Genomic DNA, 72,089 nt, shown 5'->3' on the forward strand with positions numbered 1-72,089 from the left:
TCCTTGTAGGCAGCAAGAGCAGTGAAGGAGGAAGGTAGAAGGAAATATTGGACATTGTATTAGATCAGCAATATATGGTTGCGCACCTCTTGTGCTCACCAATTCACCCTACCTATAATGAGCAACCTGTCCTGTTCTGGACAACTGCAATATGGCACAACCAGCCTTAAAAACCCAGCCTGAGGCAATATGAAGCAGGCAAAAAAGTCCCTTAAGATGCTTCTCTTAGGAGACCCCAACAATTCTTTCTTAGTCCCAAAGTAACCAGTTAATCCCATGCTGACCATAAGAAGTATGGGTGGGCAAGGGTACACAGCTAGCGACTGTGCACAAGTGGCAGAGAGCCACTTTGATAATTCTTCCCTTCACTATCCACCAAAGACTGAGCAATTCACTGTCCCAGCCAATCCATGCCTTGTGCCTGAATTGATTTAGAATATTATCTATGAATAAAAATATGTGAGATTTGTAATGGTGTTTGGAATAGGATGATAGGTAGCTAGCTAGACAGATATACAGAAAGAAAGCTATCTGTGTGCACAGGCTACATTTCTCCCTGGATAATCATAGTTTTGTAAAGAAATACTTTCTAGTTAAATGCAGAAAAGTCTTATTTTTTGTTCATTGGTTTCCACTGTACTGAACCACTCCCATTCCATTGTAATGGGGGTGTTTCTTATATTCTGATTGGTTGCTCATATGCCACTTTTTTCTAGATGATATTCTTTAATTGGAGCATATTTATTTAATTTTTTAAATCACTCCACAAAATCAAATCTTATTGATAACACACCCATCCTTCTACTCTGAATTTTTACTATATGTCACATTCATAGCATGACTGAATTATGACATTAACATTTTAGTAATGCTTATTAATTAAATACTAGGCATACAATGGAGAATGGTCCATTGGGTGACCTATAAACAGATTCTAGAAGACTTGTGACACACCAGGAAAACTATAGCATTTCTTTCTCCAAATGTCCTGAAAATAGATGCTACTATATAAAAGGCTAAGTGTATTCAAGACAACTCACTTCCTACCCTGGTGTGCCACCAGAGAGTGCTGCTATAGAGGGAAGCCCAAAGGAGGCAGCCAGACCTCCAGAGAGTGCACCATGGCAGAAATCCCAGGCCAGGATCAGGCATGGAGCAGGTGGCAATTACTCCCACTCACCTTCACCCAGCTGGGATGAAGAGCAAAGCAGGTGGCAATGCCCGTCCTCCACTTCACTCAGCTAGGATCAGGAGCAGAGCAGGTGGCAATGCCTGCCCGCCCTTCACCCAGCTGGGATCAGGAGGGGAACAGGTGGCAATGCCTGCCCCCTGCCTTTACACAGATGAGACCAGGAGTGGAGCAGGTCGCAATGCCCACCGGCCGCCCTTACCCAGCTGTGATCAGGCACAGAGTAGGTGGCAATGCCCACCCACCTTTTACCCAGCTGGGATCAGGTGTGGAGCAGGGGGCAATACTTGCTGTCTGCCTTCACCCAACTCAGATCAGGCACAGAGCAGGTGGCAATGCCCATCCCTCACATTCACTCAGCTGGGATCAGGAGTAAAGCAGGTGACAATGCTCATCTTTTGCCTTCACCTGGACGGGCCAGAGAACAAAAAGGGCACCCCCAGGAAAAAAGGATGATTCAAAGGACAAGAATCCGGGGAACTATAACAGTAAATTATCAAGAACAATTAGTATATATATTTTTACATGTGCAAAGTGTTAAAGTGCGAGTGTATACAAAATCAATACAAAGTGCATGAGTTACAAGCATTCAGGGGTAGTCTGTCAATAAATAATTAGTCACAACAATTCAATATATAATCACAACTGGTGGACAGAGAGTATGCAAAGGTGGGAGAAAAGCGTCCTGCTTGAGCTGGAAATCAGTCCATTAGTCCATAGGTCCGCAGATAGGATAGGATGGGCCCTAAGGCACTGCTAGCCGACGGGCTTCTGTGCAATTTTCTGTTCCCGTTTCGGTGTTTCTTCTTCTGGGGCTAGTTTTAATGGACTGTGATAACAATTATCATATAAAAATTAAAAATGTATATATTCCAATAAATTGCTTACTATGCCTGATATAATGTGTAGTCATTTTACTTACACTCCGCAGGCGTCTCTCCTCACACCACACTCAGTTGAAAGCACAATGAAGCCAACAGACACAGCAAATCAAATACACACCCCACATTTAAAGTAACTTGCCTTGGGTCACCTCATTAACACAATTAGAGCTGCTAGTTCCTATTGGGGGTCGAGGCTACCATTCTGTAAGTAACAAAGCAAGGTTATATGCTCATGAACAGAGCCACATACAAGAAATATTCACTGGAAATCTGTAGGTCCAAGGAGGATTCTCAAGAGGAGCCAAAACACTGACATCTCAAGAGTAAAAATATTTACCCTTGTCCCAGGAAACAAGAGTAATCTATGGAAAGATTCAAACCACCTGGCTAAGGAGCCGAAACATCCCACATCCACCCAGGCATAATTTTTTAGGCAGACCTCCGTCCCGTCCAAGAAAACAAACAGGATACGGACCTAATATTTAATTTGTCATCTAGGGGATTAACAGTAGCTGAGAAATCTGTTTTGAATAAAGGTCTGAGATACGTTCCGGTACCGGGTTATAATGCCTTTAAAACCCGCGTAGATTTCTTTAAGTTAGTTAGACTCATTAAACCCAGAAAACATTTTGGCAATACACCAGACCCTGAAATTTTTATCACAGTCCATTAAAACTAGCCCTAGAAGAAGAAACACCAAAACGGGAACGGAAAATTGCGCAGAAGCCCGTCGGCTAGCAGTGCCTTAGGGCCCATCCTATCCTATCTGCGGACCTATGGACTAATGGACTGATTTCCAGCTCAAGCAGGACGCTTTTCTCCCACCTTTGCATACTCTCTGTCCACCAGTTGTGATTATATATTGAATTGTTGTGACTAATTATTTATTGACAGACTACCCCTGAATGCTTGTAACTCATGCACTTTGTATTGATTTTGTATACACTTGCACTTTAGCACTTTGCACATGTAAAAATATATATACTAATTGTTCTTGATAGTTTACTGTTATAGTTCCCCGGATTCTTCACCTGGACGGGATCAAGGGCTAATTTCAAGAGCTAATTCAAGGTTTCAAGGGCTAATTTTCAAGGGCTAATTTTACTGCAAAAGCCTCTTTTCCCCACACACTCCAGTTACGTTCAGTTTCAGAGAATTTCTTGGATAGATAGGTGCAAGGGTGCAGTTTCCCCTTGCTATTGGGCTGCAGAAGCACACCCCCCACACACACAGCTGAGTCACTAGCATCCACTTGCACTACAAACTTTTTGTTTTCATCTGGGTGCTGTAACACTAGATCAGACACAAATAGCGTTTTTAACTGTTCGAACACTTCCTGGCACTCTGCTGACCAATTTAACTTAGCACTTGGCTTCTTCCCTTGCTCTCCTTTCCCTTTTGTTTTTAATAAGTGTGTTAAGGGGAGGGCAATTTGAGCAAAGCTTTTGATAAAAGGTCTGTAAAAGTTAGCAAACCCCAGAAATGACAGCAATTGTCTTCTTGTTTTGGGGGCCTCCCACCCCACTACAGCTTGGATTTTTGCCGGGTCCATTTTCAATCCCTGGGGAGAAATTTGGTACCCCAAGAAATCCAGCTCCTCCCTGTGAAACTCACACTTGGACAATTTTATTGGCAGTTTATGTTTCTGTAATGTGGTTAGTACTTTTTGGACCATCTCTACATGTGATTTTTTTATCAGCCGAATAAATTAACACGTCATCCTGGTAAACAACCACACCTTTATACAGGTACTCATGTAACTCCTCATTGATGAAGTTCATAAAAACTCCTGGCACCCCGTGGAGGCCAAAAGGCATAACCAGGTACTCGAATTGGCCGAGGGGCGTATTAAATGCCGTTTTCCATTCATCCCCCTCCCATATTCTTACTCGGAAGTAAGCATCTTTCAAGTCCAACTTTGAGAAGATTTTCCCTTGCGCCATCACACTGAGTAAGTCTCTGATCAAAGATAGGGGGTATGCATTCGACATCGAGACCGCATTTGGCCCTCGGAAATTTGTACACCATCTTAATCCCCCATCCTTCTTTTTTCTGAAGAGCACCTGCGCTGCATGAGGAGAGCTGGCGGGGCGGATGAAACCCTGTTCTAAATTTTTGTCAATGAACTCTCTAAGTTCCTTCCTTTCTGCTGGGCTCATTGAATACAATTTTCCTTTAGGTAACTTTCCCCCGGGAATAAGTTCAATAGCACAGTCAGTTTTTCTATGGGGAGGTAATTCATCAGCTTCCTTTTCATCAAACACTGGTTTTAAATCCTGATATTTGGGGGGGATGCTCTCTTCCTCCCCAGCAGTTAACAGTACAGTCTCTAAGGGAGAAGGTGCTGCTTTTCCCTATACCTTCATCCATGCATGCTTCGCACACCAATCACCTTTGAAAACTACCATTCCGGTGGACCATTTGATATATGGATCGTGATCCCATAGCCATCGACTTCCTAGCACCAAGGGGTATTTGGCTACATTACTCACTACATAAGTCCGATTTTCCCAATGGTCTCCCATTCCCATAGCTGTAGGCTCGGTTTGAAGCTGGGCCGGTTGCATGCTAGACCCATCCATTTGTTCAAAAATTATGGGATCTTTGAGTTCTGCTACTTCTAAGCCTAATCCATTTACTAGTGCTGGCAAAATTAAGTCTCGTGAACAGCCAGAGTCTATTAGTGCCTGTATTCTGAGTTCCCCTTTTCGGGTTCAATGAAGTCACTGGCATAAATAATATGGCCCCTCTTTCTCTCACCTTTGGAATGTTAGGTTCTTTAGAGACCTGCCGCCGGGACCCTTTTATGGCAGGTCTTCCTCATTTCCCTTCCGGGGGACTGAGACCCTTCTCCGTTTCGGGGGATGAGGTTCTTTCAGTTAGTTCAAGGGTGTCTTCAACCTCCAACCCGGTTTCTGGTTTTCCCCTTTTCATCCCTCCTCTCTGGTTCGCTGGCTTGGAGGGAGGCTTAAGCTTAGGTAGGTTTTGGTTTTCCCCCTTCGTGCCACCCTCTCCGGGAACTCTGCAGTGAAATGGCCCTTACCTCCACAATTTAGTCATAATTTTTGTCTCCAGCACGCTTCTCTCCCAGTGGAGGGACTAGAGATTCTGGGGCCTGGTGCTGCATGCTTTCGATCCCCCTGGATCGCCTTTTTCCCCGGGCTTGCTGCTGTTTTCTGACCAATCTCACCACTTGGGTTCAGTTCTCGACCTCACATGCCAACTGGATCCAACCTAGTAAGGTTGGTGGGTCATCTTGCATTAGCGCTCTGTCCAATAGATCAGCATTTAATCCATTACAAAATAGTTCTACTTTTACTTCCTCATGGTATCCCGGGAGCTTGGATGCTAGCTGTCTGAATTTGGCAGCATATTCTCTGACTGCTCTGGACCCTTGTGTAATGGTTCGGAGCTTGGTTCTGGCTCTATTTCCTTCCAGGGGGTTATCATATTGAGCTTGGAGTGCATTAGTGAACACGTTTAAATCTCGCAGTTTGGACGCTCCCATATTATGTAGAGTTATATACCATTCTGCAGCCGTCCCCACCAGTCGGGACCCCAAATGACTCACCTGACTTTGCTCTGAAGGAAATAAATGTCCCCAGTCATGGAAAAACTCCATGGCTTGTACTAAAAAGAAACCCAGCCCTCTGGGGTTTCCGTCAAAGGTGGCTTCTAATTTGAACCATCATTGAGGCACTCCTTGGGGCCACCCTGGTGCTGGGGATCCAGGTTGACAGATCCCCTGTGGTATGACTTGAGGAACCATTTGTGGCACAGCTTGCTGAATTGGGACTCCTCCCCCGAGGTTGGCGGCTTGAGGGATCCCTAGCTGTATAACTTGAAGAAACGTGGCATGAGGGATTCCCTGAGGCCTAGCTTGTGGGATCACTTGTGGTACTGCTTGCGGAATTCCCCCCCCCCCCAAGGTTTTGGTTGCCACGGCCCTGGTGGTCCCAGTGGTATCTGGTGGCTTCCATTGGTGCTTGTGCCCATGAGGGGGCCCTGGCAGTCCCCCTCCAACCTGGGGTTGGCCTGGCAGCACTAGGTTTGGTGGGGCAGCTTGTGGGGCTCCTCCTGGTCGTGGTTGCGGCACCCCGGTCCAAGGTCCACCTAGCAGCACCCCTCCTTATTGCAGTTGAGCCATTGACATTGGGACTCCAGGTACTCCTGACTGGATGGTAACTTCGGGTCCTCCTGCCCCCATTGGAGCAATGGCGGCTGCTCCTGGTGGTTGACTTGGTGGGGCCATCCCCTGTCCCTTAGTTGCACCCGAGGCTCTGTCGTCAATTTGGGCTGGTACCGGTAAGCTTTGTGGCTCTCACCTCCCCGCAGCAGTTGTGGCTGCTCCCGCACCTTTCATAGCCTGCGGGACCCCCCTCGATGAAGGTTTCCCCGGGAGTTAATTTAGGACCTTCAGGTACCATTTTGGGGTATTGACTCTGTAAGTTCATTTGCATTCTTCCACCGTCATTGATGCCTCAGACCCCTGCAAGCGAGGGGACACTGTCAATGGGTACGCTGTCCCAGCTAGTCCCACTCTTGTTCCCTGAGGTGGTATGCTCTGTGCTAGCAGGGGGTATGGTGGGATGTTGCTGTCTGTTTCATCCACTATGGAGTAACCCCCTGCAGCATGATTGGTTTCAGGGGTTAATTCAAAATTCCCCTGCATTTGTACATCCTCCAGCACCGATTGGTTGGTATGGGGAGCGGCAGCATCTGTCCCCATGCCTGGTTGGTTGGCCCAGCTGCGGCTCCCATTTGTACATCCCCCAACACCAATTGTGCTGGTCTGGGGAGTGGCAGCATCTGGCCCCCTTCCTGGTTGTTTGGCCCAGCCACTGCTCCCATTTGTACACCCCCCAGCACCGATTGAGCTGGTGCTGCTTGTAGCGGTGAGAGTTGCGGCCTCTGGCCCCATTCCTGGCTGGTTGGCCCAGCCACGGCTCCCACTTGTACCTTCCCCAACACTGGTTGTGTCAGCACCTCTTGTGGCTGAGGTAGCTGCAGCCTCTGGTCCCAGTCCCCCTCAAGTGACCCAGCCACAGCCCCCCGCTCACAGGTGTCTAACAGATCTGGGCCTTGGTTGGGGGTACTCTCCGGACCTTCCATGAGGTTAGCTTGAGTCTCTCCTCACACCTGAGCCTCTGCATTCTGTCCAATAACTCTTGGATACGTGAATTGGCGTACTCAGGAATTAACTTCTTTACATATCCTTTTAGTTCCTCTGGACCCATTTTCTCCATTTCACTTTTGCTATCCTCAGATTCTATAACAGTCTCTCCTCCCCACTCAGTGCTTGCTCCCTCTCCCAGTCTATTTCCCGACACTGTCTCCGAAATTTCCTCCAAGGTGAGGGTTGCTAGCAGCTCCTCCACAAGGGGGCTAAAGTGTGCCCCCCGACACCTCTCCTTCACCTCCCAAGGCTGTGGAGCCCATTTCCGGGGAGTGGGTAAGATAGTCCACATAAGCTGCATGATCTCTCACCTATGGATCGTCCCCAGTCTTCTAGGCATTAATTCCAGATGTAAAGTTTCATGTTCACAATACATTGGCACTGTGCTGGCCGTGTTAAGTCCCTTTGCAGCAGTCAAATTATGGTCCATTGTAAAATCCAAAGAAACGTGGGTCACAGGTACTAACTCCATGGAAACCCCTTCCAGGATTACACCTGGTCCTCATTGATTTGACAGGTCCTCTGGCGCTGATAGCCCCAGGTTTGGCTCTGACGATCCAAAGATGGTAGACATGACCCCAGGGTTGCAGGTACAGAGGTAAAGAAGGATTCTGGTCAAAATGTCAGACTCTGGATGATGGACTACAGCAGACAGATCCCTGGTTCATTGTAACAAGACACTGGATCTTGGTTAAATGACTTTTATTCAGAAATCAGTTCTTTCCATAATCATAGCCAAAGGTCTATTTAGGAGTAAAGTAAGCAGCTAAGCAGTCCTACAAGAAGTCCAACGAGTTGACCAGAATGACTACATAGGACAATTACATCCCTCTTCTACCCTCTGTTTCATCCCCCCTCCCAACTTCCAAACAAGTTTGATCTGTGAGAGCAGTATGCATATTTGGGTTATCAAGCTACAGAGAGAGAGTAAACATAGCACCAGCAGGAAGAAAGCTTGAAACTGGTAAACACCCAGCCATCTGGGAACGTGTGATAACTTATTGGAATGTTAGCAACAAGAATATCTCGAGGCATACAAAATGGAGTCACCCCTGACAGAATAAAGCATACACTTGACACCAGTCATGACACCATGCCCCCCCCCCCCCGTGCCTTAATCTGGCTGGGATCAGTGATGGAGGAGGATGGAATGCCCGCCTGCCTGCCCTCCCCTTTCTAAAGCCCGTTGTATTTTTCCCCACAATGGGCTTCATTGCTAGTATCTAATAAATACCAATAAAGCTCTCCCAGCTTCACAGATCATTTAGTAGTGCAAAGCAAGAAAGTAACTGCAATTGTTACAGATTCAAAGATCACTGCTTTTGATATTTTGAAAATGAAGTTCTGATTCCATTGACAGGGTGGTATCATTTGAACACAATAAAGACAGAGAAATAGAGATAAACAGCACTAGGGAGAAACAAAACTAGAGCAAGTGGACTATGCAAACAGGACTGAAAATTTTCTCACAGTTACAACGGTTTAGTGTTTTCCACTGCTTTTTCATGAAAGTCATAACTCTCTCCTTAATAACATTGCTTCGAATATAATCCTGCACAAAGCTAATTTCATCCAAGGAGAGAGAATTAACCACAGCGTAAATTCTTGCTGTTATTACCCCTCAATGTAAATCATTAGTAAATGCTCCTTTTTCACCTCCATTCTATCCAAATGTTCCCTTTCCACAGGGCACCTTGCAAAAAAACCCTCAGCTGCAGTCATCTGGAGAAAAAATACGATTGCAAAAAACAAACCCACCCATCAAAGTATTGTCGAAGGCTTTCACGGCCGGAGAACGATGGTTGTTGTGGGTTTTCCGGGCTGTATTGCCGTGGTCTTGGCATTGTAGTTCCTGACGTTTCGCCAGCAGCTGTGGCTGGCATCTTCAGAGGTGTAGCACCAAAAGACAGAGATCTCTCAGTGTCACAGTGACACTGTGACTGTGACTGTGACACTGAGAGATCTCTGTCTTTTGGTGCTACACCTCTGAAGATGCCAGCCACAGCTGCTGGCGAAACGTCAGGAACTACAATGCCAAGACCACGGCAATACAGCCCGGAAAACCCACAACAACCACCACCCATCAAAGGTTGGTCTCCATTTTGGAAACTGAGGCTCTGTTCTGTAGATAACAGACTAGCTGAGTGGAATCAGCAGAACTGGCCTTGCCTGCTGTTGTGACAAAGCTATTTCAGGCCCAAATAAAATTGGCTCATTTAGATGCAGTCTCTGTTCAAACTTCAGTTCAAACTTCATGATTACTTACATTTGTCAATCTCACAACCAGGAACTCTAGAGCCCAGTAAGATTTCTTCAACACAAGTTTTGAGCACAAGTTCTGATGCAAGCTCATGATAGAACCTTACATAATTTACCAAATGAAAAATAAATTTGAAAATAAACATGTCTGCAAAAAATCAAGTGCAAAATTAATCTTCACAAGTGTGTTTAATTTGAGTGAAACTTTTTAACTGCTGAGCCTAGAATCTGAAAAGAGAAAATCCGGTGTATTGTATGACAGTTGGACAGTTGGACTAGCACTGGGGAAACACAATTTCAAACCTCCAGTTTGCTAAGACAATCATTAGGGCAACTGTGAGAAAATCAGTGCCACTCAAGCTGTCTAACTAGGGTTGCCAACCTCTATGTGGTGGCTGAAGCTCTCCTCCAGCCACCACCTGGAGGTTGGAAACCCTAGTTGGAATTACAACTGATCTCCAGGTCACAGAGATCAGTTCCCCTGGAGAAAATGGCTACTTTGAAAGGTGGACTGTATGGCATTATACCCAGCTGAAGTCCCTCCTCCTCCCAAACCCCACCCTTCTAAGTTCTACCCCCTTCTCTGCAAATCTCCAGGAATTTCCCAACCCAGAGCTGGCAACCCTATGTCTAACCTATCTCATTGGATTCTTGTAAGGATGAAATAAAAGTGGACATTCATGAGGTCCTTAAGGTATAGGAGTGATAGGATAAAAATAAAACTTTTTCATGGACAGAAGTCAGGACATGGGCTGAACAGAAGTCTCAAGTGAAAAAAAATACTCTGTGCAGTATTAAAAGAATATAATACTTCAATATGTTACAAGATCAACAATGACCAAAACAGTTCTGTGTCTAAAAAGCAGAACTACTGAAACGATTACAGTTGCCAGTCACATGGCACTTGGATTTAATGTACATACATTGTTGAACCTCCAGAAACTTGGCCATGCTGAAAGAGTCACTCAGCTAAAGATGCATATGAAGCACAGTGGTTAAGTGGTTCAACTGCAAATCAGCACTCTACTGGTTCAAATCCCACTACGGTCATGAGCTCAGTAGGTGGCCTTGGGTAAGCACCCCAGGTGTATTGTGGAGATAATAGCACTAACTTGTTCACCACTGTGGGTGAGGCACTAATCTGTCTAGAAGAGTGGTATATAAGCACAATTTGTTGTTGTTGTTGTTGTTGTTTGTTACCAATGACTTTGGGTCTTTTCTAGACCTAATACGTGAGATTCTTTAACTAGAGATAACAGAAACTAAAACTAGAACTTCTGCAAGCAAAACAAGAATTCTTCCATAGAGACACAGTCTCCCCTAAACTACATACTGGTTGCACAAATGTACTTTTTGGCTGCTTCCAGAGAGTTTTGTAACTAACAAATTGTTCCTGATTTATCACAGGAATGTCAAGCTGTTCTGTTCTCACAGCACAATATTCCCTATTTATAACACCCAGGGTTGTGCACATGGCTGCTTATAGGTGTGCACACAAGTTTATAATACCATGAACAAAATCTCAAAAGTGCCATGCTCTTTGCCTTCTGTGTCAACTCAACACCATATGTTCCCTTAGTTCCCATTTACTGGGAACAGCCCCTTCTAGTCTCTATTCCTAGTATATCACTGTCCCTCTTTTGTCCCTCTTTTTGCCTCATTAAAACTGTTAGTGTAACTTGTTGAAGTTGTCATTCTTCTCTGGAAGTTAAATCTCTAAGAGATAGGGAATGCATCTTATCTCTAGTGAACATAGCAATGCATTCACATGAATTTGAACATAACATGTAGCGTATAGACTTTCTCATTGTTTTAACTGCTGAAATATTTCTTGATCTGTTGATAATGTATTACAGGCAATTACATTTTCCAAATATGTCTTCATTCTAAAAAGAATAATTAGTGTTTTGACTTTTAAATCATGGGAGGACAGCTTTTGAAGAGTAAATGAATGCAGCAGATGGAACAGAGCATTTGGCAATATGTAATGGACATGTAGGGGAGGCTCCAGAGCAGTAATCCCTTTTTATGAGAACGGGAGTATAACTAGTGGTACCCCTATTTTGTTGAAGTGTAACACCTGATGCCCTAGGTCCCTTTTACTGTATCTTTGTAAAACAGAGTCTTTGGGGCTATACTGTGCAAATGGCTTTAGTGAGTAATGGCTTTAGTGGCTTTAGTGAGTAAACAAACAAACCCAGGTTCAAATATTGATTCTGCCATGGAAACTCACTGTGTGACCATGGGCCAGCCAATCTCTTTCAGCCAGACAAATGAAGCTGCCTTTTTCAGAGTCATACGTTTGGTCTATCAAAGTCAGTATTGTCTACTCTTACTGGCAGTGCATCTCTAGGTTCACAGGTCAGGGTCTTTTACATCACCTGTTGCATGATCCTTTTAACCATGGATGCCAGTTGAATTTGGGGCATGCTGCATGCACAGCAACAGCAAACTTACCTCACAGATGTGTTGTTCTGCGGCTAAAATGGAGAAGCGGAGAAGCTGAATTGGGTCCCCTTGAGGAGAAAAGTAGGGCATTAATTAATTGATTGATTGATTGATTGGTATTGAACATGGTGCCTAAGAATGGGCCCATTTTGTTTACATTTAAACTGGATTTTCCCATCGTAGCCCCCTGATCACAAGAGCTGGGGTTCTAAGCAACATGTTTAATAGTAAATTGTAATACTTTTTTGCAAGTCCAACAAACATTGCCTGTGCATTCTGAAGACTGTGGTTCTGAAACTGTGGCAAGAACTAGGTAGTTGAATGATTACAGTGCTTGCTCAAGGGCTGCCTGCCCTTCCACTTCCAGCAAATAAATCTCAGTCCTGTTTGTCTTTGGGGATTAAATGAGATCCCACACTTACTTTAATAATTGCCTTCTTCTGTGTAATAAATTACAAAGATCACTGAATCTCCAAACAATGCTGACAAATTTGTCTTTTCTTAGTAAAGGGTGGGGGAGACGAAAGAGATGCCAAGCTGCTTAAATGATCTTGTAGCATTGTTGAACAGAGATAAGTTTTTAATCCACTGCAGAGAGGCAAAAAAGAAGCATGTGGGTGATACAGAAGATAGGAACATTGTGAGAGAGTGAGATAACAGTGGGAAAGCTGCCCATGGGGAATTTGGTGCTTCCAAGTCACTCAGAAGAGGAAGCATTTGAAGTTTTGTTCTTTAATTAATGCAGCAACATATGACAATTCAGTCTGGAAGACAAATTTCAGGGTTTATATCTCACAAACAAACCATAAGGCTTGCTTTGGCACTATCTTGAAAAATAAAAAGGTCTCAGGAAGCATTGCATACTTAAATTTTAGCTAGTCGAGGTTAGATTGATTAAGGTAACACCTCCACTTCACCGTATTTTCCCCTCAGCTGTTCAAAGTGGTTAATAAGCATCATACTTGCAGTATGTCTAAGATCAAAACAGCCTCTAAGATATAAAATAGAGGGTGACATCATATTAAATTTCCTAAAAAGGCAAGTTATTTTGCCCTCTTTGAGACATCTCTGCATTCTGACAGAGGTTAAGTGCTAGCGTTTGAGAACTTGCTACTTTCCACACTCAGTTTTTATCACATATATTGTATCTGTTCAAACTTCTGAAAAGTTCCTTTTCTTTTATGACCCTAATTCTTTGATTGAAGTAATTGAAACTAGGTTATCTTGGCTTTGAATTGGAAAACAATTAAAAAGAGGAAACTGTTGCAATATGTGAGTGTTGCAAGGTCTGACATTCAGTCATTATGGGGTTAATGTGTTTACCTACCATGCTATTGTTTAGATTGACCTGGAAGAGAACCTGGCACAAAGCCAATAGCCTAGAAGCCCGGGAAACTGAAGGGTTTTTTTAAACTATCAGTCAATAGGTCAGGTGATTTTCTTTCAGGGTCAAGAAGACAGAGGAAGAATCTCCATTCCTATCTTTTTGTCTGTACTCATGATCAGCAAGATGTAGCCTTAGACTTTGTTATTTTGTAGCAATCCTGTGCACCTTTTTTCCTTTAGAAGTAAATGATTTTTAAAGTAAACTGCCGCTCTGACTCTCTATTGATTCAAGATCCATTGCACCTCTAATTTTAAGCAATTTTAACCCTTTTTCCCAACAGAAACATTGTGTTTTCTTCATTTTAACAGATGGTTATAGTCATAATGAGACTAAAAGACCCCTACCCTGCTCCAGCCAGCCTTTTTATTGAAGATACTTAGTTACTTCACATCCAAGCCGGTTTTTAAAGAGTTGGTTCCCCTGGACCCAACTTGAGTTCCCTGCAGCCACATACCACCTTTGGGGAACGGCTGTTAAATAATAAAGGAGAGCCCAAATGGCCTCAAAATCCTCCGTTGAGGGAGGAGGGGCTCCTCTCCCCCCAAGCCATTTCCCCAAATCAAAATAGCATGAGAAGGAGGTTTTTCCCCTGTTTTTTCTGCTCCATGTGGAGAATTTGTGCATGTGGAGCAAAACAAAAAACAAAAAATAGGGAGGGGACTCCCCCTGTGCTATTGTGACATGGAGAAATGGCTTGAGGGGGGAGAGAGGAGCCCTTCCTCCCCTCACGGAGGTAATCTGAAGCCATTTGGGCTCTCCTTTATTTTTTAACAGCCATTTACTTTTTAACTGCTGTATGGCTGTGGAAACTTGAGTTGAGTCTGGAGAACCCACATTCAACTCTTCAAAAACGTGTGTGACTAGAGAGACCCTTAGTCTCAACTGACCTTGCCATGCTGATTCATGTCTGTCTGGATCTTCTAACATGGAATAGTGTAGTGGTTTTTGTGTGGTTTCTTTTGAAAGTATTCCAGAAACATTAGTTGGGTCAAAATATGGCAGCCTGCTTGGGGGTTTTATGTCCCCCAATATTTATGTTGCCAATATGCTAAATATTGAAACAGTTGCACTCAATTGAGTGTCTGAACTCAATTCAAAGTGCTCTATAAATGCCAATCACAGATTGGAATGCAAATACTTATGAGACTGCCTCTTTCTACATGTGCCTGTATAATCTCTTCCTGTATGGGTTCTATAGGGCTAATTCAAAAATGGAACTTGATAGACAAATTGATTTTTTAAAAAATCTTTAACTTAGCCTTTCCATTATACAGAACAAAGCAATATAGCAATGAACATGAAATTGCATCAGATAGTCCCTCTAAGTTCAATTAAATAATTGGTTCTTGCTTGTAAAACTTAGTGATGAATTAAGTCCCACTTCCCAAGTCCACCAAGGTGAAGGATTCTTCTCATTCCACATCTCTTTCAAAAGGATTCAGTTCCAACAAATTGGACAATGCAGTAACCAGATGCAATATGCAGACTGAAAGATATAGCTCTTATTACAAAGTGGAAAGAGCCCAGAAAATCTTATCAGCCTCCACAGCAACCAACCTCTCCCTATGCTGTTAAGCTTCCTAGAATGATTACCCCTACTGGGCTAAACAAACTAGTTACTGGGGGGTTATGTTTGCTCACACAGAAATCACTCTTATAATTCCATTAGTCTTCCAGGTGTCATTGGCTTGAGTTTGACCTTGTTCCTTCACTGTGATGGTTTCTACATTTATCTTCCTATTGTTTTATAGAACATGAAAACCTGCTTTCTTTGAAGGATATTTGACTGAAAACTAGTGTGGCCAGAAAGTCTCAAGCAAAGTCTCAGCAAGCATTTTCAGGAAGAAAGAGGCGGAGCTCACAGGAACCAGGAATAGCTGCTGGGTTGGATGGAATCTAAAAGATATTACAGTCAAACATTCCCAGGAATAGCACTGGGATAATCCTCCTGCAGTTTGATAGAATTAGTATATTATTCTAGTAAAGGCTGATTTAAACAGCAGGTAATTCAAAATATGTGATGTGTGAAATAAAACTGAATTAAATATGTGTGATTGATTATCATATCACATATACAAGCAAATTCACCATCTGCACTCTTCTGCTGTAACATTGTAGAAATAATATACTGTAAGAAAAAAAAGATGAGAGGAATGAAGCAATCTCCATTCCTTTTCTTGGCATAAAAAGGTAATTGAACCAAGAAAAATGGAATATACTCTTTATGAGAGAGATAAAGAGGTGCTAAAGAGAAAAGGCAGCAGTATATATAGATAGCACCTACTGTTTTACCTATATAATACTAGGTAAGGCCAGGATAGAAACTCTCTCAAATTGTCCAATCCCAATTCTGAGTAAAGCACAGGTTTTGCTGTCATTTTTGGTCCTAAGTATGCAGCTCAGCTATGAAAAAGGCTAAGAAATAGTAATACATTATTGGGAACAACAGAATTAATACTATTTTACTATAGAGTCCCATATCATCCCATAAAACTAAAAATCATGAAGAAATGATATTGTGACAGATAACCTTGATAACACTTGAAATAAACAACTGAAAACCATTAAATTAAAAATAAAATCTTCTGAAGCTCTGCAAATTTAAGTTAAACAATTTTCTCTGAAAATTATATAACCTCTCATATTATTTAACCAATGAATATATCATCTTAAATGCTTGGCTATTACAGGAATAAAATTAAAAGGTGACCCCAGTAAGCATCTTAAAATGTTTGTTTATAGCTTCGCTTTAATTCAGTCTAACTGACCTTATAATGCATAAGATCTTGAAATTGCATCCTGGGTTCTTTAAATCTAACATGAATAGTAATTGCCTGCATCATATATTTGTAAAATATTTCTGTCTACTGAATGACTTTCATGATATTTTTGTGGCCTACGTGAATGAATATTTAAGGCAGTTTGCTGTAAAATATTCAAAACAATAAATTATTCACTGGTGTATATTTAGCTAACAAAAAACTTCCAAAACATGCCTTTTAGTAAAACATACACACAATGCCACTGGACGACAATGCCCCTGCAATGTATTAATTTCCAAAAATAAGATCAAATATTATCCTAATTAATTTAATAAAATCTTTAGCATCTACATATCAATTAAACTCTTCCAGGAGCATAGTAAAATATCAGAGGACCTTTGGCTGATTTAAGTGGTAGATCTAAAAATAAATGAATATTTTAGAATATGCCACTGATCAGTAGTTCATAGCTGAATATTCTGTGAACATTCACAATGTTCCAATTCCCTTTTCAGTTATTTTGATGGTTTGTTTAGTTCAGTCAAAATACCAGCCTTGTATCCCACAGTTAGCAGGAACTATGAATCATAAAGCAGTTTGCCTAACTCCCAGGGAAAAGCAGTGACTAAACCAATGAAAAAGTATTCTCTATTATCCAACAGAAGTGACATACTGGGAGTTCTAAAAGAAACAGATTGTCTGCCTTTCCTGCTGAGGTTCAGTAGATAGCTGATGATTAAAAATAAGATGGAAATAGAAGATTGGAGGCAAAAAAAAAAAAAATCAACCCTGATAACTTAATAAAATAAGTTATAAAGCCAGATACCAAGTGTATATTTCTATAGAGTTCTATGAAGTACTAATGCACTTTTTTTGATTCTGCAAGGTTCCATCTTGACTTCTATGCCTTATAATATCAACAGCCTTGCTTTGGGTGCCCCCAATGGGTGACACAACCCATCTTGGTTGTGGTGCCAAGACTTTGGAATTCCCTCCCCAGGGAGATTCATCTATCTCTATCGTCTTCCACCACCAAGTAAAGACTTTGGCCGTCGTCACACGGCCATAAATTTAGCACCAAACTAGCGCCATCTCCCGCTGAATTCTCACCTTATTCCATCTCTCTTGCGATTTCGCCATTCTCCCTATATCACGTTATCCGACTCTTAATGTCGACCTCATCCGCCTCAGTGTGACTGTCCTGGTTCGACTACAAACTGTTTGGAACGGCAAAATGGCCATTTTTTTTTTTAGACCTCCAGCCTTATATCGCTATCGCAATGTTGCGCGATACCGCCATTATGGCATAACAGATACATCTGCCTCCTATTCCGTTAAGCAGAATTATTGCCCCTTCGCAACATTTTCAGTCTTATGCAATAAAATTTTAATTATTTTTCCACGACTGACTTTTCCTTCTTAACTGTAATCTTTAACTGTGACCGAGGTTTCTCCACTGCCCGTCTAGGACTCCCTTTTTTTTTTTACTTTGCAGAATCAAAGTAACGAAATAGCAATACTGAGCAAACCGTTTTTTAAGCGGCCACCCTTTTTTCATTTTCCGATGTACATATTAACATGCTCATATATCATTTTGTTCTTTATATGTCATAATAGTGCAATAACAAAATATGAGCCGTTAATTTTGGCGCATTTACCTAACCAAGCCCATTTTTTAGCCGGACACACACAGGAAACTTTCACTTTCAGTATCACCGAAGGAGAACCAGCAGTGCTTTGTTACAATTGAGCTGCTGCAGCTTCAGCTTCATTGGGGCAGGAAAGTGTCTTCCTCTGCAGCGATCAGCGCTCAGTTTTCACCAATACACCTTCCCGAAAAACAATGGCTCACAGTGGGGACAGCTACGTTAAACGCGGAATTTCATGGAGACATAGAGAAATCATTGATCTGCTGCACTTTTGGGGCGAGGAGAAAATCCAAGAGGCCCTAAGGAACACACATCAGAACTTGGACTACTTTGAAAGAATATCAGAGCAGATGGCAACCAGGGGCCATAGACGATCGGCTCTGGAGTGCCACTCGAAGACAAAGACTATGCGCCTTGAATATAAGAAGGTGGTTGCACATAACAGCAGGTCTGGAAATGCTCCCATCATTTGCCCCTACTACAGAGAGCTTGAGAGCATTCTCCGTGGTGACGCAAGTGTAAATCCCAAATGCCTGGCAAGAAGCATGGTTCTGCAGGTGATGGGTCAAGTGAGGCCAGTACCCTTGGTGCTCCAGGAGGGATCTGAGGAGCTATTCTCGCATGAACTGGAAACCATCAATGCAGTGGACATCAGGATGTCCTCACCTTGTCATACAGGTAATAGCTGAGTGGATAATGGGGGGGGGGAGCCGGAACTAGTCATGTTGAGAATCAAGCCATGCATTTTTACATGTGAGCTGCGTGCTGGGGCAGGGGGTTGTGTCTTTTTAAAAGGTTGCCAACATCGTGGCGGTGTTTGACCATGCTTACTAAGGTTTTGGACCCCACATTCATGCCATCTCCCTGTCCTGTGTATATCACCCTGAGACACTGCTGTTTGCATGGACCAAGGCCACCACTGTTAAATGGATAGCATATCACAGATGAGCCAGTGGTTACTTGCTTTCCAAAGACAGGAGACTACCCATCTAGATCTCTCCTTTCATTAGCTCCTTCCTCTGTACTCCAAAATGGTCTGTCTTGTTCCATCTTTGTTATTTTTATGCTTTCATTTTAACCGTCTTGTGATGTCTAAGAATTATCCAACACAATAAATTAGAATGCCAACGCTATGACTTCTCACAGGTGGGACTGTGAATTCACTTAGATGTACAGATGTGTAGCCATGTTCCCCTTCTTGTCATGGTGGGTGTCATGCTCATGCTTCTCCTTACATATGCGATTTGCAAACGGATATTCTATGGACTTGCAATGCTCACTGATTTAAACATTTTAACCAAGACAGTGGATCACTTGTTGACGTGGGGCAGGTGGTCTACAAGCCACGGATTGTCAACAATAGACTGTCATGCTTTCACTGATCAAATATGGAAATATTACGTGTAAAATGCTTTAAAGATTTTGTTTCACATTGACATAAAAGGTTAAAAATAAAAATGCAAGAAGAGTTATCTCCTCATTATGGATGGTTTCAATATAGGCAAATCAGAGATCTTTACAACTCGGACTGTTCAAAAGGAGGAATAAGATTGGAAAAGTCAGAATTAGAAGAAGTGATTTTACAAGAAGGTAAAAAAGAAATCTCGAAAATGTATAAAATACTTCTAAAATGGCACACGGAAGATGAAACAGTTAAAGTCCAGATGGTGAAATGGGCAATAAACTTTCATAAAGAAATAACAATGGAAGCTTGGGAGCATTTGTGGAAAAATACACTGAAGATTTCAACTTGTACAAATATTAAAGAGAATGTATATAAAATGATGTACAGGTGGTATCTAACATCAAAGAAAATTGCGCGAGGAAACACTAATATGTCAGACAGATGCTGGAAATGTAAAAAGCATGAAGGATCATTATACCATATGTGGTGGACTTGTGAGGTAGCTAAGCAATACTGGGGAGATATAATTAAAGTAATTAATGAGGTTTTGCAAACCCAAATAAATAAGAACCCAGAATTGCTGCTACTGAACTTGGGAATGGAGATGTTCCAATGCAGTACAGAACATTGTTATTTTACATGACTACAGCAGCAAGACTTTTATATGCGCAGAAATGGAAAGTACAAGAAATACCAACTACAGAAGATTGGATTTACAAATTGCTGTACATGGCTAAGATGGATAAAATGACAAGAAAACTCAAAGACCTTGATCCAGGAGAATATATTGCAGACTGGAGGAAATTGAAACAATATCTAGAAAAAAAATGGGATGTGAAAGGAGGACTGTGGCAGTTTGAGAACTATTAATTTGTGATTTCTTAAATAGAAGAGAGAAGTAACTTTACCACTAATGGGAAAATTTAGCTATTAATTAACCTAAGCTAGTATTACTATTAAGAGACTTTATCAAAAATATACAGTTTAAATAGTGATGTAGAGAATGAATATATTAGTGGATTTGATAGAGTATATATAAGAGAATTTGAATATGCTTAGAGTAAGAGATATAATACATATATGATTTAGAAGAATTTAATAGAAAATAAGTTAAGTAATAAGATAGGTTAAGGGTTGGAAAGCTGTTGGAAGTCTATAAGGAGGGGGGAGGGAAAGGGTGGGGGTTGAAATAAATTAGGTATGATGGGGAATGTATGTAATAACTATGTACTCACCAATAAAAATTTAAAAAAAAGATTTTGTTTCACATTGGGAAGTTCTTTACTGGCTAAAGATGGCACTTATTTTCCTCCTTTAATCTGTTTCAGGAGACTTCAACAACACAAGTGATGATAACAACTGTGAGCTGGAAACAGAACTGGATGTCACACCTGATGGGCTAATAGAACACAATGAGAAATAATACCTGTGGCTGTTATTCTGTGGGGTTAAAACAGTGCCCATCCTTCGAAATAGGCGGGTCTCAGGGCCACTGTTACTGTAAATGGGAACACAGGACCACATGGATGTCGTGGGATCATTCGATGCCGGTGCGCAAAGTACACGATGTGTGTGGTGAGTCAAAGCTTGCTTTTCCCGACTGTGGGATGCATCTTGCACATATGCACAATAATGTGGGCCACAGCGGGCTTGGTTTCCCTGGGTGTTGTAATGTCTGATTACATATGATTGCATTCATGCACTATTTTAACAGAACATGATATGCTGCCATAAACAGTGAAACCACTAATTACACATTTGTTAAAATTGAAAGGTGACGTGCAATTGTTCTTTTTTCTACAGTTTCCAGAAGCACCCAGGATAATGTCCATGAAAAGGAAAACAACCCACCCTCACCAAGGTCTACCACAGAAGGTGGGTGCTAGATGATGTGGTGCAAAATCAGACTTGCACTCCTCTGCCACTCACATGGTAGCATTGACTGGGCAATGATGTGCCTCACATATTGGTGGAGTCAATCAAAGCCAAGGAATAATTGCAGTGTGGTCCCTGTGATCCTCAACATGAATGTTTGTTCTGTGGGTTGCAGATAGTGGTGAGGTTTTGCAGAGCACACCAAGGATGTTGCACGGCACGCTTATCGGTCAATGACGTTATGTCAAAGGATGGGATTCTTGGAGAAAGATTTTCAATGCGGAGTATCAACACTGCACAGGCATGGAGTTTGCGTTGTGTTTTTGGACACCTCACAAGCAGCTCTAACTGGCATCTCAAACATTTTGCCAATGAAACTTTTTTGGTAACACCCCTCCTAAACTGCCAGTCAGAGCTGACAGTGAAACGTCAGAAACCACAATGACAAGACCACAGCCACTCATCACTGCAAATACAGAGAAGCCAAAGACAACAGTGCTTTATCCTAACTTTGGGGACAGTCTGAAAACTAGTCATGTTTTGTGATCAAAGAATAAGAATTGGCCGTTGATGTGACAAGATTTGCAGAATGGTGGGGGGGGGGGGAGGTGGATGACACCTCTATACACCAATCTCTCTATTTCTCCACTCAGGAACCCCAGCCAGGACAACAGCGGATTTGTCACCTGGAACACGCCTGGCCAACATCAAGTGTAGGAAAAGGGGGGGGGGGTTCTGCAATCAACAGTGTTGCTGACAGATTTCTGACACAGGCATCTGAAGAACACCAGGAGGAGATGGACCAGCACAGGAAGGAGCAAGAGAAGACCAGGAAGTGGCGTGAAGAGGAGGAGCACAGGCACATAGAATTCCTACAGGAGACAAGGCTGGAGCGCCAAATGTTCCAAGATGCCTGGTCAGAAAACATAGAGGTCATGTGTACAGCTGTGGGAACACTGAAAACATTGGGAGATGCCATTCTGCGGCAGCAACAACCAATTCCCCCTGATTCGGTCCCTGTCAGTGTATGGGAGAGCTCCTCCGACTTAAGCAGAAAGGGAGCACCCAGAAGATCTTGAGTGGGTAAGGCTAGGGAGCGTTTTAACCCATAGGTACACATGTTAAGCACCAATTGTCAGTTAACGCAGAGACCACACACAAGACATCCTAATGAGTCTCCATGATAACCTGTTAGGCTTTGTTTAAAAAAACAAACAAACACATGACCAGCTTGTGAAAGTTAACTAAATTTTTTCTTTTTTAAAACATTCACACAACAGTATAAAGAAACATAGCACCACACAAAATCAATGGGTTGAAAAGAAGTTCAACTATCTACACAGATTTGTCTCCTGAAATCATGGGTCCTGGCCACGAGATAGTGTTGGGACGCTTCGCCTTGCCCTGTTGTGCTCCCTCCTCTCAATCGCAAGCAGTCATCGCCCATGCCTCAACACATGGGCTTGTAGGGTCCTGACTTCAGTCTGCAAGCTGCCAACTGAAACACAGAGACAAAACACTGTCAACTGCATAATTCCATTTTGAAATGTGTGGAGTTGACACAATCCAGTATCAGGCCTTACCGGAGGCCAGTATCCTGCCTTCCATGGAGTGGACCATGGAGAGGATGCTCTCTAGAGCTGATGTTTCTGGGGTGGCTGGCGGGAGGGCAGGGCGCTTGTGGAGGGGATCACTTGTTCAGTCTCCTGATCTTCACTTCCTATGACAGCAAAGGGAAAAAAATTGTTTTATATGGCTGATTCAACTCTAAAGTTGTACATCTCTGAACATGTTATGTTATCTGGTTTTCCAGTCTTTGGTTGCTTTTGCATAGTGTTTGTAATGATGTTCGTTTTGTTTAGACCACACTGTGGTTTCCTCTTGAAATGACTGACCTCTTCACATTGCTTATTCAAAAATGATCTGGTGCTGTCAATAAAAGATTCCTTGTTTAACCAACCATTCATTGCCATCTTTGTGCCACATATGGCGATTAGTGTTTGGTTTTTCTTTCAGTTATACAGGCTCTAATAATCAATCATGAGACATCCATGGAGCTCAACACGCTGTTTACGATCAGTTGTGTTGAGCCTGTATACCACTCTTAGGATAGCGTAGAATTTAAGTTATCACGCTTACCTTGAGGATGTTCTGCAGATGCTGTAGGACCGGTTGCCGGCTGCTCCTCCTCACTGTCAGGATCTGCTCTGTCTTGGGCTGCTTCAGGCAATGCTCCCGCTTCTTGTTGAATCTCTCCCCCCCCCTACAGACAGCTGCAAAGAAGGTGGCATATACTTGATCAGTTGTCACGTCCCAAGAGATTCTCTTAATAGCACCAAAATCTATGCCATGTTCTAGTTATAGTAGTCGTTTAACAAAAATTTGGACACAAGAACTGAGTGTAGATCCAGAGGAGTTAGCCATGTTAGTCTGTAGTAGCAAAATCAGTCTGTAGTAGCAAAAAGCAAAAAGAACTGAGTGGTCATTCCTAATCTCAGAGTAGCCTTGCTGTGTAGGCACTTTGCATTGCTGGGTGAGGGATTGAGGGTAACATTACGGGATTTTTATTCATTCCAACAGGATGCTGGTGATCAGCAAAATCAAGACATTCATCAATCTGCAGGCAACATTGTCATTAGCCTAATGTCCATTTACATTGCATAGTCAGATTCCCCCAACATTTAATATACCAAATTCTATCCTGTGATATATTAATGTCCTGAGCATTAGACAGTAAGATGGAGTCAAATTTGCAGCACATTGGTATGTGAAAATCAATGTGATCTCATATGCACTCAACAGAAATTCTGCTAGCCATCATTGCAAGCATGTTAAAGGAATTCTTTGGGGGTATCACAATTAGTAGCTGCAACATGTTGTCATAGTCTTTATTTGCCTCAAGCAACTTGCAGTTATTAATCCACCCCCCCCCATCAAATCTGACCATTGCACAAACCAACTGATGATTTACTCACCAGCATGCCGCCTTTCTTGCCAGCTTGGTCTGCCGGCTGCCTCCCACAGACGCATTATCGTGCTAAAGTGGGGTGGCTTCCCACTCTGCTGTGGGATTCCTTGCCAGAACTCAAGGGCACTGTAAAAATCCCCCTTTGTCCTTTTGAATTTTGACCGGCACTGGTCAGCGGTTCTTTGGAATCCACGTGCGGTCAGCCTTCGAGACAAAACAACAAAGATGGCCTTGGTGGGTAGGTGGGTGCTGCTCATTAGTCGCTCCACCTTTCCACTGTGAAGAATCAGGTCTAGTAGGACCTCTATTTCTTCATCGCACCAAAAAGCGCCACGGCGTCTCGGTGGCATGTCTGTTTTCCAGTCAAAATTTGGTATAATGAAATAGCAAAACTGAGCATGCTCAATGGAAACCGGCTTTTTGGTGGGAAAACAGGGTCAAGGGTCGCTCTATAGGTTCAATATGGGATTCCATGAAATAGAATTAGATGGACATTAAAGGGATGAAAGCGAAATTTTAGTTTTGGGGTTCATCTGCGGGAAAAAAACCCATTCTTATTACGAAGTAAAAAAAGGTAAAAGGGCAGCATAACGAAGTCTTGTTAATTTCCTTCCCCCCTTTGTATCCTCAACATTCAACGTTATGTTAACACCTATTGAACGGAGATCATCCAAGGGTGTGTTTGAGAAATAGCTTCACCCATGGAAAAGTGACCAGAAACATGCACGCATTAAACTTTGAATGCATCAGTACACTGAGTCACATGGATGAGGGGCTAAAGGGTCCATCTTCTCACAGTATCACGCATGTCCCATTCCCCCCTTCCAAGAGAGCGGGGACTCCCTCTTCTTTCCTTGTCAAGTATGCATACCTGCACGGATCATTGCGCGGGTTCTCTGGTCCGCACCATTGGGGGATTGCCTTCTAGACGGCCCGGACAGACTCACTTGCACATCTTATTCCAGCTTGTCCAACACCTGCCATAGTTGCATGTGCTCAGCAATTTTAGGGAAAGCATCTCAAAGTTTTAATATTCTTTTTGGAGAAGGGTTTACATGTTACTGTGTCAGGAGCCAAAAACCGTCATGAGAGTGGCATACAGCAATTGACTGTTCTCTTATGTGGATAAGGGAATTGTGACACTGTGTCAATTTTCTATTAAGAGTGGTGTTTGTGAACATATGCAGCAGCGTGTAGCAACCTATGAGTTTGGCAATGCTTACAAATAAACCCACCACACGAGATCAAGAAACCACGCTTCAGCATTCTTTCACCTTTCGTATAACATAATCAGCAATAACACCATCCGCAGCTTCCCAGATGAAGGCAAAGCACCCCCCCCTTTTTGTTTGGAGAAAATTTTAATGTATGGTGCAACTTATGTTCAAACTTCATAACATGTATTCATCAATGTTAATCAACAGTGACAAAAAAGTAATATATACATGTATGTGCAAAGCTTGTTTTTCATTGTTCTAGCAACTTTGACACAAACTTAAATTTGAGCGAGTCACTGCTGCCTCATTTGTGACTCCATAAATTTTGCAATAGCATCCCTAACAACCTTTCCCGCCTCAAGTAAAGAGTTGTTGTTATCAACAATTTCATCGCCCTCTGGAGGCAAGCATACAGGAGAGGGATCTCTAAGTTCTCCAAGGACCTGCTGTCCCTTGGCCTCGCATATATTGTGGAGGATGACACACACAGAGATTATTGATATGAGATTTTCCTCCCTGGCCTTCAATCTGTGCAGTAAACACTGCCAGCACCCCTTCAGTCATCCGAAACAGCGTTCAACCTGGTTCCTACACCTGGACAGGCACCGGTCAAAGTTAATTTCTCTTCATGATGTGGCAAGCTTGCCATAAGGTTTCATGAGCCATGGCCGCATGGGATAGGTCCCGTCAGATAGTATGATGGGTAGCACAGACACCCCATCCAAGTTTAGCATGGGGTTTCCAGGGACAAACATGCCGGCATCCATTGCGGCGCAGATAAAGGAGTTTTTGAACACGAATGCGTCGTGATTTTTACCACTCCATCCAATTTCCACATCAACAAAGCCCCTGTGTGGTCCACGGTGCTCTGCAGCAACATTGAAGAAAACATCTTCCGATTTCCATACTGTTCCGGGCTTCCCCCAGGTGTGCTGATGGGAATGTGGGTGCCGTCAATTGCCCCAATGAAGTGCGGGAAACCCAGTACCGCAAATCCATCCATAATCTGAGAAGGAAAAATTCAACACAATAAGTGACACCTCTGAACTTATATGGTTCGTCTAAACTGAGATTACAGCTTTGAAAAATCTGTTTTCGAAAAAGAAATATTTACGGGGTACTCTAGTGGGACATCACTTAGTCAATCATTTTGATATGACGTTATAGCGAAATTAGGGGGAATTTTTTTTTTTTAAAAAACTAACCTTGCCGACCTCGTCGCCCAGGCAAACAGTCTTCGCAAGAAGTTCCAGTTCGATTGCATGGCAAACCTCCGAAACAGCTGTTGCTACTGTTGATGGCCCCAGTCCGAAGTGGTCCCCTGCAATGCGATAACACGCACCAGTCGTCTAAAACCATAGTGTTGCGGCAACGCACTGCTCCACTGACACAGGTTCTCACATGTTGGTCCTCTGACATTGCAGTCGCAAATGGAGAACAGAAACCAAGTCCATGAAGGTAGCCCTGTCCATCCTGAAACATTCTAGCCACTGGCTGTTGTCCCAAGTGGTTAGGACTATCCTTTCCCACCAGTCATGACTCCACTCACGGACCCAGAATCTGCGGGGAACAGCCATGCCGGCCAGGACATGCCAGCGTTCACAAATCCTCCTTCTTTTCTCCTTCCCAAAATGACGTTTTGAAGTAGAAGGCATATCTGAGGACAGGAAAAGCATGGAAGCCACTCTTCTCTGATGTTGCAGAGAGTGTAGGTGTGCCTGACAAAGTGTCACTGTGCTCTGTAAAAGACAACTGACCAGCTGCGCCACCAAAAGAAGCAACATTCTTTGGTGGGCCATGGTTGTCTTTTCCGAGAGTCTCAGCAGACAAGGCAATCTTGGCATCCAAAAGGCTCTTTACGGGAGTTCAAATTTTGAAAAAAGGTGGCTCAACCAATGTCTTTGTCATTTCGTGGGCGGGAAAGCTCTTCTACCAGTCACGGTTAAGCTCAAGATTTGGCCAACACAACGTTGTTATGACGAAATGATGATATATCGGAAATATATGGATTTTTTAAAAAAAAAAATTAAACCGGGGGGGGGGGTCTGATTTTGAGTGGCCAGTTACGAAGGAGGTGTTCCTATCGTTCTGTTTGCACTTTCCCAATTTAATGAGGCTAACTGGAAGTGCAACAAATAGACAAAAGATGAGACGGTCCGCTCCAATGCTGAGAGTAGAGGATGCTGTTTAAGGCGCAAAACTGGCAAGATAAGGGCCCGTGTGGTGACGGCCTTTATTGTTTTATTTGGTGTATTTCCCTCCAAAATTATAAATACTGTTTTAATTTTGAAATGTTTTGATGCTTGACATTGGGGGTCTTATTTGGGTGGGGAAATGGTATAGAAAAGTTTTAAACAAACAAACATAAATGGCTAGAGAAATCATCAAGAAGTCTGAGCTTTGGTGTCACCAATATATTGACATTTAGTTCATCTGATACTAAGAAGGCAATAGATTACCTGAATTGGAAAATAGAGAATGAGAATGAACAAACTGAAAACAAGACAGAAGAGCTGCTAGTTGAGGGTTCTGCAGATCCAAAACAGAGAATTCAGCACTTTATGGATGGGTTAGTACTTCCATAGAAGACTCGGGTAAGAAGGTTGAGAGAACCCTTGACCTGGACTTGCTTATGAATGGTCAGGTGGTAGTAGTGGTGAGGAGACCTCTTTATCAGCTCTCATGCTGCTATACTAATGGGGCTGTATATGACCTGAGCACAGTTACACATACCCTAATATCCAGACTCAACAACTGTAACATGCTCTGAAACTTCAGTTAGTCCAAAAAAATTGTCTTTGCCCAGGTAATATTTTGAAGACCCAATGCCATGGATCATACACCTGTTTTGATATATCTTCATTTGTCATCAGTTCATTTCTGAACACATTTAAATTACAAGTTTAGATTTTTAAACCTACAGGACTTCCTCCAATATGAACCTGCACAGGTGCTGAGATAAGACTTGTATGCTACCTTCAAGCAGCAATGAGTGACAGGGTACTTAGATTGTGAAATGACCTCAGTAGGGAAGCTTTGAGAAGTTGGTCAAGGAACACCTGTTCTACATAGCTTTTTATCAGACATACAGTGCAGGATCTAATAACAATTGGCTGTTACCTAGATATGCAGCACTGGATGAAAGCTAGACTCTTAAGGTTAGGAAAGCAGTTCTGAGAGTCTTTTGAGAATTAAAAAAATAGGAATTGGGTGACACTTAAAAAAAACACCTTCATTTCTTCAGTCCATTGTGATAACAGCACACAGTGATGTTCCCTCCCAGAAACATTTTTACACAGAGAAAGGACGCTTTCTGTGTGCCTTTATGCACAGGAAGGAAAGAGGCTGTCTGGGGATGGGCTCCCTCACCTCCCCTGCAAAGGCCCCGACAGACAGCCACAACACCCCTGCTTGCCTGAAAGGGAATCCAGTGCGGCCCCATGGAGGGGAGACCAGGGAGACACTGGCGGCCCAAGGGGCTGAACCTCAGGGCACCTCAGAACTGGCCACACCAGCGGCAAGACCGGAGGCCATGGAGCCACGTCCGTGAGGAAAAGAGCCCCACCTTGCCAGCACGGTGAGAGAAGGTGATGGCAGCACAAGGGGAACAAGGCAGCCACCCTGACACCAGTGGCCACAAGGCAAGCCCCGCAAGAGGCCACAGGTGCAGGCCCAAGGCCTCATGGAGCGCTGCATCCTGCCTGGGCTGAGTGGAGGGGCAGGGCCCTGGAGGCAAATAGATCTGCAGAGGCGGGGTCTACCATGACCCAGGGAACAAGATAAGCCCCCACACCAGCCCGGCATGCAGGCCCCAACGAACGCTGGCAATGGAGATATGGGGAGGGGTTAGGAAGGGACATGGGGGAGTAGCCTCACTCAAAGGCTACTGGGCAAGGGTGGGGGCGGGTGCTGATGCTGCCTCTGGTGCAAATGATTGAACTAGCCTTGGAGGATTGACAATGGGGAGTGGGGAGGAGCTTCCTTTAGAGGGAGGGAATAAAAGGGCTCACTAACTCTCGGCCGAGGAGGAAGGATGGGCAGGCTGACCTGGCTAGTAAGGGTAGCCACCTGCAGGGGAGAGCTGAATACAGAGATGGAGCAACCTTGTCAAAGCTTTCCTCTTCTGAGGCCATTGCAGAGGGAGCAAGAGCCCAACCAGCCGATGGGCAGCCCGCACAGCCTTGCAGGTGTCAGACTGAGGCTTGAATAAAAGTTGCAACCCAGACTACCCTTTGCAGTGAGACAAGAGTTCATTGATTCCAAAAGGCTTTTACTGAAAATAAACAACTAATATAAGTCCACATTCCCAAATCCGAGGATCAGGGCTGAGCTTAGAAATTGTTACGAATGACAGGCAAAAGCAAAGGTACAGAATAGCAGTTCCCTGTGGGCCCCATCCTCCCCCTTAGTTCTCAAAACAATCGGCTCGAGGGTGAGAAAGTGAAAGTTTCCCAAGGGCGTCGGAAAGGCAGGAATATGTAGACATAACATTCCTCTTCCCTCTGTGAGCTTTCAGTGGAAGGCTTGCCACCTGCAAAGAAAACACTTAATATACAGACAGGATCAAAATGGAGTTTCTTTGGTTTGAATACAGTCAGAACCTGACAGCAGGGTGGACCCTCCCTGGACCCGCTGACTACCCTTGTCGGTAGCGAGGCCATGACAGACCCACTCGGCCCCAGCCCAGGGAGCGGGCCGCATCACAATGTGGTGGAGAATGCGGGCACACAACCTGCTGTAAAGCCCCGAACGTACCTACCTGTTCCAGTAGGGTGGACTAGCAGCCGCGTATTCATCAGATCTCCGAACTTCACTGGGCCCGCTCCTGGCCAGCGGCTCAGCACCCCTCCCAGAACATGGACCCTGGACAGGCCATAGTGGCTGTGGCCAATCCGTCAAGCACCGCCCTGGCCCTGAACTTGGCGCAATTTGGGCAATAGCTGGCGGAACAGCAGGGCCAATTACTGTGAGATATAATGACCCAACAGACGGCACAGCAGGGTCGGATACTCCATGACTTGGCCATCCAACAGAGAGATGTGCAGACCACGTTACTCCAAAATCTTGGTCAGGTGATAGGAAACATACAAGGAGGGACCGGGGTGGCAATCGGTGGTGGCCACTCCAACCAGGGCACCCCTTTTCAGCTCACCAAGCTGAAAAGGGGTGACCAGACGATGACATAGATGCTTTCCTGGAGACCTTTGAGTGGACAGCCGAAGCAGCCCAGTGGCCCCCGGCTCAATGGGCCTTTGTACTGGGCCCCTATCTGACTGGTAAAGCCCAGGCCACCCTTAAGGCACTGCCCAAGGAGGAGGGAGCCAATTATCTAAAACTGAAAGATGCAATTATAGACTGGTATGCTATTACCCCTGACATGTACCGACAGAAGTTCCGGAGCTTGATGTATAAGAAGAGTGACCGGCCCCGGATGGTGGTGACGGCCTTCCAGGATGTGGCCTACAGGTGGCTCAAACCTGTAACTGAAGGGGGAAAAGCCATAGTGGCCCAAGTGGTCCTGGAACAGCTTCTAAACATCCTACCTCCATGGGCCCGGTATTGGGTGGCATGCAGTAAACCAGCCACCCTTAAGGAAGCTACCACATAGATGGACAAGAGCATCCCATTCTCTTCATAAGTAGAAAACTCCAAGACGCTGACTGCAAATATGCCACTGTAGAAAAAGAAGCTCTAGCCATTAAATTGGCCATTGGGGCTCTTCAGTATTATCTTATCAATAACCCTTTTACATTAGTGACAGATCATGCACCTCTACTCTGGATGTTCCGCATGAAAGATCACAATGCCAGAGTACTGAGGTGGTATTTGTCTCTCTTACCATTCAGTTTTGTGACTCACTATCTTCTGGGCCGATGCAACCTGAACACAGACTTCATGTCACAGATGCACGAAATCAGCGACCCCATCACATCAGGTCCAATGGGTGCATGTGTCCGGGGATGGGCTTCCCTACCTCCCTGGACTCCCCCACAAAGCCCCCAACAGACAGCCACGACACCCCTGCTTGCCTGAAATGGAATCCAGCGCAGCCCTATGGAGGGGAGACCAAGGAGACACCGGTGGCCCAGGGGGCTGAACTGCGGGGTGCCTCAGCACCAGCCACACCAGCGGTGAAACTGGAGGCCACAGAGCCACAGCTGTGAGGAAAAGAGCCCTGCCTTGCCAGCGTGGCAAGAGAAGGCAACAGCAGTGCAGAGGGATTGAGGCAGCCACCCCAACACCAGTGCCTGCAAGGCAAGCCTTTCGAAAGGCCGCAAGTGCAGGCCCGATGCCCCATGGAGCACCACATCCTGCCCGGGCTGAGTGGAATGGTGGGGCCCTGGAGGCAGATGCTCGGTGTAGATCTGCGGAAGCGGGGTCTGCCATGACTCAGGCCCCAGGATAGGCCCCATACTGGCCCGGCGCACAGGCCCCAACGAATGCTGGTGACAGAGATGCAGGGAGGGGTCAGGAAGGGAGGTGGTGGAGTAGTCTCCCTCAAAGGACCATACCTGGGCGAGGGTGGGGGTGGGTGCTGATGCCGCCTCTGGTGCAAATGATTGGCCTAGCCTTGGGGGCTGGACAATGGGGAGCGGGGAGGAGCTTCCTTTAGAGGGAGGGAATAAAAGGGCTCACTAACTCTCAGCTGAGGAGGAAGGACAGGCAGGCTGTCCTGGCTGTAAGGGTAGCCACCTGCAGGGGAGAGCTGAATACAGAGGTGGAGCAACCTTGTCAAAGCTTTCTCCTTCTGAGGCCATTGCAGAGGGAGCAAGAGCCCAATCAGCCTACGGGCCGCCCGCACGGCCTTGCAGGGTGGATGCTCCCTGGACCCGCCAACCACCCTCATCAGTAGCAAGTCCACGACGGACCCACTCGGCCCCAGCCTGGGGAGTGGGCCACATCACAGAAGGGCATCTGTGCATTCTGAGACATCAGCAGGGAGGGAGGGAGTCTTCTCCCTGTAAAACAGCAAAAGATCGTGTTATGCAAATGAAAGTGGTAAAATAAAGAGATCTCAGCAATAAAAAACATAAAATAGTATTCTTTACCCAGTGTTGCTGACTAGAACAAAACTGTGGTGCTGCTCTCCTGCTTGGGCCAGCCCACTGCTAATGGTTTGCTTGCAGATTCCTGCCATAGGAGTTAGTGGAACAACAAGCCTGAACTGCCAATATTTGCCTGATTCAAAGTTCTTTAATAGTGACCTTCCCACACACACCCTGTTTGTGGGTGCTGGAAACTTGATGAGTCGATGATTCAGAGGGAGGACTCTATTCTGTGCAATTTTGGTGCTGCAAAGAGCAAAAACAACTTCCCTAGAGTCCCCAATTTGTCCCCCCTCCCTTTCCCCACTGAAAAGAACAGCAATGATTGAAAACCATGAAAACAAAAGAAAACTAACAAATTTTGAATCTATCCTGGCAACACCCACTGGAAAACTACCCAATCATGATTAACTTTCATTCCACAGCCTCAAGTAAGAAAACAGTATCGTAATTTCAAAATTCACACCCCTACTTATAATCTCCTCCATTTTCTGCACAGAATGTTCCCTGACACTAGAGTATATGCATGGCTCCCTAATGGTGCATACTATATGGATTCAGCTTAACATGACTATTAGAGGTGGGCATTATGAAATTCCAAGCCAAAGATATCCACAAAAATCGTGTGTTTGGTCATTACAAAGATTTGGATACAAGATGGGTCTCCCCAAACACAAAGTGTCTATGGTATCCTAAAGGTACTCTATAAACGCTAATTACTACCACTTACAAAATCAAATGTTTATACATGTAATTCAATACATACAAAGTCCATATAGTCAACAATATACAAATGAATAGTAACCTACTAATAGAAGACACACTCCAATCAATTTCTCATAATGATACAATTGTACAATATTAACATCAATAGTCCTATATATTGACAAACGTCCCAGCCTAGTCAATAAATAAACAGTCTCGAAAGTAGGAGAACACTCCTCCAGATAGGATAGATGTAACAGGTGAGTTGTAGTATTGCAAAATTACACGTTTCCTCCAGCCTGCCTCTCCTGAGGTTATGAGCAGGTCTCTTCTCCTCCAACTAAGTCAACCTATAGTAAGCTGGACTCCTTTCCCCATGATGACAAGGAGGTAGCTGCTCCCAGTATGCCCGACAAAATGCTAGCAAAATTGTGTCGCGTGGAAAATCTTTCTCAGGGGCTGCACATTGAAAATAGTTTCTTAGACATCAAATTGGTCAGTATGACGGTAATAATCTCCGTCATGAGAAATTGATTGGAGTGTACCTTCTATTAGTAGGTTACCATTCATTTGTATACGGCTGACTATATGGACTTTGTATGTATTGAATTACGTGTATAAACATTTGATTTTGTAAGTGGTAGTAATTGGCGTTTATAGAGTACCTTTTGGTTACCATAGGCACTTTGTATTTGGGGAGACCCATCTTGTATCCAATTTCTACAGTCTTTCCCTTTGCCTCTGTTATGTTAGTTCATTACAAAGATTTCCCTGAAAGTTCATACAAATCCAGGATTCTTAGGTATTATAAAACACCCCTCCTGGAACAATCTGTGTCACTGTCTGTCCTCAGGTGCTGTTAGCTGGCTACAGCAGCTGCTTGTGTTTTCTTTGATGCCACTGATTTCTCGAGCAGAGGCATTTCTCCCTTCCAATTGGATCCTTGTAAGGGACAGAGCTCCCCAAAAGGGTCTGTCAATTTCACCTCCACTTTGGGAAGGTGAAGATGAAATTAACAAACTCTCTGAGGAGCAATCTTCACCAGCTCTGTCTTTTAAAACTATGCTTCCCAGCTAACATTGCATCTCCCTACACTTGAGCATCCCCATGTAAGATGTCTTGTGTCGCAATCCAGAGTGCTCCTAGGTAATTACTTTTGTAGACAAGCTGCAGATAGCTGCAGTTCTCTTTCCAACCTTACTTTTTTGGAATGGATCCCTTTTTTCTTTGCACACAAGATGGCTGGCGCACCATGTCAAGGGGCCTGTAGAACTGGACCCCTTGTTGAAAATTGGTGGTTTAGTGGAGAGGCAGCACTAGCTCCCCTGCACCTATTTCGGGGGCATAAAATTGAAATCCTTAGCCCAATTCACTTGAAATTGGGATGGTGGTCAATGGAAATTTGGTGACATCTTTGTAAACAGATATCAGTGTACTGTTGTAACTGATAGGAAACCAATGGAGTGACTCAAAAATCTCAAGAAACAGACCAATAACAGTATGGTCACAACAATCTTTCTGGGACCCATGTAATTGCCTGGAGAGAGAAAAAAACCCCTACCTACTACTTAGTATTCCAATCCTTCAGTTTCATAGCTAAGCACAATTAGTACTGCTGGCTTACCCAGTGGAATCAATATGGCAAATGTTTCTCTGTGTGGAAAAAAACATTTTCTGTGTTTTAAATCTTATATTCATCCTTTTTGAAAATTGGATAGGGTTTGTACACCTGGTTGTATACTCATTTTAACGGCCTGCTATCCAGCATATAAGAGATGCTTGAACCAGGGGCAGGGTTAAGTTAGTCACAATTTTTTATGGGTTTAAAACCATATATCCTTCTATGATGGAGGCAGATGTTTACAAATGAATGCTCCCTGCCAATGCATTAAGATGGAGGACAGCCACTATTAGTTTTTTTGTTTTGGGGAAGAAGAAAGTGCAAGGAAACAGAAAAGGACATAAAAATAAGGAATGGCTTTCTACAAGACAGAAATGAAATTCAAATAGGGATCTGGAGGGATTGAAGCCCCTAGAGTATGTAATTCAATATCATTCCTAGTTCTCCACTGTGCATAGAGAGCTTATGACGATACAGTTATACATACATATAGTCAATTCTCACACAGTTTACTCAATGTACATAGATCAGAGGTGGGAGTTTGGCTTGCATGGGAGTCCTTTTCCCCTCCTTACACTTCTAATATTCATCGATTAGGGAATGTGAAAAGGGCTTGATTCCCCACCCATCCCCTTTCTCTCACATTTATAAATGTGTCCAGGAAAGCATTAAATGTATTTTAAATTCTTCCTGCCAATATGTTGCATGTAAAAATCTTGCATTCAAACAAAACTGGTTGTATTAATGAAGAAGAAGAATGTGCCGACTCGCAACCAACTCAAGGTAACCACCATCCATGGGGTTTCCAGGCATGAGATGAGCAGAAGTGGTTTGCCACTGTGTATTAATTGTAGTAGCCCATTAAATTTATAAATATCTGCACTTGTAAAGAGTAAAGTCATATATACCATTAAAGAGTGAAAACTCTGGTTTCTACTAAAATTCAAAACTTAAGCTGGTAGTAGTCTAGGAATAAAAGTCTCATTTGTGGCTGTAGTGAAAAATATTTGGCATGAATCTGATCATTTCTAGGGTACAGTGGTGGGATTTAAGTATATCTAGATTCTAATCCAGAAATATAATTCTGATTGAAAAAGAATCATGAAAGATTCTCATAAATCATGATATAACCGTTCATATGGTAGTAATAAAAACCCATTAATTTTACCTTGTGCTAAAAAGGCCCCCTAAATTGCATTTGGCAGCCAGCTGATGGAAAAGGATCAGAAACTGGTTTAGTGGACCATGACAGAAGAAATCCTTTGAAAGCACATGTAAAAGGGTTATTCCTATTTTAGGACTGGTATCATAACTAAAGCACACATTTAAGAATCAGCTAGCATCAGTTAGATACTATGTTGGGAATGACCATCATGAAGATTTCTTAGCAAACTCTTTGGTTCTTTATTTGCCCAAAGTAAGAAGCAACCTTCTCCTGTCACTCTTGTGTGTTGACTAATGTTGCAAGTTTCTCACATTCAGATCATTGCTATGATTATTAAACAATGTATTTGATGTAATTGTGAAAGCTTGAATAAATTGACATTAAATATGTATATGCTCACTTTTCTCTTGAACTACTCATGACCCAAGATGCATAAGAAGAGTAGTATAAAATACAATAAAACTGTAGAGCAACACAGTCAAAACAAACATTAAAACAATAAATATAGCAAACATTAAAACAATGTTTAAACCACCAGTTAAAAAAATCTTATTCACAGCCAGAAACATATTTCCTGTTGCCCAGATTAAAACTGCCCAAAGAATTCTCCAGAATTACTTATTTACATTGAAAAATGATGGCTTCATTGTTTTTGCTCTGACCAGATGTCTGTTGTTTCAAAATGTACAAGAGGATTGCAAGGGGACATGGCAGGATTAAGACAGGATATCCTTAACTGAACAAGTGAACATCAAGAAAACCATAGTTAATTAAGTTTATAAACCAGTGATTAATAAGACAATTTGAAATATGATTTCAGATCTGGTCTGACAGATCCTATAGCCACAGTTCATGGGCCTGAATACAGCCATCATAGGAACCATTTTTAAATTAAACCATTCTTCAATTTGTATTGAGTCTGAAGTGATAAAGAGGTTTCACCATGCCTCTTTCAGGAAAGAAAGATTTGTCTTTCTTGTCCATGAAAGTTAGCAAGTAATGGGAGAAAAAAAAGGGGCAAGCAATTTCTTAAACTACAGTCAGCCCATTGAATACTAGTTTGCTGAATACCAATTTGTATGTGTTAAGTGACTCTTGGCTTTGACCATAAGAACTTAGGTGAAAAACTATGTTGATGTGTGCCAGAATTTCTTATGAGTTATTAGCATGCAGTTGTACAGCCTTGGTAGCCAATTGACTGAAACTGAGTTAATTAATTAAAAATGTCTTAATGTGGACAAATTATCTTGATATTGGCTTGGATCCAGAATGCCATTTATTTGTTTGTTTGTTTGTTTGTTTGTTTGTTTGTTTGTTTGCTTGCTTGCTTGCTTGCTTGCTTGCTTGCAAAAATTTTACCTTGCCTTTCTACTAGACTTGCCAGCTATGGAGGGAAGCCTCCTGTGGGCAAGCTCCACTGTCCACTCCTACTCTGAGTTGTTGTGGAAGAAACAGGAAAGAGACAGAGGACAGCTCTAGAAATTGCCAGAAACTCGATGTTAAAACCTTTTTGTCACTTTAGCTCTCCTACCAGTGCTAAGCTCGGCCTGGTAACTCTACTCTCTGGCCTCATCACACTAATCGTTGTTTAATTAAATGGTGCCTCATCAGGGACACCAAGGGAACTAACAGATTTAAAACATACATAATAAAAATATATTTTAAAAACCATTAAAACCAAAGATAAAACTCTGTCCACCCACATAGCACAATTTTCCTGCCTCCCCCCTCTCTCATGGCAGTTGGACAGCCCTCCCCCCTCCAGGACAGGATGGGGGCATTTCCAGCTGCTGGAGGAGGGAAGGAGGCAGGAAAGCAAAACTCCACAGATGGAAATCATTGTACCCACAGAATGCTGTTCTGGATCACAGTTATTCTATTTATTAAAGAATATACAGAAAGAAATAAAATAATCTTCTTACAAATGAAAACTGTATTTAATGTCAGGTTCCCCAAGTTTCTGAACCTTTAGGCTCCTTTGGAATTTGAAGGTGGGTGGTAGGTACCATCACAAAATGCCTGTTGCAAGAGGTAGAGTCAAGTACAAAATGGTTGGCACAGGAGATACAGCCAAGCACACAAAAGTGCATACATGTACAAGAGGTAGGAGAGACTGGGAATGTAAACAGAAGAATCTGGGAGAGCAGTGCACTGTTCTACCGGCATACATTTTCTTTCTCCCCTCTCCCTCAACAGCCCCAGAAGCACAAAGCATTTGTTGTGAAAGCAAGGACAAGGAACAAAGCAGAGAAGTGCTTGACTTGTTTGTGCAGTTGCCTGCCAGGTGAGGGGGGAGAAGAGATGCCAAAGATGAATTAAAGTACAGTGTTTTATTTCTTGCCCCAATGGTTTCTCCCCCTCTCCTTTCCCTCCCTTCAGCAGCCGACTGAACACAGCACAAACAAGTCAAACACTTCTCTGCTTTACTTCCTGCCTTGGCTTTGAGGACTAGTGCTGTTGGACAATGAAGCAGCTGCTTGGAGACTGCAGAGCCAACCTATCCTGAAAGGGTGCTTCCCTTGAAGGAACAGATTTGTAGCTTGGGGTGTTATGGATCCTGGTCTGTGGTTGGAGGCTCAGGTCTCCTCCATAATATGTAACACCTTTTGTCAGCTCCGGCTGGTTCACCAGCTACGGCTGTTCTTTGAAAAGCACAATCTGGCCACAGTGATCCATGCTCTGATCACATCTAAGTTACATTACTGTAATGTGCTCTACCTGGGTTACCTTTGAAAATGGTTTGGACATTTCAATTGATTCAAAATTGTGGCTGCCAGACTACCGTCAGGGGTTGGTTATGGGGATCGTATCACCCCAGTGCCGAAAGATGTGCAAACCCATTTGTTTCCAGGCACAATTCAAAGTGCTGGTTCTTACCTTTAAGATCCTAAATAGCTTGGGCCAGGGTATTTGAAGGACCATCTCCTTCCATACTATCCAACCTGACAGTTAGGATCTGCCTCTCAAGTGCTGGTCATAGGAAATGCTAGTCTCGGTGAGTACTGTAGTTCGTGCAGGTAGCATGTTGAGGAATGCTACTCTAATGTAATGAGTTTTTGGAGAAGGTGGTTTAAAGGTTAGGCCATAAGTCTATTTTTTTTCAATAACAAGAGAAAAAACTATAACTTTGTGATCATTTACCTTTAAGTAATAAAGAGACAAGGTTGACTGGCAGTGAATTCTCATGCACTGCTACATTTGTTTGGTTTCAAAATCATAGCCGAGGTTGGCTTGCAGTGCTGAATAACAGATGCAGCTTTATTATCCTCATCATAATTTTTCATATCATTTTTCTTTGCTATGCAGTTGGCAGGTAGCTGATGTTGCAATACTACCTCTTTTGCCAAGCTACTGAAATAGAACTATACGATGCTCATTGCCAAATATCTTTCCTTAACAAATCTGAATATTATTTCAAGCTACAATCCTTCCTGAGCATCTTTGTATGAAATAATGTCTCATTGAACTTGATGGGGCTTATTTCTGGCTAAATAGGTTTGGGAACAAAATGAAAATATTTCTGTTCTTTATGGATGACAATGGTCCAGTGACGACACTGGAATTTTGCTCATAATTGCCAATACACTATTATTTTTTCTGGAATACAAGACTGCACATATGTTCATCAACCTTCAAGGGAACACAAGGGGACCCATTTTTTTTTTTTTATAAATGCTTGGCTGTAGTGAGTGGTGAAATTAATCCTTCTGTTCAAAACATCATATGCCCTCAGTAGTATAATCTTGATATTGTACTGACACAACAATATTAAGCGTACATTCCTAATAATCCTTTGAAAATGGACCGAAAACCTTGCTTGAGCAGTCTTGTAAATCTAGCCAGTAATTAACTGCCTTTTTGGTGGTAACATAAGCCTTATATCTCAAGCATCTAAGTACTTTCTATTCATAACTGTAACTGTGAAATGATGCGTTAGTTTTCCCTTTGTAGTTCTCCTGTGTATTTTAAATGGTTCTAGAGAATTTAATGTATACTAAGAAATATATTTAATGGCACAAAAGTAATTTTAGTGGGGCATATCACACCAGTAGTTCCTAAGCTTTCCTTCAGGGCCTTAGGAAAGCAATGCATTGTTTCATTTGACCTGAAAACCGTGAAATCAGTATAGCATAAGAAGGAAATGAATTTCCCTTCTTAGGTCAAGAATGAAGCCAAGTAGCCTTCTGTTGTCAGAGGATATGCTGTCAAAATAACCCAAAGCAAAATATAAGATTCATAATCTCTTGGAATCTTATGCTGGAGCTATGTCTAATAGATTACAGAATGCAGAGTATCTGCAAAAAAAAAAGTGGGTATAGAACTGAGCTACTTAAAAATCAGGTTTTTAAAGCTTTTTTTAATGTAAAGACAAACTCAAAAGTATGTGGGTGTGGGTTGTATCCTAAGAGCTTTTCTGCTCTGTGTTGTATAATTTTCATCCGCATTGCAGCTCCATTGACAGGATCAAGTTCCATTTCCTGGTGAAATCTAAGAGCCAAACTACAAGTGACGCCTTACACAGGTTGGACGCTTGTCAGCTTCCCTCAAGTTTTGATGGGAAATGTAGGAGCCCTGGTTTTACAGCTTGGCTCTCCATTACAGCTGCAAGACCAAGATGCCTACATTTCCCATCAAAACTTGAGGGAAGCCGACTAGTGTCCAACCTGTGTAAGACGTCACTTGTAGTTTGGCTCTCAGAAGCCAAAAAGATGCAAGTTGTAATGTAGGAAGATCGGTCTGCATTGCTCTGTGTCTTACTATGTTTTAGCAATGTTCTTTAGGGAAGCTTTACATGGTTTTGCAGTAATGTAAGTCACACCTCTTTCAGGAGGCATAACCAGCTTTTATTTAAAGGGCAAAAGTTGATCTGGGCCAAAAAATAAGATCGAATATAAGTGTTTTGCTATTTAGTTGCACCAGTATTACTTTTTTATATTTCAACATTCTCCAATAAATAAATAGTTGTTGCAGCTATACAGGCTATGTGTGAGACCAGTGCCTCACACAGGCAATGAAGACACATACACAATTGTTTGGAGGATATTGGCCACAACTTTACTGATTACAGCTATTGGAGCATTGTTGAAGCATAGGATATGGATCCATGGCATGGAATGACTTGCAAACATGTTTGATGGCACTCCTTCCCCAGCCTACCTACTGGGCACCAAACACACACTAGCAGGAGATGTAACTGGCATGAATCTGGTGGTACCTCTCATCCAGGGTGAAGCCTACAATGCTCCTGAGCTGGGCATGGACCCTTTGGCTTCCCCCAGATCCCTTAAAGGGGGTCCCAGAAAGGGAGAACTGACCAGCTAGTGTGAACTCATGCCAGTGGATCCAGCCCAGTGCCTCAAAACCACCACATTGTGACAAGCATCCAAGCCAAAGCTGGCACATAGGATGGGAGGAAGGGAGACTGTCTGGCTGCCTAACTGTATGAGCATCAGCAACATGGTTCCCAGGTGGCTGCTGGCCTCTAATCAAGCCCCTCCTCTCTTTCTCCCTCCCTCTCTCCTCCACATATCCCATTAGAGGCCTTGTTAAATCATGGGAAGCTGGATCCTCCTCACTCTTCCCCTGGGCAATGGCTGTCACCTCGGCAGGAGCTGCTTGACCTCTGCCCTCCAGCTCTTTGCTGCAACAATGCCTACAGGTGAGTCATGACAGAACCTTCTGCATAAGGGTCTGAAGTTCATTTAAAAGTTGTTGTTCTCAGAGCACAATGCTCTTCCCTGCTTAACAGTCAGAGACAATATATACTAACTCCAGTTTGGGCAATTCCTTGAGATTTAGGGGTGGAGCCTGAAGAGGACAGAGTTTGTGGAGGGAGAGGACCTCATCAGGGAGTAGCATAGAGTTCACCCTCCCGCCACAACAGTCATTTTCTTCAGGGGAACTGATTTCTGTAGCCTGGATATCAGTTGTAATTCTGGGAGATTTCCAGCTGCCACTTGGAGACTGGTAAACATAAATCACTGGCTATGAAAATGCTCATGTGAGGTGCAGTTCTACTACAGCCCTCCTAAAAGAATGAGGAAAATTCCTGCTGGGCAATGTTGTATGAGTCAAGTGATGGGCAGCTTGCAGTTGATACGTGTTTATGCTGTCACTGTTGGTGGGCCTTTTTGGTGCTGTGACAGATGCCCTTGTGGTAGACAACAGAAGCAAGAGCAGTACACACTTCCGCTTAGGCTCACAGGCTAAAATTTACTGTGAGGCCCATCATAATGACCAGGCCGTAGGCAGCTCAGAGACAATAGAGACAGTTGCAGAATTGTGTATCTTTCAAATGCAGAGACACCAACAAAATCAAAGAACTGGCTGCTGTGGTGATGCAGTCAGCAACAGTAACCAGACTGCAAGTGGCAGAGGCCTGCTGGAGCAGCAGAATGGCATGATGGAACCACCATTGTGCAGTTTTTGGCTAGAAATAATATTTGACAGGACCATATTGTTAAAGAGGCCGGCAGGCAAATACACTGGAATTTAGGTTGTTTACAATATACAAAGGAAGGCAACCAGGATCCATTCTTCTCTAAACTCTGCCATTGCATTGTAGAACTTCAAGGAGCTGAATTGCTTGTAATTGAGAGGGAGGTGTAGCTCAGTGGTAAGGTTGCCAGTGGTCCTGGATAAAAATGTTCTGTCCTTTAACAGATTCTTAATGAGATTTTATTTACTAGGTAAAGTTATTTACCATAAATAACTTGCCATAAAAAGCTTTGGCTGTCTTTCCCACACTTTAAGCATATAATGAAAGGACAGGACATGATTATCCAGGATTTTTGGCTATCCTGTGTATGATCTGGTAAATATTTGAGACCAGTTATATATTCAATGTAACCAGTTGAGCCCAGCCTAAGCTACAAACCCATTTGTATGATATTGTCTATTTCTGGTTTTCTACAATTAAAATAATGTGTCTTTCTTCATGACTCCTGAGATTGCATAAATGGAATGAATGGGAAAGTGGGATGGGATAAATCTGTACCAGCCTTAGATAAAGGTCTGTTACCCTGTATGCTCCGATCATTATGTTTTGTTAAAGGGCAGGTGTTTTTCTGGTTGAATATCAGTGTCTACAGCTGCCCTCTGATTTCATTTTTCCTATCTTTAAATTTCTGTTTCCTGCAGCAGCAAGGGATTAAGGAGGTGCCAGTTTGGGTCAACAGACCACTGGATCCTCGTGACAAGTTCCAGCAAACTTACTTTTTGTAAGATCCTTTCTTTACCTCCCAGTGTACCTTCAGCTGTGGTGCTTCTAGAACTTCAGATTTTAACAATAGCATGGTATCATGCTATCAAGTTCATATTATCACTTTGTGAATGCAATGCTCTACCATTCTTGCTGCAATTAGTATTAGCTGACTCCTGGTTAGAAACTTGGTTCAGCTCAAAAGATTCAAAGCATGTTATACTAAATCTGAACTTGAATTTCAGGGGCTCACTGAAAAAATTCCTACACAAAATCGGTTGCATATAAAAGATTGGGCTTTGTTAAAACTTCAAGTAGATCAGAAATGCTCCCCTATTTACTTCCAATAATTTTATCAGAAAATGTTTGAGCTGTCTAAATACTTTTTTTATTTAACAGTTCCAAACTATCGTTGCTCTTTCCTGTTACTCAGATGTAATGTGTTACTTTCTGTTGAGATGAATGATAGAAGGGAATTGAATGAACCAGAACATTTTATGTGCCTTTACTATTTCTATGCAACTTTGCTTTATTTATTATTTATTTATTTTATTTGACTTATATCCCACCCTCCTCACGAATGGGCTCAGGACAGCTCACATCATAAAACACAATAAATTAATAGTCAACTTTAAAAACAGATTTAAAAACTTATATTAAAATACTCTGGCACCATTACGTATAGGCTACTTTGGATACTAAAAAAAGACCTGCATAGGTCATAGCTGTGGGTAAAACGCATAGCCAAGGGCAGTCATAGAAGAGGTAGCAATCTTAGATAGGATAAGGGGGGACACCCACTGGTCCTCAACCAAAGGCCTCGTGGAACATCTCTGTTTTACAGGCCCTGCGGAACTGTAATAGGTCCCACAGGGCCCGGATCTCCAGTGGGAGATTGTTCCACCAGGCTGGGGCCAGGGCAGAAAAAGCCCTGGCCCTGGTGGAGGCCAGCTGGATGTCCCTCAGGCCAGGGACCACCAGGAGTTGTTTATCTACGAAGTGTAGCACCCTGCAAGGGACATAATGGGAGATAATGGCTTTAAACACCCAAGTTAACAACTTGAACTAGATCCGGAACTCTAGTGGAAGCTAGTGCAGCTGGCACAGCACAGGATGGATATGCGTTCGAACAGGTGTTCCTGTAAGAACGTGTGCCGCTGCATTCTGGACCAGCTGCAGCTTCTGGGTCAGCCCAAGGGCAGCCCAGCATAGAGTGAGAGTTGGAAGAGGCCATACAGACCATCTAGTCCAACCCTCTGCCCGGTGCAGGATCAGCCTAAAGCATCTCTGACAAATATTCATCCAGCCTCTTCTTGAAAACTGTCAGTGAAGGGGAGCTCACCACCCTCCTAGGCAGCTGGTTCCACTTTTGAACTACTCTGACCATGAAAAAGTTCTTCCTAATATCCAGCCGGTACCTTTGTGCATGTAATTTAAGCCCATTGTTTTGGGTCCTACCCTCTGCTGCCAACTGGGACAGCTCCCTGCCCTCTTCCAAATGACAGCCTTTCAAATACTTAAAGAGAGCGATCATGTCCCCCCTCAATCTCCTCTTCTCCAAACTAAACATTCCCAAGGACCTCAGCCTTTCCTCATAGGGCTCAGTCTCCAGACCCTTGATCATCCTCGTCACTTTCCTCTGCACCCTCTCAATTTTGTTCACATCCTTTTTGAAGTGAGGCCTCCAGAACTGCACACAATACTCCATGTGCAGCCTGACCAAGGCAGTATAGAGAGGGGCTATGACCTCCTGTGATTTCAATGCTATGGCTGCTTTGATACAACCCAGGATTGAATTGGCCTTTTTTGCAACCACATCACACTGACTGCTCATATTTAGTTTACAGTCCACTCTTATCCCAAGATCTCTTTCACATATACTACTGCCCAGAAGTGTATCCCCCATCCAGTATTCTGCTTCCCATTTTTGTGGCCCAGATGTAATACTGTGCGCTTGTCTTTCTTGAATTGCATCCTATTCACAGCTGCCCACTTCTCCAGAGTATTCAGGTCTTGTTGAATTTTAATTCTATCTTCTTGGGTGTTTGCTACTCCTCCCAATTTGGTATCATCAGCAAATTTAATGAGCAGCCCTTCCACTCCTTCATCCAGATCATTGATAAAAATATTGAAAAGTACCGGGCCCAAAACTGAGCCCTGCGGCACCCCACTGGATACCTCCCTCCAATCTGATGAAGCGCTGTTGACCACCACTCTTTGGGTGCGGTCCTCTAACCAGTTCCCTATCCACTGAACTGTCCTATAGTCCAGTCCACAGTCTTCCAGTTTGCCCATCAGAATGTCATGGAGGACCTTATCAAAAGCTTTACTGAAATCCAGATAAATCACATCAACAGAGTTCCCCCGATTACATCAACAGAGTATCCCCCAAGTTGCAGTAATCTAGCCTGGAAGTGACCATTGCATGGATTACTGTGGCCAGATCCCGAGATGAGAGATAGGCTGCCAGTTCTCAGTTACTCAGGGTGACAGTTTTCAGGTACTACTGTAGTATGCTAATGCATTATGCAAAGAATTAACACTGGAGACACATGAATATATATTAGGCACTGGGAATGCTGAGACCAATCATTGTGAAGTACCCGTTGTTTTGCAGTGGCTACTAGATATGCTCATCAAGCAATCTTGCTGATAGAAAGATGCACCTGCATTCACTATTTATTTATTTATTTATTATCTATTTATTATATTAGGCTCAGAGCAGAGTACATTTCAATTTGCATAAATAACAGTTAAAACAGATAAAACAGTATACAAATAACATTAAAACAACTATGAGCTAGGCCACACTTATATGCTGATAAGGGAAATCTCTTTCTGAACTATTCATGCTAAATGTATCCATAGAATTGTCAAAGATAGACATAGGAAGCAAGCTGCAAATGGGAGGATCTGAATGGCTACTTTCAGACAGGAAAGTGCTGGACAAGGAGTGGGCAATAAACCACTCAGCAAGAGAACTGAACTGGCTTCAAGTTAATTAGATTAACAGAACTTTCCAAGGCTACAAGAAGCCCCAAGTAATATAAAAGGGGTACCCAATGTAGTCTCTATCACATTCCTGAGGAGGGAAAAGCGCTCCCTTCCACTGTACTCGAAGGAACAATCTATGCCTATAAAGATCCAAAGTTGCTGAAGCAAGACTAAGGTGCCCTTGGCAAAATGTTACAGTGCCCGGGGAGAAGGAAATAATAAGAAATCTATGAATGGGAAAGTATGAGAGAGGAAGAGAGATGTTCCTTGAAAAGATAAAACAATGCACTAATGTGATAAACAATGCTAATTGGGAAATATTGTACTTATGCTGTTAACCAGAGTTATTCTTCCAATAAGGGACCACCAGATCATTGGAAGTTGTCACCTATACAGACCAATGGGGTTCATAATTATGTCCGAACCAATGGGACCCCCAATATTGTAATGACCCAAAAGGTATAAAATCCTTTGCACAGCTATTGTAGCATTGATGAGTGTTGGGCACAAGTGATTCCTTTACTCTCTGTGTAACTGATGCTCCTCCACATTTATTAAATGTAGCAGACTTGCTTCTTTCACAGGACTCTGCATCTGTCTCTTCTTTGAATTGACAGAGGGACATTCGAACCACAGATTGTGTGGTACATGAAGGAACATTTTAGTAGGAACTCTACCCATCTTGAAAAGCACTACTGTACTTATTGTAATGATCAAGTTGACTCAACCATCCATATCCTTTTTAGTTGTCCCCATTATATTTTACTTCATAACCAATATATTACTCATTGGACTGACTGGCTACAGAACATTTCAGAACAGCAGAAACTAAATATCTTAATATCAGGTAAGATAAAAAAGTGCACATGTGATTTAGCCATATTTATCTGTGCAGTTATAAATAGAGTTGGGAACAAAATGGGGGGGGGACCAAGAGTTTTACATTTCATTACATTCCACGAATCACAAAACATGAACTTCCACAAAATTGTCCCATTTCATGATACGATTTGTTAGTTTTGTGATCCATCAGAACCCAGGACACTTCAACAGCCTCCTTCATACCCAAAGAGACTGGGCTTGGGGGGAGGGCCCCAAAACCACCACACAGACACCTGCTCAGGAAGGAGAGGTGCACAAAAGAAACAACAAGACTGTGAGCCCTCAAAAGAGCAGAGAAATAAATAAGAAGAAAAAAAAGAAGAAACAAAAATAAGGAAGGCCTCAGTCAAGCCAGGTCCCAGAGCCAGGCAAAGGCATGAGACTAGGGTGGGGTGGGGTGGAAAAAAGGCACCCTCACCCAAAGACCTTCCCAGCAAGGCCAAGGGCTGAAATCACTCACAAAGTACTCCGACGTATGGCTTGTAGGCTGTTAAGTTACAGGGAATCGAATATATTTAATTTAAGGAGTTGCCAATGAAGGAGGAGAGAGACTTTGCATATAGGCACCTACCAGGTACCTTGTATGGGAAAACAACCTCTCATCACATCTCTACCTAGCAAAAGAAGCCTTTTTTAGAGAAAGAAGAAGCCTTTTTCCTGTCTGCAGGAATTTAGCAGTGAAGATGCGATGGATGAGGGCTATAATACCTGACAGTTTTATCCCAACTGGAAAGTGGAGAAAGTTAGAAATAGAAACAGCTTGTGCAGGGATGATCAAATTCATTTGAAGTTACCTTGTTTAAAATGTCCCCCTTTTCTGGCATGCTGAGCCTCTGTCAATGATTTGCTCATAAGTTAAAATGAGCAGCATCGTCAGCAGTTTTGCAACTGCCTATTTTGCATGCTGGCTAGTGGGCTAGACACTGTTCCTGCATGCTTGATCATTAGGCCCTGAATCATCTTGCATGTCTCTTTTTAAAGCAGGGAAGCTAGACAGATTTTATGCTGGTGCAGCTGGAGGCGTTAATCAGTCAACATGTCCCCACCTCATTTGTTCTCTACAATCAGAAATGTTTTACTTGGGATGTATGTGCGTAGAATCTATATTTTCCAAATGTATGCACTTCTGTGGCTAAGAGAGCCATGCTCAATTTCATTGCATTTTCCTACTTCTCATGTCCTCCTATACAAACTGTGGCTGTGCATTAAACCTCCTTCCCAGAGTAAAAGAAATGTACTAAGGTTTTCTTTGCTGTGGAGGTATGCACTTGCAAGAAAAAAACATAGCAATTTAAAGCTTTTTAAGCTGTCTTCCCACCCCCACCCCCAATAACTAGAAAATAACTTTTGTTCAGAACTCTTTCCTTTGATGTCTTGGGTCAATGATTATGAAAAGGGTGCTAGAGATGATAGCCATGACAAAGTGTTGGGAGACTAGGCTTGCACTCGCTGTTAGTTCAGCAACTAGCACTTCACCTTAAGGGGGAAAATGAACAGTACCAAAGCTACTTTCCTTTTTAAAAAATCTAGTTAAAGGTGGAGAAATATTCCATCATGATACATTGCACCATATACTGACCTTGTAATCACATCAATTACATTTTAGAACTTCGAATATCAAGAGGTTTTCTTTCAGACTCAAAGCACCAACATGTCTAAGACTGTCAATACCTTCCACTTGTATGATGAAGGTTGTGGTGCTCAACTGTACAACAGATTTTTCTAATAAACTGTGGCCAAATTTGTTTTGATGAAAAACATTGTATTGTATACATGGGGCACAGCCTGTGCAGTTCCAGCATTTTCAAAAGTCTGGAAAAAATTAATCAAAATTTTACACCAATTATGATCTGAACAGAAAGATAATGAGACTTGGCTCCAGAATTTATGCATTTCATTGACTCCAGAATGGAGATCTTTCTTCTATCCAATAAAAATTTGGAGGAAGGCTTCCTTAATCCTAAGAATAAAGTCTTAACTGAGCAGGGGAAATTTAGAACTGAAAATGTGTTATCTCTTGATACAAGTTGAAATGACTGATAAGTGGTTGATTAATGAATGCATGACATTATGCTATTAAAGAATCCAAGAAAATTTTTTAATGAACCATGAACTCAATTTAAATTTTGTGCATATACCTGTAAATTATATTCCTGAAATAGATCTATGAATTTATAGTATATTATACATCAGGAGTCTCCAACCTGTGGCTTGCAGGCCACATGCAGCCCCCGAGCTCTTTCTGTGTAGCCCTCCAACCTGCTTGTTTGCTGCTATCACCCTCAAGACATTTCCCCTCAGACCTACACTATTTTTCCTACCTCAAGAGGCGCTTCCTACTGTTGTTCTTTCTGTCCCTTTCTTGCTAAAAACACAATAAAACAGTGTTTCTTCTGGTCTCCATGGTTCCTTCTGTCAGCCCCCTCTTGGTCTTATACAAAGTGATTAGCATATCGAACATTTTCAGAGGCTCCACCCATCAAGGCTTCTTCAGGTGGCTTCCAAGTTTACTGGTGAGGTTGCTGCTGCAGGCAAAAGCATTCTTCTTTCCTCAACAAGAGCTGGTTGCTCTGACCTTGCCTTTCTTACTTCTGCTTCTCCCCTTCCACACCCACTCACTCCACCCAGGAGTCCTCTCATGCATCTGCGATTGCAGGAGCTGATCAGTGGTCCCTTGGATTGAGAAGGACAGAGTACTCTCTTAGCAGGGAAACTTATGGGATTCTCCTTCCCACATCTTCCTCCAGCCAAGTTCCCCTCTCCTTGGCTGTCATTTTGTTTCTCATGACTGAGGTTTAGCTGGCAGGCAGTGACCTGTATGTGCACGCTGCATATAATTTGAAGCCAACTTAATGGCATTTCCTCTGCTCTAGTTGGAAGGCTGCCCTTGAATTCACTCTCTATATCTGCCCTTTTTTGGACGGCTCCCAAAGTACTAGCATGTGTACATTTAAACCTCAAGGCAGTGTGTTTATTAAGAGATAAATCTCATAATATTCAATGTACTTAGGATTTCAACTTTGCCATCTGGTAGGTCAGATTCATAATCCATTTTTAAAAAAATTCTTCAAAGCCTGTGCATATGGCCAATATTTCTGAGAACTGTAGAGGCAGGAATCTCTTCTTTCTCTCTCTTTTTTTTTGCCATGGTCAAAATCAAAATCCCTACCTAATAGCAACTAAAGTGAGGTGGATTTGATGGAAAAGGGAAGAGTTAGACTCCTGAAATTATACTTACCATATTTTTATTTATTTTAGGATAATATTGAAACTCTGCAACTCCTGCTCTGCTAAAAGTTCTGTAAGAAGATGTCTACAAAAGAAAGTGCTGTTTAAAATAAATGAAAGATTGCAAATGAGTGTCTAGAACAGTGGATAAGTGGCTAATTAAGTGCACCTGGTGGTTGTCCTTGATTAGGCGGCTCCTCCCCCAGCCTTAAGAGAAGGCTGGGTGGATCGAAAAGAGGAGGAGGCTGAATCACAGGAGCATGGAGGATGAGTACCTATTTGTCTAGTGGGCTTTGTTTTAGCTAAGATTAGGTCAAGCTCTTTTTTTTATTGCCATTGCTTTGCCTCAAGAGTGAGTATTGTTATTTTGACTATTCTCTTGAGCTAATAAATAATTATCTTTCCTGTGTCTTGAGGGTCTGCCTGCTGTGCACAAGGGTTTTCAACTAAGAACCCTGAAACCGGTGAGTCTGGTATAAACAGGCGGGGCATACTACTCTGGGAGAGCTTCTGGGGTACTGTGTGGCTGTTATCAGCACCAGAACCAGGCCCAGAGGGTTTGCCCACTCCTTACATGGTGGCAGTGAAAAAGGGAAGCTGGACAAGGTGTGGCACAGTGGCAGTACTCTTTCCAAGACTATAGTTGCTGCATAGCAATTGGCCGGTTTGTTATTTTGGCTAGATAAGATGAGTCAGGACAGAGACCTTGACCAGGCTGTGGAGTCCTCATTGGAAACGGAAACTGGAGACCAGCCCTCATCTGGAGAGAAAATTGTTAGAACTGACTTGCTTCCTGAGAATATTGTTGGAGAAGAAGGAGGTGCTCCTGTGGATTACAGTTTATTGGCTTCAGTAAGTGTTTATAATGGAGAAGTTCTACGTTTGGGAAGAGATCCCTTGTGGCAGGATCAAACGACAAGAACTGGAGGGATGCTGGAATGCTCCCCGCTTAGACACTTTTCAATGGCTCAGGAGGGCAGCCGGACATCTGGAAGTACTCAGCCGTTCTCCAGCCTGCATGGAACAGCCCAAGGCAGAGCGTCAGCAGGTGAGACCCCGAGGGGACGACAAGATCAGGCTAGAGCTCCAGGGAATGGGCAAGACTCAGTGCAGCAGCAGCTTTGTGCCCTGATGACTCAGGTGTTGGCACAGAATGCCCAACAAATGGCACTGCTTCAGACTCAAGTCACTGCAGGACAGCAGAACTGTTGGGCACGTATGAGCTTCCCAGAATATCAGAAAGGGGAAGATATTAGTGCTTTTTTTCATCACTTTGAGGCAGTAGCTCAAGATGTGGGCTTGTCTGAGGACCAATACATGGGAGTCCTTAGACGTTCCTTGCATGGAGAAATATTGGAATTGATGGCGGGCTTAACAGTCCAACAGTCTAGAGACTATTGTTACTTTAGGACCTTGGCCTTACAGCATTTCGGCAGGTCCAGTGAACAGCTGCGGAAAGACTTCAGGAATGTTGCTCCCCAGCATGGAGAGACATATGGCCTGTTTGCAAGTCGATTGCAGAGGATGGCTGTTAAGTGGGTAGAGTCTGCTAATGTCCATACTTTTGATGGGTTGTTTGACCTGATGCTGAAGGAGCAGATGTATAAAGTTGTTCCAGCAGAATATGCTATGCTTGCTAGAGCTCAGAGACCGAGGACTGTGACAGAGTTGGCTCAGCTACTGGACGAAATTGCAGCTGCCAGTCAGGTTTCTGTGGAGTGCTGGCATTCAATTTCCAAGCAAGCAGCCCCTACTCCTCTGACACTGAAGCCCCGACCTTTGCCTGTGTCTGGAGTAGGAAGGAGGGAGCCAAAGTGTGGGGAAGGGAAGTGGCCGGCCCAAGTTCTTCAGTCTAGAAGGGACCAGAGCCTGCCCCAAGTTGCCTCACGAGAAGGGAGAGATAGGATTAATATGAGAACTGTTCGGATGCTGGGTCGTAGGGGAAGTGCCCCAGTGGACCTGAGTCAGAAGCATGTTGACTGCTGGGTGGAGAAGGAATTGGCAGAAATTAAAGAACAAAATTGCCACCAGCAGTTTCCAATACCAAGAAAAAGGACTAAGTTTTTGCAAACAGCTGTTAAAGAGTTTCCAGTTATCACCAGAAGCAAGGCAAAGACTTTGCAAGAGATTGCTGTAGAGCAACCTGGAAACAGCAGCCGGCAAGCTGAGAGTCAAGCAGCCCCCACCTCAGGAATGTCCACCACCCCAGCTTCGTTTGTGGAAGAGAGGGGGGGAGGAGACTCAAGCTGCTGCAGAAAGTAAAAGGGAACTTTTTTCTGTGAGGACAATAATTATAACACCCAAGAGCCTGTTAAGGGCATTTTGCTGCCTTACACTAAGCAACACCTAGCACGTGCCTCTGTTGAAACCATCTAATTGCATTAAACCCTTTGTGGTGAGAATAAATGCTTCAAAATGTGGGATAAAGGTGTTGTTGTTTCAGGAAGGCCTAGATAATTGTCTCTGTCCAATAGTGTGCCTCAGTCATAAACTTTGGCCTAGAGAGAAGAGGTATAATTTGTATGAAATAAAAGCATTAGCTTTGATTTGGGGAATAAATAAACTTGAAACATACTTAAAGGGGACTCATTTCCATCTTGAAGTAGATTACAATCCCCTTATATTTATTCATAGGATGAAGAAGACAAATCCCAGAGTCATGAGGTGGGCTGTAAGCCTTCAGAACTTCTCCTTTGCTGTTATTTGCACTAAGGGGAATGATAATGTCCTAGCTGACGCCCAGTTGAGATGTCATGATGATATTGAGTGAAGCTGTAATATGATTGCATGTATCCATCCTGAACAATCCAGTTATTTGTAATTTGCAGTTTGTAATCAGTTGTATTCCTGCCATATTTAATTGTGTATTTTAATTTGCTGACCTTTGTATTGATAACCTATGTTGTCTGCTCACTTGCATGCTGCAGTTATATGTTCGGAGGCTATCTTGCCTAATTGGTTTGAATTCTCCACCATGCTCTAACAACCCTGTTGGAGAATTGGGGGGGGGGGATGTCTAGAACAGTGGATAAGTGGCTAATTAAGTGCACCTGGTGGTTGTCCTTGATTAGGCGGCTCCTCCCCCAGCCTTAAGAAAAGGCTGGGTGGATCAAAAAGAGGAGGAGGAAGCTGAATCACAGGAGCATAGAGGTTGAGTACCTATTTGTCTAGTGGGCTTTGTTTTAGCTAAGATTAGGTCAAGCTCTTTTTTTTATTGCCATTGCTTTGCCTCAAGAGTGAGTATTGTTATTTTGACTATTCTCTTGAGCTAATAAATAATTATCTTTCCTGTGTCTTGAGTGTCTGTCTGCTGTGCACAAGGGTTTTCAGCTAAGAACCCTGAAACCGGTGAGTCTGGTATAAACAGGCGGGGCATACTACTCTGGGAGAGCTTCTGGGGTACTGTGTGGCTGTTATCAGCACCAGAACCAGGCCCAGAGGATTTGCCCACTCCTTATAATGAGCACCATGTCTTTAATGTCAAATTGACGACTGAGTACTTCTTTGTTTTAAACAAAGATAAAGCAGTTTTCCTGACGTCTCTTGAAACTGTCTCAGTATAAAAGGATACAATGTTAAAAGGCACTTTGAATCCTCTCACAAGAGCTGCTCAATGTATCAAGGAGATGTGCAAGTGAACAAGATAAATTCTCTTTAAAAAGCAATGTTTTTGCAGCAAAATAGTTTTAGAAAGTACATTGAGGAGAACCTGTCTACTGTGAGGGCCACCTATCATGTTGCTAAATGCATTCCTGAGAGTGGTAGACCATTCACTGATGGTAAATTTGTTAAAAAGTGCATGGTTAAAACAATGGAGGAAATGTGCACTGATAAGGTATCTTCTGTTAGTTGTGTCAGTTTGTCTGTATCTACAATCACCAGATGTGTTGAAGAACTAGGAGAAGAGCAAAATGTTTTGATTTTTTTTCTTTGGCATTATATGAGAGCAATGGCATTATAGACACTGCTCAACTACTAATATTTATCATGGGGATAGATTCCAACTTCAGAATTACAAAAGAGTTGTGTGCACTGTAGAGTTTGAAAGGTACTACAACTGCAGAAAACATATTTTTGAAGGAGTGTGACTCAGTAGGAAATCAGGGTCTGAGTTGGGAAAAATTGAAAAGCATCACAGCTGATGATGCAAGAAATACAGTGGGAAGTAAAACTGGTGTAGTTGCAAGTATCAATGAATGAAAATGGTACAGTTCCCATGCAATTTCACTGCATCATCCATCAGCAAGTGTTGTGTAGTAAGATTCTTCAATGGGAAAGTGTGATGCATATTGTGATATCCAGCATTAATTGAATCAGGCATCATGGCTTTATACATCATCGGTTTCAAAATTTTCTCTCAGAGATAAATGGAGAATATGGAGATATATTGTACCATGCAGCAGTCAAGTGGCTTAACAGAGGCAAAGTCCTCAAACATTTTTTCACTCTTCATCATGAAGATGATGTCTTTCTCAAGGTGAAAGGAAAATGTCAAGAAGTACTTTCTGACCCTTGTGTGTGACATGTATTCTGAACTGAAAGCTTTTGAAGCAAAACTAAACATTTTTGTGAAGCAAGTTAGTAAAAGTAACTTTTCAAACTTCTCATGTTGCAATGAACTAATATTTGAGATGGACCGGAATTGACAATTCAATGCAGAAAGACATGTCAAAGCACTAATCCTATTGCAGGTGGAATTCCAGAACAGATTCATTGATTGCCATAAACATGGAAAGGAAATAAGAACGTTTCAGAATCCATTTGAAGTAACACCAGAAGATGCAAGTAATATTTTCAGATGGAACTAATTGATTTGCAAGCCAGTGATCATCTCAGAGACATTTATGAAGAAAATAGTCTATTAGATTTCTATTGTGGTCTACCTGATATATTTATCAATCTAAAGAAATTTGCTGCAGGCATGTTCAGAACCTTTGGCACCACATACGTCTGTGAACAAACCTTTTTCAAGACGAAAATTGTGAAATCCAAGTGGAGATCAAGACTTACAGATGGACATTAATATGACATTTTAAGGGTGTCTGTCACAAACCTTGACTTGGATATTAATGCACTGGCTAACAGAAAACAGCTTAAAAAGTCACACTGACTAGGTATGCATGTGTAGGTAGATAAAAGGATTAAACAGTAAAATATTGTTCCAAAATGGATTGCATTCAAGTTAACCTTTCTTCATCAACCTCTGAATGTTTACTGTTGAACTAAATAGGTAGGTTTATAATTTTGATATATTTTAATTTAAGATGTGTCTTTAGACACTGGGCACTCTAATGTGGCTCCCATGTGCCAAAAGGTTGGGGCCCCCTGTAAAGAAAAATGCTTTTTAATTCAACTTTTGCAGAGGCCATGTCTCTTGAAACTTTGGCCAAGAAGCCTTGTTTTGCTAAAATAATTCCTTTTGCCCAGTTCCCCTTCCCTTTTCCTCTTGCTAGCAGATTCTCTGAGATAAGGTGTTCCATTGCTGTGGACAGCTGAGCTTCCATGGACAGTCAGTGGAACCAATTAACATCCCTGATTTGAGAACTAATTTGCACCTGCACGGTGGGGGTTTGGTGCCAAGGACTACAGACTTTGTGCTTGGCCCCTCCTGCACGTAGTTCCCTCACGCTGACAATGACCTCAGCGTTTTGCCACTTGATTGGGTGCAGGGCCTGCCCCACGAGAATGGCAAAATGGCATAAAAACTACTAACCTAACATGGAGACCACGGACCTTATGTGGGTTTCAGTGTGAATCCATTGTAACTCGCCCATCGTCTCAAATCTGGCTCTGACTGGGATGGGAGTTCAGATGCCCATCCATTTTGCTTTGCTGTGAAGCCTAGCCACTTTTGCTTCTCGACCAGAGACTGTGCCTCCTGCATTCCAGGCAACTGGGTGATTTGCTTTCTGCTATGATATTGGTATGTATAAATTAGAGTTTACAAAGCTATAGGTTTTTGTTATTTTAATCCTCACATTCTGCCTTGTGCATTTTATTGTGACCTTGCAGCTTAAATAAAATAAATATATTATATTGTTGCATGGGTTTGTTGACTTTGGGGTCTCAAAACTCTAAATCATGTTGCTGAACTCACTTTTGCAGATACTTGAGAACCACCTACCATAAAACCAATTTTGCTGTGAACTCTACTTGCAAAACCCTTCTTGCAAGGCAGACTTCATTTTGCTTAAGTTCCTGTACAAGCTTGGAGTGGTGTCCCTCTCCTCCAAGGCTTTGGGGACCCACTGAGGGACTGGTGGCAGATTTGCAGGGCATTTGAGGGGCTTTTCCCTTGTTTGCCAGTTTGTAATTTGTGTGAACCTGGTCTATAGGACACTACTGGCTCTTCCCCTCAGCTGGGTTGAGAGGCCAGGGTCCCGTAGCTGTGATAACCCCTGCTATACATTATAGAGAGTATTAGAGTATGCTACAGCTACCTATAGCATAAGAAATAAATAGTGCCTGCTGGATCAGACCAGTGATTCATCAAGCCCAGCTTCACATAGAATCCAACCAGTTGCTCTGGAAGGCCAACAAACAACTCAGAGTATAGGGCCTTTCTGTAATGCTGCTTGCCAGAACTGCTATTCAGATATCTGCTGCCTCTATAGATGGGGTTTCCCTTCAATTACCATGTGTAGTAGCCCTTAATGGACCTCTCCTCTACAAATCTGTTTAACCCTTTTTAATGTTGTCTATGCTTGTGGCTCTCACTGCCTCCACTGGCAGAGAATTCCATAGTTTGATTACTCATTGAGAAAAGAAGTATTTCCTTTGGTTGGTCCTGAGCCTATTTCCCAGCAACATTATTGGGTGCCTCAAGTTCTAGGATTATGGTCAGAAAAGCTCCCTATCCACTTTCTCAACCCTATGCATAATTTTATAAACCTCTATCATGTCTCCCCTTAAGTTTTTTGCTTAACTGAGAAGCTCCAGAGTCTTTACCAGACCTTGTAGGACAGGTGTTGCAATCCCTTAACAATCTTGACAGCCTTCTTTTGTACTTTTTCCTGCCCTGTAATGTCCTTTTTTAGATATGATAACCAGAACTGCACACATGAAGGCAGAGCATAGCTCTATACAAGGACACTACAATATTGTCTGTTTTATTTTCAATCCATTTCCTAATAATTTTTAGCATGAAGTTTGCCTCGCTACTTTTAATATTTTTATATAGCTTTCCACTACAGCTCCAAGATCTCTTTCAATCTCATTCTCAGCCAGTTCAGCAACTTGGAATCTGTAGTAATCTTCAACTCTGCCACTAATCTCCATTGATCTACTCTATAGATAGATGAAGACCACCATTGGTCCTTCTATAAGCAGTCGAGAGTAGACATGGGTACGAACAGCATTACGAACAGAAAAAACCCACGAACAGCCCAATCTGCTGTTCGCGAGCAAGCTGTTCATGAAGCCCCATCCTAAATGAACAGGTAGTCGTTAAAAGCCTTGTTTGTTGCCTTCGGCAGCCATTCGGCAACCTAGACCATCTGGAACCTGCTGCAATCAATCCCCTTGGCAACCAGACGGAGGGATTGATCTTTGTCTGAACTCCTTCTGGCTTTCCTTCTGGCTTTAACCCTTCAAAGTACTTGCATCACGAGTCCCATTTTTGCCACTGTGAACAGAAAATGACAATTCAGCTTTCCCAGCCGCAACAAAGCTGCTTTGGCTGGGAAGCAGCTTTGTGGCCCCGCCCGAAGGAAGCTGACAGGCTCCCTTCCCAGGCATCCGGGGCTTTGGCCAACAGCAGAGCCAAGAGCCGTTTGCAGGCAGCTCTGCTTCCCCGGCTTCAGTTTCCTCGTGCGCTCGGCCCACCCACCTCACCCTGTTTTAATGCAGGATTAGCCGGCTGCTGTGTCAGAGCCAGGTAGGAATTTTTCCCTCTTTTCTCTGATTGGCTTTGGGAGAAAGGTTTTTTTTTCACTTACTTTGCACTAATGGCAGTGTTCTGAGGTATTCTTTGGGTGGTGTTTTTTGATCTGTCACAGGCAGGAGAGTTTTGGGTATAGGGTGTGGGCCAGTGAGCACCCAGTGGCGCTTCCCCATGGGTGGGGAACAGGTTCTGCCATCAGTGCAGTATGCTTGTGGCGGCTACCATTGCACAGGCAGACACCCGCTGGGGATCCCCAAGTACAAGGCCTTCCTTCATGCTAGATGGCTGGGGCGTTAGGTGCTTGATGGGGGGGATCCATGGCCTAGCTGGCTGGGTTGCAGCCATTCGAGGGATGGCCTACACCTGGGGCTGTGGGGCTTGCCCAGGCAGGTCAAGGCGGAGGTCCAGAGTTGATCCCATGGCTTGACCTAAACAGCTTAGTTGGCCCTTGCCGCTGTTTGTTTAATGGTCATTTTAATAAATGGCCCTTTAATACCAAGCCTTTGTCTGTCTCTTCATTCTGGCCCATGGATCATGCCTTTTCCAGAGTGCAATCTCTCTGAAACTTGGGGGGTCTTCAGAGGACAGTGAGGACTATGTCCCCTGCAAATTTGCTGGGTATTGGACATTGGAAAGGTCAGTTTGTGTAACCCCTCAAAGTAGCTTCCACCAGAGAGTCCCCTTTTTTCCACTGTGAACAGAAAATGACAACAAAGGACCCATGGATCATGCCTTTCCCGGGGTGCAATCTCTCTGGAACTGGGGGGAGGGTCTTCAGAGGACAGTGAGGACTAAAGGGGGAGAGCCATGGATCATGCCTTTCCTGGGGTGCAATCTCTCTGAAACTGGGGGGAGCTTCAGAGGATAGTGAGGACTAAAGGGGGAGAGCCATGGTTCATGCCTTTCCTGGGGTGCAATCTCTCTGAAACTGGAGGAGTCTTCAGAGGACAGTGGGGAATAAAGCGGGAGAGACATGGATCATGCCTTTCTCATGGTGCAATCTCTCTGAAACTGGGGCGGGTGTCTTCAGAGGACAGTGAAGACTAAAAGGAGAGAGCCATGGATCATGCTTATCCAGAGTGCAATCTCTTTAAAACTGGGAGGGGGGGTTCAGAGGGCCGTGATGACTATATCCCCTGCAAATTTGGTGCATATTGGACATTGGGAAGATTCTCTCAGATGCGAGAGTGATGACAAGAATCTCCCCACCTCTCTCACACTGGGCAGGCAGCCTGGCTATGCAACTGCTCTCCTGGCCCTTTAATCTATCATCTGGCAGTTGGCAGGGAGAATCCACCTCCCTGCCGCCTCTCAGCTGATAGTTTAAAGGGATCATTAAAGGGCCAGGTAAGTGGGTTTGAGGTGCGGGGGGCTAAGTGGGGGGGGGGTCTGGCCCCCATGAACAACAAACAACGAACATGTCCAGTAACAGTTCATGTTTGTCCATGTTAATTGTTTGTAGTTCATGGATGGCACCGAAGGTCGAACAGGGTGTTCAGGGTTTTTTTCTATTCATGCCCATGTCTAGTCAAGAGTCTGCATGGTATACTGGTTAGAATGTCAGGTTAGGATTGAGGAAATCCCCACTCTGCTCTGGAAGATTGATAAATCACCCTGAGCATGTCACATATTTTCAGCCTAATATACCTCACAGGGTTGTAGTGAGGGTAAAACAGAAAAGAAGAGAATGTTGTAAGCCATTTTTGCTCTTCATTGCAGGGAAAAGGGAGGTATGATGAAGTAAATCAAATAAATATTATTTCTAATAGAGTTGCTCTCTGCATTCTTACTAGAGATCTTTTACAGTTCTTCCAACTAAGCTTGTAAGGTGAGATAGTTAATGCGCATTGAGCATGAGACTAGGGTTCCCAGGTGATTGCTGGTGGCAGGCAAACTCCCAGCAGTTTGCTCCAATGCCCACTGATCACTGGCGATTGATGGGAGGTTGAAAGCCTCTCAGAGATTGCCCACCATTGGCAGTCAACTAGTGATGGGCACAAACCTAAATACAAACAAAAAAAACCCACGAATCAGCCCGGTTCAGGGTTCGTGAACCAGGGTTCATAGAAGGTTGTTTCCATGAACTGGACTACTGGTTTGTTTGATTCATGTTAAAGGGCTGGGGGAAATGACCATTTAAACTTTTCCTGCCACTTGCAAGCAGCAGGTCCCTTTAAACTACCAGCTGATAGGTTTTTTTGGTTTGTATTTAGGTATTTAGATCTGCTTGATCTATGGCTCTCCCCCTTTAGTCCCCACTGTCCTCTGAAGACACCCCCAGTTTCAGAGAGGAAGTGATATCATCATATGAGGGCCAGAAGCATGTGCCTGCAAAGAGCAAGTGTAAAGATCATCATGCTGGTGAGTACTGGCCCCACCCTCCTGCTGAAAGTGGCCTGCTGAGGAGGGCCTGGGCAGCCACCTGTGCACTTTGTTATCTTTGCTGATTTTCCTCTTGGGCTTTCTGCCACCTCTGCTCCTAGGGTTCTAGAGGTGCCTGTGGGATCCTTGTTAATAGGTGATCTTCTCAGTATGTTTCTCAGCAACCTCAGCAGAGTCTTTAATCATGGTTCCTACTAATGGGCCATCTGGGCTTCTGATCAGGTAGCCAAGTCTGAGAATCAGAGGACCAGGAACCCAAGGTTCTGCTGGAGTTTCAGCCTCTGTGGGATCAGCAGCTATAGTATTCTTGCCCTCTAAGGATGACTCATCAGGCTCAACACTAAAACTGTGGTAATAAGCTAAGTAAAGAAAGAAACTGCCACTCCAAAAATACTTTCTTGGAAGTTCAGTTGCTATGAATAGGACTTTCTTCTAAGTTAACATGTTTAAGAAGAAAAAAGAAAGCAACCAAGAAAACACAGGAAACCAAATTATTTTCTGTACCGTTTGCTATTTTAGAACAGAACCACAAGCATTGACTTTGATTTTATTCTGAAAAACCTATTCCACTTCAAGGTTAACAAAATAAATAAAATAATAACCCGAGAGTTTATTGCTTTTCTGGTTTTCTGAGCAATATAAACCATTCCTGCATCACCATACAATGTAAAACATAACACAATGCTCTGAATGACACTCAATAAATAAAATAGAGTTTTTAAAAAGTTTTCACTTCAGTGCTTCCTTTTTTAAAAATATAAGGAATAATAAATTTAAATTATTGTGGCTCTTATTGGAAGCTTGAGTATAATAAAAATGCTGATATAAATGCAGTAATACATCAGAAATAGTGTTCCTGAAATCCAACTACTACGGTAGCTGAAGATCTTAAAGTGAGTCTACCAATGAAATGTTACTGATGATTTACCCCAATATTGTGAATAGCTCCTGGATATCTTAGTGTCTTTTCAATATAAATGTAGCTCAGGGTGTACCCTGACTCTGTGAATAAGACAAAAGTAAAAAAGACAGAATAACATTAGCATAAAATATGCTGTTGTTTCTATGATATTGAGGTATATTTTCTGTGAGGAAAAATTTGCTAAACCACTGGCCTTACATTTACATGGGTTTTAGCTTAAATTTAACTTTCCAGATTGAGCCTTTGAAATTATTTTATGATGATTAATATTATGTGATATATTACAAGATATTGTATGATATTACATTATTCAAATGGAATACATTATTATTAATATGGCATATTTCACATGGACATTTGTTATATAGGTACATCCAATACACCCTTTGGGGGGGGGGGATAACTTATAAGTGAATCCAGAGTTTTTTATACCATAGAACAATCATCAGGTTCAATCCAATAGTCCCCTTTTGCTAAGCAAGGAATGTTCTTCTAGAGGAAGGACTTCTAATGGAAGGATTCTTTATCCCGTAGAAGTCTCTTTTCTTGGCAAAAGGAGCCATTAGGTAATTTCTACCTCCCGTGAAAGAGAAATGAAGATCATAATAAGAGAAAAGTGGCACTAGAGCCTCTGATAAAACCACACAGAGACTTTTTTATTGCAAACCATAAAAATAAATGTCTGCAGTTTCTGGCAAGCTTGCCTGGGTTCCCAGGGGGGCTGTCAATCACCTACTAGTGTTAAAAGGCAAAGTTCCAAATGGACTGGCAATTGAAACCTCTTTGCCATGGTAGAAAACTGCCACCAGCCTCTCTTAACTAAGAGCCAGACCTAACGAGACATTTTTCATGAGTTGGGTTGGTGCAAGCCTGCTGGTGTGAGGGCACCCAAAAACTGTTCTGGGGCAGGCTGCTGCTGCTCCCTCCTAGGACACCCTCGTATTCGCACGGGGGCTTGTGCCTGGAAGAAGGATTTTAGCAGCTTATTCAAAATGCACACCCTGAGGTGCAGCTGTTTCTCTGGGTCCTTCCTGCTTTCTTCTTTCCCTTCCCCTTTGCTTTCTTCTGTCATTGTCCCATCCCACTCCCACCCCAGTCCCCAAAAAGAAACTTATCACTTTTCCTCAGCTCCGTTCCAGTTTGTGAGGTGACAGGAAGGAGAAAGGGAGTGGAATGCCTTGTGGCTCCACCCCAGCACACAAACACACACGTTCAGAGAGGGCAGCAGGCAGCGAGCAGCAGCAGAGGGGGAAGGAGTCTCCTACATTTCCCAGGTAAACGTGCACTGACCTGTCTCATGAAAAAGTCTCATTTGGGCTGGCTCTAAACCTTCAGCTGCCAAATTGAGAGGCAACTTCCCAGTCCGACTAGGTTTTAAACAGGAAATCGGCCCTGGGAAGTAGGCACTTGGCAGGTTGAGCCCAGAAACAAACTAACAAGGTAGCATGTATCAAAATGGCCAAAGGACTGGATTTGGATTGAAGCCACAACTCTCAGTAACTCCACACCAAATTAAGAAAATGAATTTATTAAAGGAAACAAAATAAACATAGAAGTTTGTGGAGAAGCACAAAGCAGCCACAGACTATTTAAGCTAGGCTTTATTCACTAGAAGTCCCTGAACCTGATCCAGATTTTACCTTCAGCAAGTTTCAGAATCCAAAAACAGTAAAGAGTCCAGTAGCACCTTTAAGACAAACCAACTTTACTGTAGCATAAGCTTTCAAGAAGCACAGTTCTCTTCTTCAGATGTATGGCCATCTCCTCTGGATCAGAGTCCAAAAAGGTCTCTTTGGACATCCAGAGGTCCAAAGACAAAAGCACAAAAATTGCTAGCACAGGAATCCACCAGTGACATATCCTTCAATAACAGGAGCAAATGCAGAAACAGGTGCAAGAAAAGGAAAAGGTTCCCTTTCTCTTCCCTCATCCTCAGTGTCTTGAGAAACAAATCTTTTCCCAAGACCAGCTGCCTGGAGATGTCCTAAACTCTTAGCCGATCAGAAGGGCTCAAACCTTTGACAATGGGCTCAGCAGTGACCTGTCCTCACAGGAAAGGGAGCGGGAAAAGTCATTGTGCCACCCTTATAAGATTATGTGCTAACAAGCTAGGAAGCTGGTGCCAGCCTCTGTCAAGCTTTGTTCTTGAAAGCTATTTCAGCTGTTGCACCTGTGGCTCAAGACCTCTTATCTGGCTAGAACAGACAGTGCCAACCAGCCCCAATCTCCTAAAAAAAAAAAAGTCAAATCCCTGAATTTAGCCTCCTCATACATAAACATTTACCAAAACCCAAACATTTATGTTCAGTCTAGATATTTGTTGCATGATTGCAGCTAAGTTCATAAAGCATTCTGAAAATGTCTAGTATATCCCACTCATGTGCATGTTTATCTTTTTTCTTTATTCTTTATAAGAAGAGAAGATTGAGATATCTTTATGATAAAAGCTGCTTCCTTAATTAGCCACTACTTTTGTACAAACAATTTAATGCAGCATTTCGCATTCCTCCAAGGACTTCAAAGACACTATACATTATTTAACAATGTCACCCTATTTCTGTCAGTCATAAACAAGTTTGGAAACATGTTTGTGATTATTTCAGATGTATCAATATTTTGGTTTAGAATTTTGCTTGATCTTTACTGCAAAATTTGAAATAGCAAAACCAAACAACATTATCCAGTAAGACAGAACCTAAGAAAACATCTCACAAAGCTTATTTTATTAACATATTTAGATGGAGATATTAATATTTTGATTGTGTGATATTAATAGCTTTTCCTCCTCTCCCTTATTTTGTGGGACTGAATTGTAATGCCTTCTACCTGCAGCACGATAGGAAGAGAATACAGACGTGAGATAGCAGTACAACTGTATTGACCTGAAATTTCTTTCCTTATCTGTTAACATCCATTCATAAGGCCAGGAAAACAAAAGGTGCAGATTACCTGGAAAGCAGTAATATAAAAAGACAGGTTGGGGTAATTTTGAGTGAGGGAGACTTTCAATGCAACTATTATAAAAATATACCTTATGTACAAAGCACATCACCTGAGCCACAACACAGATGTGGAAAGAAACAGGCAAGAGTGAGGCACAGACTGAGGGCCAAGCTAGATGTGACACCAAGCAAATGTTCTTTAACGTACCAGGTGATGCAATTTTACCTGGGAACTGTAATTTTATAAGACAGAGCTGCTTGAGATAGCTGGGGAGAGGAAGGATTATCTCACTGCCCTCTGCCTCCTCTGCTGGCTAGTCAGCTGGGCTTGGTGGGAACTTCGCAGCTACTATGGCCACCTTTTCTTCTACCCAGTCTTGGGTTTCCTCAGGGCAGCTTTTTGTCATGATTCCTCAGCTGCTTTTAGGCAGCCTCTCTCCCAACGTGCTCCTAATGAGATACAGAGACTGAGTCTCGGAGTTCCATCATTCCCCAAGGGGGAGGCTCTGCTTTTTTCCCTCCATGCTTCTTTATTGTGTCTGCCACACTCAGTTCCCTCTCCCATTCACCTCCCACTGCTGGGAGCCATGGGGTCTCCGTCCTATCCACACACAGCGGCTGAACTCATCTTCCGCCCCTTAGGATGTTCCACTTTGGCTAGAGCGTAGGGCAGCCTGGCTGTGGTCAGCCTCCTCCCCACTGCAAGGTGGAAGCCGAGGAAGAAATGGGGTGGGTGGTGGCAGAGGTTCTATTAAGGGGGGGGGAGTATCTCTCCTGCCCTCCTGCATGAAAAAAGAAATCATGTATCCAAGCAGACTGTCTAAGGGCAGTGAGAGAATCCTCCCTCTCCACAGAGATGATGAGCAGCTCTGTTTTGTAAAACTACAGCTCCCAGGTAAAATTGTATCTCTGGACACATTAATGAACACATGCCTGGTGTCACATCTAGCTTGGCCCTCAGACGCTAGCAGAAACTGCCACAATTGGCTTGGCTGTTTGTGATAGGCTTAAGGACACACAGGAATTCCAGCTCTGAACATTTTCAAGAAAGGCAAGATAATGAGGAGGCATGTTATGAGTGGAATTACGTGTGATTCATTTCAAGGGCAATGAAATATTGCCTCGTGATTGTCCCCTATTTTAGTGAGTTTCAATATGTACTTGAAAAAAGGGAAAACCTGTTGTTCAAATAAGACCATATCAGTCCTTTTGAAAATGAAGAGTTTAATCTGATTAATTCTAACACACACATTTCTGTTTTGTTTTGAAAGGAAAAGAATCATTGTCTTATAAAACCATTAGTAACACATTTTTCAGGATAAAAAGACAGTGGGAATTTATGGATTTTTATTCTTATTTCCAGATGACAAATACAATATGAACTTGCCTATTTCTGCAAAATTTCCAGTAGGATTAGCATTCTTCTGGAATACTGATGAAAACACTTCAAAAACCTTAACATCCATGGTTTTCAGGTGGATTATGATAACTTTCTTTATTACATGTATAGCATTCTGAAAGCACTCAATATTTTCATTCTAAATGAGCAGTGGTTGTACTGTTTAAACCTTTTAAAAAGTTAGTGAGAAAAGGGAAAGGGACCATCTAACTTTTTTGAAAAGAATCATCCCTCCGTCATACATAGCCTCAGGGTGTCTGATAAGCATGTAATGCAAAGTTACTGAAGATGGAAACTACTACATTCTCAAGATTTATTGATAGTTTCAACTGAGGTTTGAAAGATTTGAGGTATCAGGTGCTCATAATGGAAGGAGAACAAAAATGTTAAAAGTAGGCATTTCCTTTCTCCTTCCTGCTTTTATGTATTTTCTTTCCTGCCATCAATCAAGGAAGTGTTCAGCTCACACAGCAGTTGCACTTTGGGGCAGATGTGTCTTTCTTCATAAGGAGGATATATAACTGACCTGATAGAAGAAGCTCAAGGAGTACCTCCTGTGGTTTATCCTTTTTTTCAATCTTGTAAGCCTCTAGGAGCTATTAGATCTTTTAGCAGTTTCTCAAGTCAAAAAGGAGAACAATATAATGATCTTTTGACTTGCTGAAGTGCAATTCTTCCTGTGCCAGGAGACTCTACCTATAAAAAGGAAACAAGAGTTGGCAATGATTAAACCCACTGATTTCAGTCTATTTTGTTCTGGATTATGACATTGTAGTCACATAGGACATGTAATTCTGGATCCCCACTCCCATGTTGTTGCCCCTCAGCTTTCATGGTTGCCACTCACCTTCTCTGGAAAAAGTAATTTGGAGACTGGCCTGTAATTGACCTCTAGGGGTGTGTACAGGAAAAAAGTTTGGTAAATTCTGTTTGGTAACACTTAGCTGGAAAAAAATTGGTATTCCCCTGTGACAGATTGCACATTTTAAAAAGCTTGAGAGGCCTTACACACAGCTCCAGGATGATTAAGAGTTAATCCCTAAACGAATCAGAGAGCTGTGAATGGCAGCTACTCCAAGGGATCTGATTGGGTAGCATGAACTGGAAAGAGGAGGGTCTGGTTTTCAGTTCTAGCAGAGAGTGGAATCCAGTGTGAAGACTAGAGAAACGGAGTCCCAACAGAGAGAAAGCACTTTTAATACCAACAAGTGAATTGGGGGAAGTTGGCAAGGAGGTTTGGGAAGTAGATGTAGATTCCCAATGGACCAAAGAAGGAGATAGGTCTAAGGAGAGGAGATTTTCCCTACCCAGTCAAACAGGGAGGTAGCTTTGGAGAGTGAAGAGATCCTTGGTCAGGTGGGGTTGGAAACTGTGCAGACCTTCAGATTCAGTTAATGACTGAAGGAAAGCACTGGTTTGTGCAGAGAAGATAGGTACCAGCAATTCTAACTCCAAAAGTGACAATATACTGAAAGAAAGTATACCAGAGTATTTGGGAGAAAAAAAAGGGAACAGAAGCTTCACAAAATAAGCCTTTAAATATCTGTGAAGAGCATAAGAACGGAAGTCTGTGCATGTTCTGATTTTATATGTGCGTGTGATGAATTACTTCAGAAATTTTCAACCCATAATTTCACCTGACCTTTCTCTTCTAGAATAAACTGGTTAGTTATTTTTGAATTTGAAAAACACCTCTGATGCCATTTCTGCTGTCTAAGGATATGGGGATGTCAGATCCCCAAATATCGAATTAATTCTCTAGTTTGGTTCAGTATTACAGAGCAAATTTGGTAAAATTTGGCAATTGTTTCCTATTGGAAACTCAATTAGAGGTTTTTTTCCCCCCACTGGCCAGGTGGAGGGCAAAATTTTTTGACTGAATTTCACCAAATTTGGAGAGTACCTACCCAAGTACTTCTCTGTCAGTCTCAGCATAAGGCCATGTGGGTGAAATCCATCTTATCCATCTTGACCTTTAGGAAGAACAACTTCTCAACTCTCTAGAGAAGCAGGTGAGTGCAATGTGAGCTGACAATGTTGCCTGCATGGAAAAAGATGTGGTCCTTCTCCACATTTGGAGGGCATGAGAGGAGCTTCTGAGCCTGCTGAGAGGTCTGACCAGATTGCTTCTTTCTTTGGCCCAGTAGCTTAGCAGATCAGTGGAAAGCAACTTGCAGGACTCTGCAAGGTAGTACCTGACTATTGCCTCTGCTGAATCCTGGCTCTTGTGTTTCACATTCCCAGAGGGGCTGAGGGTACACCGGAGTATCTCCAGCTCCATGGACATCCTGGTGCTGGCTGTGGGGGGATCCTGCTGAAGGATGAGAAAGGGACCAGCAGAATGGGTCCCCTCCTCCATCCCCTCTGCTGCAGGAGGGGGATGGCCTGCCTAAATTGCACCTGCAAAGAGAGGTCATCTCTTGCACTGATGATGTGGTTGGCCCACTTGGTGAAGGTGCCTTTGATGTGTGGGTCAAACATGGTCACTAACACGTATGGTAAGAGGCTGAAACAGGGATATGATGTTATCTGAATATCCAAAGTACACCCAAACACCACTAAGTAAAAGTGAACCAAGCAGCACCCCTACAAACACTCCCTCAAGAAGAACAACCAACCAACAAAAATCTAGTGAACACAAAGCCACACTTCTATGCCAAGAAAAAAACAAACATCAACCAAACTTTTATAAAGAAAGAGCAGTCCTAACTAGAGATGGGCACGATCTGGATTACGATAAAAAAAAAAACCCACGATAATAGCAATCTCCCAATCGTGACCTGGTGGATCATTGTCTTCCATGGCAAACGATCCAGCAGTCGGGGCTCCGGGGCGATCGTGATAGGACCGGGAAGTTAGACATTCAGGCACCAACAATCTGTTCCCCTGGCAACGGAGGCAGGGGAATGCCTGAGCTCTGTTTGAAACTTGATAATATTTCCCCTAGCGAGGAAAAGCTCTTCTCAGTGTTAACTCTTTCAAAAAAACCCTTGCTTTGAGAGCAGCTATCAAGCTTTTTTGCACTCCTCTCCTGAGTTCGTTCAGTGCTGAAAGAGTTAACTGAAAAGAGATCTCTCTCTCCTCCTGGCTTCTCAGCCCAGTGCCTGCTTTTTGCATGAAGTTGGTATGTGATTTGTTGTTTCATTTGCGTTTTTCCTATTTAAAAAACCATCCTGGTTTTACTTTCTTCCTGTTTAAAATATGCTTTTGGAAGTCTGGCTGTTTGCTTTTAAAATCGGGTGGGATGGAGGATTCTATCCCTGCTTTTTTTTAAAAGCTGGCTGAAACTTGTTGACAGGGTGTCTCTCTCTCTCTCTCTCACTCTTTGGAGAGGCAGGGACGTGTTAAAAACTTTCCCCCCCTCTGCTCTAAGTGCGTGCATGTGTGTGTGAGAGAGAGAAAACGCCAAGTTAAAAACTTTCCCCCCCTCTGCTCTAAGTGTGTGTGTGTGTGAGAGAGAGAGAGAGAGAAAAGTCCCCTCCCTGAGGGGAGGCGGCTCGTCGCCAGGTTAAAAACTTTCCCCCCTATCTGCTCTAAGTGTGTGTGTGGCGGGGGGAGCCCCTCCAATCCCAGATTCCAGATCGGAAACTGGACTTGATCGGAGTGAATCGGTGATCTGGACTCGTCACCAGCGTGGATCCACGAACAGCTTGATCAGTATTTTTTTTTTATCGTGCCCATGTCTAGTCCTAACAACGGGGAAACAACCCTGTCTCAAGAACCAGCAATAACTTGCAGCAACAAAACACCTACAACAGGGGAAAACAAAAAATCCTGCCCCCCCTCCCGAAGAACAAGTGAATCTAATAAGCAGGAAGTATAAAACAGCAAACAAAGCACCCCAACAACAGGATAAAATAACCCCTCAAGAAGAACAGCAAAATAAGCACTAACTATAATATGTAAATGCCAAACAAAAGCACACAAAAGCTGTACAAAACTACACCCTCCATACATACAGCAACCCCTCCCCCCAGCTTTTAAAATGCAACCTTTAAAAAAACCTTTTCCCTCCCACCAGTCCTATCCCTCCTAGACACAAGGCGAACCCCCCTCCCCTCAACTGTTGTTGGTCTGCAGTTAAACTTCTGAACTCCTCTATTTTTCTTTTCAGTTTTCCAATCTACCATTTGAAAGTGATTGGCTAAGGCTCCAAGAGGGCACAACTTGAAACTGTCTGTCACAGCAGTCCATCCAAATCAGTCTGCCACCCTGCAAGGAGGGTGTAGCAAGTTCAACAGTGCCTTCAGAATACAGCAATCTGGTCACCAAAAAGGGATTTTACAAAAAAGTGAGGGAGATAGTTAAAAGGAAGCTGAAAGGGAAACACAAGAGAGTCATGGTTGTTGTGCATTTTCCGGGCTATATAGCCGTGGTCTTGGCGTTGTAGTTCCTGACGTTTCACCAGCAGCTGTGACTGGCATCTTCAGAAGTGTAGCACCAAAAAACAGAGATCTCTCAGTGTCACAGTGTGGAAAAGTTGGCAGGTAATTTATATCTACTCAGGAAAGTAGGGTTGGGCTGAGTCATCCTGTAAGAGTTTCCCAGGGTGTGGAATGCTAATGGAGGGAGGCTTCACTGTATCCTAAGGAGGTTCTTTTGCATATGGATTGGTGCTTGATATGCTAATCTTCTCTGCAGGGCTATTGTCGGGTATAGAGTATTTTGTTAGCCTGGTGTTTTTCAGGACTGGAAACCATGCTCTATTCATTCTTAAGGTCTCTTCTTTCCTGTTGAAATTGTGCTTATGCTTACGAATTTCGATGGCTTCCCTGTGCAATCTGACGAAGTAGTTGGAAGTGTTGTCCAGTATTTTAGTGTCTTGGAATAGGATACTGTGTCTTGTTTGAGTTAGGCTATGTTCAGCCACTGCTGATTTTTCCGGATGGACAAGTCTGCAGTGTCATTCATTTTCTTTTATTCTTGTCTGGATGCTACGCTGTGTGGTCCCGATGTAAACTTGTCCACAGCTGCAGGGTATGCGGTATACTCCTGCAGAGGTGAGGGGGTCTCTACTGTCTTTTGCTGATTGTAGCATCTGTTGTATTTTTCGGATGGGTCTGAATACTGCTTGAACGTTGTGCTTTTTCATAAGCTTTCCCATCTGATCAGTGATCCCTTTGATATATGGCAAAAACACTTTTCCTGTGGGAGACTGTTTTTCCTTGGTTGTTTGATTTATCCTTGGTTTAATTGCTCTTCTGATTTCACTTCTGGAGTAGCCATTTGCTTGAAGTGCGTGGTTTAGATGGTTAGTTTCCTCGTTGAGAAACTGCGGTTCACAGATCTGTCTTGCACGGTCTACTAATGTTTTTATTATGCCTCTTTTTTGTTGAGGGTGGTGATTGGAGCTTTTGTGTAAGTACCGATCTGTGTGAATTGGTTTCCTGTAGACCTTGTGACCTAACTGAAAGTTTGCTTTGCAGATGACCAAGGTATCTAGAAATGGAAGTTTCCCCCGATTTCTTTCTCCATGGTGAATTGTATGTTCAGGTGGATATTGTTGAGGTGGTTTAAAAACTCCATCAATTCTTCCTCACCGTGGCTCCAAATGATAAAGGTATCATCTACGAACCGGAATCAGACTGTAGGTTTGTGGGGTGCTGATTCTAGAGCTGTTTTTTCAAAATGTTCCATGTAGAAGTTTGCTATAACTGGGCTGAGAGGGCTTCCCATGGCCACCCCATCCGTCTTTTCATAGAATTCATTATCCCATTGGAAGTAACTGATTGTCAGACAATGGTGGACCCTCCTGGACCCTTCCACCTACAAAAAACTAAAACGAGATCCAACCCGCAAAATCACCAGGCTAACAAATGCGCTGATCAAAAATTCCTCACTTCATCCTGACATGCACAGAAAACTATGCAAGATGGAAGCACAGCCACCACGACTATATGGACTCCCTAAAATTCATAAGGATTCAGTCCCACTCCAACCCATCATGAGTGCCATTGGTTCGCCAACATATGAATTAGCTAAACATCTGGCCAATCTTCTACAGGACCACATCGGAAAAACCACATCTTACATCAAAGATTCAGCACATTTCATCAACAAAATCAGTTCTCTGAAACTCAATCCACAGGACATACTCGTCAGTTTTGATGTTGTATCCCTGTTTACTAAGGTTCCGGTAAAAGACACAATCGCACTTATTAATCAGATTTTTCCAGAGGATGTAACAGCCTTATTCCACCATTGTCTGACAACCAGTTACTTCCAATGAGATAATGAATTCTATGAACAGACGGATGGGGTGGCCATGGGAAGCTCTCTCAGCCCAGATATAAATTACCTGCCAACTTCTTTTCTACACTGTGACACTGAGAGATCTTTGTCTTTTGGTGCTACACCTCTGAAGATGCCAGTCACAGCTGCTGGCGAAACGTCAGGAACTACAACGCCAAGGCCACGGCTATACAGCCCAGAAAATCTACAACAACCATCGTTCTCCGGCCGTGAAAGCCTTCAACAATACAAGAGAGTCAGATCCCCAGA

The sequence above is a fragment of the Eublepharis macularius genome, chromosome 3 (assembly GCF_028583425.1).
Source record: "Eublepharis macularius isolate TG4126 chromosome 3, MPM_Emac_v1.0, whole genome shotgun sequence".
NCBI lineage: Eukaryota > Metazoa > Chordata > Lepidosauria > Squamata > Eublepharidae > Eublepharis > Eublepharis macularius.